Source organism: Phaseolus vulgaris, chromosome 10 (genome assembly GCF_000499845.2).
Source record: "Phaseolus vulgaris cultivar G19833 chromosome 10, P. vulgaris v2.0, whole genome shotgun sequence".
In the NCBI taxonomy this organism is placed as follows: domain Eukaryota; kingdom Viridiplantae; phylum Streptophyta; class Magnoliopsida; order Fabales; family Fabaceae; genus Phaseolus; species Phaseolus vulgaris.
Window position 1 is genome coordinate 26,227,924 of NC_023750.2, and position 71,491 is coordinate 26,299,414.

Sequence of the window (71,491 nt, forward strand, 5' to 3'; positions counted from 1 at the left end):
TAAATAGTTTGAGGAGTGTCACGTCAGCAAGAGTGACACGTCACCAGGATGCCACGTGGATGGCGTGGGCGAGGCCTTAGTCTTTTCGCTAAAAACAAGTCATCAGCTTAAGACTGGGGGGCTTGTGTACCGTCCCGTACCCGGGCGTTGACAAAGTCAAGGTCAAAGTCAGCGTCGAGGTCAGAGTCAACATAAGGCGCCGCCTAGGTGAGGCGACGCCAAGGGCAAGCGTCGCCAAGAGGAAGCGTCGCCAAGATAAGACGTCGTCTAGAGCAGGTGTCGCCAAGGTAGGGCGTCGCCAAGGTAAAATGTCACAAAAGCAAGGCAACCACAGTGTTGCTCCCCGATACCCATGGGTAGGAAAGACCATGGAGGGAGTGACGCCGTGGGGAGGCCTCAAACCCTGATAACCCGGGGTAGCAATAAAGGGAAGAGAAAGGTGGCTTCAAGGCCATTGTACTAGCGCCAGTGGAGAGCAATCTGACTCGTGAAGTGCCCATGTCGCCCAGAGAAGCCCTTGGGATAGTTACGACTCATAAGAAGGGTCACGCCCAGGGGTAGCCAGGTGCAGGGTACGAGAGGAAGGTAGATACGCTCTCAAAGTAGTGACTAGAGGTTTGGGGGCATGAGTTGGCACCCAAAGAGTCACCCCTTGCGCAGATGCACTCCCAGGAAGGAGGGCTCACACGAGGAAATACCCCCAAGTGGGGTCACGGTGTTGTGAGGCCCTCCACGTGTAATAGCAGCCAAGTCAGATTAGAAACGTCAATTTGTCAGGTATAAGGTAATTAAAGCTATTTAATAAAGTTTACGTTTCGAGCGTTTAAGGTACTTTAAATGCTCCAAGCGGTTTAAACATCTTAAAGGCGCTGAACGTTTCATAACCTTAAATGCGCTTTAAGACGCTTTAAATGCTAAAGTAGTTTAAATAGAACCTTAGACGTGGGAAACAGGGTTGGAACTTTTGGCAGACTTTCCCAGAATTCACTCTTGTTGCTTGCTCGAGTCTTGAGGCTACGCACAAGGGACTAGAGAAAGGTTGTTTGCCAGAAGGAGAAAAGATACACAACACATAGTTCTTTTTACCACCTTCAGAGCGCCATTCACGGTGCTCCGATACGGAGGTGCAGAGTTTTTGGTGTTTCTCTCTAGCTGACTTGAGCGTCGGAGTGCAAACGGCCGCTAGGGCGCCCTTTTGTCCTTCTTTGCAGGTATCCACAGGTAGAACTAAATATTGTTTAGATCATAGACACTCTTAGTTGAAATTGAATATGCTTTCGATAGTAGGCACTCCTTGACAAAACAAAGAACCGTAACAAATATAGTGATCAACGAATCACTAGGGTTTGTTAACAAAAAATGATAGTGTCTTTCAACGTATACAAGATTTAAACTCTCTCTACTAGTTTGATAAAGATAAACAAAAATAATATTCTTACAAAACCACATAGAAAATATTGGTAAAGTTTAAAAAGTTGTAAATAATGACATAACTTTTCATTTTCTCTTTGAAGCATGTCTTTAAATAGGCTCTTGAAGAATGTAATTGTTAATATCACTTTTTTGGCCATTGAGTAGCTTTGAACTTATTTCATATATCTTCATATTTTACTTGAAGGTATAGTTGCTCTAGAAGGGGGATTAAATGGAGTCTAAACTCATTTCGGTACCTGTAAAATTATCAAGGCAAATGCATAAAGGATAGAGAGAAGAGTACACACAAGATTTATACTGGTTCACCCACAACATGGGTTACGTCCAATCCTCTCAAACAATCACTTAAGAGCCTTTATCAACAAAGTATTCTCAAATTCTCCAAGAAACAAGTCTTAATCTCCCCCTAAGACTAAAACCTCTCAATAAGTGAGAAAACACTCTCAATTAGTGAGCAACAATGAAAATTCGCATGATTATCTTTACATAGTGAATAATTTACAATACAAGGCTCACTTCCCAAAATATGAATGCTTTAAACAATAAATAAGAAATATACATTCTCTCAAAAAGATTATACACACTAAGAATATAAATTCGCCTTTTGTAACTTTGTGATGGTATAGCTGATTGGAATTCTTGAAATGTTGAGATGAATTGCGAAAGCTTCAATTGAGGAGGTGTGCAAGGAGGTTCACTTGGAGCTATGAATTTCTTGAAGGTGCATGTTAGGTATGTAGAGTGATTGGTTGAATCATATCACTTGAGCTAGGTGGAGAAGAAGACTAAAGTGTCTCTCCTAATGAGGCAAGACAAGAGTGAGAATTTGACTAGCAACTTGGACAGCAATTTCACTCATTTATTAATCTTTTCAAAATTCATAGCCAAGTACCTTCTTATATAAGTTTAGAGATCCGACCTTTTACAAGAGAATTGGTGGAAAATTCAAATAGCAAAGTTTGAATTTAGGCACCTATTTGAGCTCACATGGCAAGCATAATCAAGGTGTGCATCATGTGACTCAAATTAGGTTAAATGACCGACCCTAGGTTAATTAGGAGTCTTCTAAAAACCCTAACCTAGGGTGGTTTTAGATGCCTAATTACATTTTAGAAAAAAATACAAATAAAATTTCTATTCTACTTTTGACAAGAAATAAACTTTACTCTAAATATTTACAACTAGGTTTTTAGCATTTTTTAACATGTAAAAAAAAGTTTCTCTAGAGTCCCAATCTTCTTGAGTCTTCCTTACTATTGAACTAGTTGTTGGGCCTAAACTTGGATCTGAGCTTAGCCATCTTCCATCATCCTTTTTCTCTTGAAGAGGATTTGTCTTCAAATCATATGCTTGTGTCTCTTCATCTTCACTTCCTATTCACTTCCTACAAAAGAGGTTAGATCCATAACATTGAAAGTAATATATATTCCATATTCCTCAAGCAGGTCAATTTGATGCATTATTATTGATTCTTTTGAGGACTTGGAAAGGACCATCTCCTCTAGGGCTAAGTTTGGACTTCCTCTTATTTGGGAATCTATCCTTCCTAAGATGAAGTCAAACCCAATCCCCTTCCTCAAAAATCATCTCTCTCTTTCTCTTATTGCTATGTTTCATATATTTCTCTGTTTGTTGTTGTATTTGGTTCTTAATCCTCTCATGCATTTTCTTTACAAATTCAGCTTTTGTTACTCTCTCCTTTTGTACAATATCTTGTGGATTAGGTAGAGGTAACAAATCCAAAGGAGTAAGAGGATTAAATCCATACACAACCTCAAATGGAGAAATATTAGAATGATAAAGTGCAGTAAAAGCTGAGTGAGTGCATGAAGAAACACCCAACAAATAGAAAAAAGAAAAAAGAGAGCAAACAACTGGAAAAACCAAACCAGGGTAAAGGAGAAGAAAGAGATCGAGAGAATTCTAGTGCACTTTCACAAACTTCATTTACTCTTGAATAATTTTTAAAAAAATCATTCTCTTAGAATTTTTTTTCCAGTACGTATATAATACTAGATAAAAATTTATGTGTTCCCATTTTTACGTATGCAAAATGGTTGTCTATTACTCTTATGATTACTTATTTTCTGTTAGTTATGCAATGTGTTCCCGTTTGCAAAATGGTTCTCTATTACTCATATCATTACTTATTTTCTGTTAATTAATTGAACAAATGTTAGAAAGCGGGGAAGGGAAAAGCTGAGAAGAACATTGCGTGCCGAGCCAACACTTGAATTATGAATTTCTATTTTGGCCATGTTGTACGTAAAACAGGACAAACTTAAAATTATATATAGATCTAGCATGCCATTGTAAATCATTATATGTTTAAGATAAAACGAATGGGGCAACCGTCTCTCAAGTTTCAACCGGAGTGCACTATATATATGGATAAACATTGCGAATCAAAATTTTGGGAGATGAATATCCCCCTTTCCAAGGATCTTAGCTTACATTCTAAAACAAACAGGCATCAATATGCTTGCATCATGCATTTATTACTAACCCAAAATCATACAAGCAAAAAATTTTGCAGGGGTCCGTTGATTTGTAGCTGTAAACATTTCTCGATGCTCAAGCTAAGCCATCCTGATGATCTCTATAGTATGTATCTGGTTCGTATCATTCGACCAGTGTCATAATGTCTTGGGCCTTAGAATATCTGTGATGCACCATGGGTTTGACTTCTCCACCTACCATGCCTCCGACATCTTATTTCTCTACTTCTTCAGGAATGATTGCTTTGCCCAGATAAACTTGTTGCATCTCCTCCTTCCAAATCTGTAAACAGCACTTAAACCATGTGATTCTCCTCGACAGATCATATATTCAGGAAAAGAATACGCGAAAAGAATTACAGAGTAATTTTAAGTTAAAACCGAGTGAAAAATTAACAGCTATGTATAAATAAGTTCTTACCGTATCACGGAATTCCAACCGTATGTGAGGAACATTTGTTCTCTGAATGTCATTTCCATTTGGCCCTCTCTTGTAGTACTCCTTACCAATCCAATGTGACTGAAACAAGTTACCGATCAGTTATAAAACACTAATTATGTAAATAGTACAAGGTATGTATGTGTATAAACATCTTCCTCAATCGACATTACACTATTTCTCATTATAGTAACAAAGTTAGAGGAGGAAGCATATGAATGATTCAAGTAATAAATCCATTAATATAATATATTTCTAATTTTAATTTATTTTACTTCTATAAAAAACAAAGAATGAAAAAAAAAGAAACTAAACATTTACTCAAGCAAGTCTCAGCATCAGACTTTCCTTCTTGTATAGGGCTCTTTATCTATTATTTTTTTAATTTAGGTTTTGGTTTAATTTGTGCAATTGCATTGCTTAATCAAAATCTGTAGAGACACCCAACCCAACTATTGATCCAATTGGATTGATTTGGATTTGGTGGATAAATGATACAAATCCAACCAAAGTTATTTTAATATTGGGTAACAAGCTTTATGAAGCCAAAACCAACCCAGTAACATCCCTCTATATGGAATTCACAGACCTACATTGATGGAAGAGACTCAGTTCAGGACCCATCACTACAGCTATGACAAGGAAGATCCAAAAAGATTGAGACTTTTATATATGTTCAAAAATATCATAGCGTAAATATTTTAGAGTTGAATTTATTTTCTTGCTTAAATTTATTTTCCTGCTTAAAGTAGAGTGGAAAATTTACTTGTAATTTTTCTTTAAATAAATTAGGATTAGGGTTATGCGTGTAAAACCTATCTAGAACATAATTAGAATTTAATTGCAACTCACATTTACCCTGATCATTTAAACCTAATTAGGTCACATTGAACACTTGATCGTGCTTTCCATGTGACTCTAATTGGCACCTAATTCAAATGCTAATTAATTTGAATTTTCCTCTCATTGGCTCAATGTTGTCAAACTTGTAACTCAGAGGTGGATCGTAAAAGGAAAAAAAAAACTCGTAACTCGGAGAGCGTAACTCGATTCGAAAGAGTTACTATTTGAGTTACTATACATAAAATAATTAAAAATAGATTCATAATTCATGAAATGCTTCAAATAGATAACGTGATTAAAAGTAGATTCAAGATAATGTTTAATAGAGATGAATTATCCAACAAAATCATTCATATTAATCATAGGATAAAAAAAATGTGTTGGAGATGAAAATAGTTGTAATTTTTTAAATGGACCCAAAAAAACCTAATTTTGAGTAAGTTGTGATTTTTATTTAGGGTTTCACCAGCATAGAACAGGTTTTATTAGGTTAAAATTAAAATGGGCCTTTGGTCCAAAGTTATGTCTATTAAGTAAGTTGTGATTTTTATTTAGGGTTTCAGCCGCACACCACACACCACATTCCATATTTAAATTTTGAATTAGGTTTTATTAGGTTAAAATGGAAATGGACCTTTGGCCCAAAGTTATGTCTCTTAAAAATTAGGTTTAGGTATGTGCCGACATCTTCCTTTTGGGCGGCACCGTCGCATCTTCTTCTTTCTTATGCGCGGCGTCGTCGCTGCAACTCCTTCTTCATGCTTCGTCGTCACAGCGTGCGTTCCCGACAGCACACGAAGGCGACGACGACGAGCACGAGCGGCGCATTAAGGTTTCTTTTGGGCCCGCATCATGGATCGCAGAGGCCCATGGATCGCCCGATCCAACCCCTGGATTGTTGGATCGCTCCGATCCGGTGAGAATCCGATCCAGCCACCGATCCAACGCGTTTTCTGCTTAAAAGATCGTAAGATCGCGATTTTTACAATATAACTCGCGATCTTAACAACACTAGCTTGGCTCATGTTTTTCAAGATCAATTTTATGATTGTTATGCTGCCAAATTGCTAGCCTAAACACTTCTTTGTCTTAACCTTTCTAGAATAGACATCTTTGGTCTTCTTCTTCACCTCTCCAAGTGATATGGTCGAACTAATCACTCTTCCTACTCTTTATGCACCTACAAGGAAACCATAACTTCATTGGAGCTCTCCTTGATTCATCTCTTCCACAAAGTTCACTCAAAAACTCAAGAAAATATGAAACCAGTTGAAGGCACCTATCACACATACATTCTACCCATATTTAAATAAACAATTTAGAGGATGTTGTTGAATTTTTTTTTTTTCTGTGGAGCATGTGTCTAAATTATGTAATAAAAAACTCAAACTAATAAATACTAAAAATAATGGAGTTTGGTTATGGTGATATATGACAACTCTAAGGAGTTTTTAACCAATGTTGTCAAGATCGCGATTTAGATCGTCGATCTTATGATCTTTTAAGAAGAAAACAAGTCGGATCATGGGGTTGATCGGAATTTGTCCAGATCAAAGTGATCCAACGATTCATGGGTTGAATCGGACGATCTCTGGGCCTCCACATCCATGACTCGAGCCAAAAAAAAAACTGAAAATCCAATAAAACCAATAAACCCTAATTTGGAAACCCATAACCTTAAGTTCAAAAACTCTACAGCTTGCGACGCTACCGCTCATGCCTCTGTTCGCACCGCAGGGTCGCCGCTCGCACCACCACGCAATTCGTTGCCGCTCGCCACTGTCTTCGTCACATGAATTCTATTTTTAATTATGTTATGCATTGTAGTAAATCAAATAGTAACTCTTTCAAATTGAGTTACGATCCTCGGGTTGAGTTTTCATACCCTTTCTGATTCGCTTCCAAATTATGAGTTTGGAAATATTGAGTTTAATTGAATACTTCAGCCTAAGAATAAAAGATTATGCCTTTAAGGGTGTAAAGAATTTCATTCACAAGAGAATTTTGGATAAGAAATGTACCTTTAAAGCATGTGAGAAACCTGATTGATATACCGAATTCCGGGCTATCTCACACAAATCACACGAGCTCAACTTCCACACCTGTAAAATAAGAATTATTTCGGCTGTAAGCATTGTTTGTCTATATGTTGTATAGAGAGAAAGAATGAGAGAAAGCTCACAGAAGCAGCTATACTATATTCTTCAACCAATGGTTCCTTTGTTAAGTGAATTTGGAGAGGATCATCAGTAGAAAGTGACACATTCAGACCCCGTAAGAAGAACATGGGAAAAGGATTCCGATGGTAGTCTAAGAATAGGGAGTTATTGCTCAATGGAGACATTGCCAAGCCAATCTAACAAAAAATATTCAACTAAAATTAGCTGCCACAAATATCACAACCAAGTAATCAATTAGAAAAAATATCATACCTGGGCTAAATAATATAAATATTGAAGCACGGGAGACTTTTTCAAATTGATTCCATGTGCAATGTTGTGAGCCGTGAGAAAGGTTGCTGCAAGATGGTCGATATCACCAGCCTAAAGCCATTATTAGATTCATTAGATATACTCATAACATTTATGAAACAGACAGAATATATTTTCAAATACATACCTCTCCAGAATGTGGACGGAATTTGATTGTTGTCATTCCCTTTGATTCACGAAGCTGAGAAATACTTGCATTAGGTTAACTTTGTTGTGTCAAAACAAAGCCCAAACTTTCAAATACAGATTATGAAGAAATTGCAGAAAATTCTTGGAATATATATTCAAGGTACTCTAAGTAACTAGAGAAATGGACAGAGACATGACTATATTAAGAAACAAAATAGCGCTACTAGAAATTATTTAAATTATTGATTAAAACTATTAAAGAATAAACAATTTTTTCAGTTAGTAGTAATATAACATTAAAAAGAATTATATAAAAAGAAGATAATTTGAAGAAAATTGTAAAAAAGCTTACGCTAATTTCTTTATCTTAAACCTGAAAACTCAAACCAAACCAATCTTAACTAGATTTGTGTGGTTTGAAGTAGCCACAAAGATTTTAAAAGTGAATCATACCAACCTATTTACATGTAGCTTTCAATTAAATTATATTAATCTTACCCATAACAACTTTAGAAATATGCAGCAAAGCTTATCTTGCATATTAAAGATTAAGAGAACAACCATATTTCGTTCCTTTTGTAATTGTGAATGTAACGACCTTAGCCCATAGTTTAGATTATTCTATTATTATGTTATTGATTTTATTATTATTTTCTTCTATAAATGAAGACCCCTATGTGTATATTTTACACAAAGGATATCAATCCTAAATACATTTTTTTCATTCTTAACATGGTATCTAAATCTTAGGGTTAGGATTCATCACCGGAGCGTCATTGTCGGAATCTCGCCAAAGCGTCGATGTTGGAATCTTGTCGGAGCGTCATCGTCGAAGCCGTCATTGCCGAAATTTCCAGAATCTCTCTGAAGCCACTGCTATTGTCATCAATTGGATAGCAAGTAAATCTATGGATCAATCTCCTACTACTGAGCCTAATCCGTCTCCTACCACTGAGCCCAATTCGTCTCCTAACACTGAGCCCAATTCGTCTCCTAACACTATGTTGCCGGTAACTTGGTTTCTGGCTTCCTCGGTTGCCAATATGCTCAATCCCTCCATCTATACTAATTATATCAATGTTCATCTTTCTATTGACAAATTGGATGGAACTAATTATTTGGACCTCAAATATTAAATTATGGCTTAAGAGTCAAGATTATGTTGCTACAGATGAGACTTACCGTTAGTAGAAAATTGATGCTCAATTATGTATTGTTATTAAATCTACTATTCACTCATCTTTAAAACAAATTTTTCCTGTTTTTAAGACGTGTTCAGAAGTTTGGGAACAAGCAAAACTTTTACACACCAATGATACTCAACATCTTTATGGTGTGTCAAAACCTCCTTACCATTGTTGCTCCCAAAAGTCTTGATGGTACAATGGCTGAATATTTGGATAAACTACATGTTCTTCATAATTTTAATGAATTATTGCCTCTTCCCTCCACTCCTACTCAAGAACTAGAGCAACGGTCAAAGTTCTTCATGTTATTGGGCTTACATGAACTTCTTGACGATTATTCTCATGTCCGTGATTAGATTTTGGAATCTTTTGTTGTTCCCAATTTTACTTCCACTTGTCCTACCCTTCTATGTGTGCCAAGTAAATACAACATTGATATACCTCTTCCAGTTGATGACGTTTATGCTTTAGTCTCTCAACGTTATAATCGTACTCGTCCTTCCAAGCTGGGCAAAGGACGTCACAAGTATGACCATTGTGGCAAACTTGGCCACAAAATAGATTAGTGTATGCCTTACATGGTCGTCCTCCTAGATCTGTTGCGATTTCCAAAAATGTTCCTGTGCAACCTTTTACCATGAACCCTCCTTTATATAATATCTTAGGTCAACATGCAATTCAATGAATTTCTTAAATGGTATGACAATTGTCAGAACTCTTGTTCCACTGCTTCTGTTGCACGTTAGGTATACCTTTTGCTGGCCTTACTCCAATTCTCTTTTACGTCAATTTAGGGTTCTCGACTCAGGTGCCATCAATTATATTACTAATAATAAATCTTTTTTCTCTTCTTTGTCTACCTTCGGTTATTTACCAACCATTACCATGGCCAATGGCTTTAGGGTCTCAGCCCATGGTGTTGATACTATTCATCTTCCTTCTTTATCTATTAATAATGATCTTCATGTTTCTTGGGTCTCCCTTTACCTTATTATCCATTAGTCAATGAACTTGTTCTCTTAATTGTGTAAATTTTTCACCAAAGATTCTAATTTGTTTACAGGACCAGAGTTCGAGATGGATGATTGGTACCAGATGTGAGTCTCATGGTCACTACCACCTACAAACATTTGCACATGTTGGCACAGTTATGGATTCTCCATCTCTCATTCATGTTCAGCTAAGTCATCTTAATCTTGCCAAGATGCAGCACCTTGTTCCAAGTTAGTCCAAAGTGTCTAGTTTGTCTTGTGAGTCGTGTCATTTAGGTAAACACAACAGTTTTTCTTTCTAATAGTGTCTCACAACGTGTTTCATCCCCTTTTGCCTTAGTTCACTCTGATATTTGGGGACCAAGTCGTGTTACGTCTAATTTAGGATTTCAGTATTTTATTACTTTTATTGATGATTATTTAAAATGTACTTGGTTATTTTTAATGAAATCTCATTCTGAGTTGTTTTCTATATTTCAATCTTTTTATAACGAAATTAAAAATCAATTTGGTGTTTCAATTCGAACCTTATGCTGTGATAATGCTCGTGAATATCTTTCTCATTCTTTTACCACTTATATGAAATCTCATGGCATTCTTCATCAAACCACATGTACCCATCAACAAAATGGGGTGGTTTAGCGCAAGAATAGACATCTTATTGAAACTACTCGTACTATGTTATTTCGTGGTGACGTTCCTCAACGTGGGTGATGTTGTTGCATGTTCTAATTAATCGTCATCTTCGGTTTTAGAGAATAAAATTTATCATTCTATTTTATTTCCAAATGAACCTCTTAATCCCTTACCACCTAAAGTTTTTGGGTCTACATGTTATGTTCATAATTTTTGTTTTGGACTAGATAAATTATTTGTTAGGTCACAAAAATGTGTTTTTTTAGGGTTTACTAGATCTCAAAAGGATATAAATGTTTTTCACTCTCTCTTAACCGTTATTTCATTTATGCAGATGTCACCTTCACCGAGTCTTTTGTTTATTTTAAGTCTTTATCTTCTCCATTTGTGTCTCCATCTTAACAAGTAGATATTCCAGTTGTCTTTGATCCTCCTGTTATGTTTAGTGTGCCTACAGATTCTCCTCCTCCACCACCTCTTCAAGTTTATAGTCGTCGTTAGTCTTCCCATCGTCCACAGGATAACTCTCTTCTAGTGCCAAATCCTTTGTCCCTTCCGGTTCCAATAGTTGAACCTGATATTCCCATTGTCATCCGTAAAAGTACACGTTCTACCCGTAATCCCTCTCCACATTATAATGTTTCAAGTTATCATAGACTATTTCAACTTTTTTATACTTGTCTTTCGTCTATTTCCTTTGTGTCTATTCCAAAGTCTGTAGGTGATGCCTTAGCTCATCCTGGTTGGCGTCGAGCCACGCTTGATGAAATGAATGTGCTTCAAAATAATGGAACTTGGGACCTCGTTTACCTTCTGGGAAATCTGTGGTTGGTTGCATGTGGGTCTTTGCTATTAAAATTGTCCTGATGGTACTATTGATCGTCTCAAAGCTCGTCTTGTGGTTAAGGGTTATACCCAAATTTTTGGTTTAGACTATGATGATACTTTTTCTCCAGTACCAAAGATGGCTTCAATTCACTTATTCATAGCCATGGCTGCTCTTCAACAATGGTCTTTTTATCAACTGAATGTCAAAAATGCCTTTCTTAATGGGGATTTGTAGGAAAAAATTTATATGGAGCAACCTCCTAACTTTGTTGCTCAGGGGGAGTCTTTTGGATTGGTATGTCGTCTCCACAAATCCTTATATGGTCTCAAGAAATCTCCAAGGCTTGGTTTGGAAAATTTAGCAACGTTGTTCAACAGTTTGGTATAACTAGCAATGAAGCAGATCATTCAGATTTTTACCGTCACTCAAATGTTGGGTGTATCTATCGTATAGTATATGTTGATGACATTGTTATTACAGGCAGTGATCAGCATGGCATCTTACAAGTAAAACAAATATTTCTTAGGGATTGAGGTAGCACAAATCAAACAATGGTATTGTTATTTCTCAGAGGAAGTATGCATTGGGTATTTTTGAGAAAATAACGAATTCAAAATCTATTGAGACACCTATGAATCTTAATGTCAAACTCCTACCTAGTTAGGTAAAGCCTTTCTCAGATCCCGAGAAGTACAGTGACTCGTCCAAATATTTCATATGTTGTTAGTGTGGTGAGTCAATTCCTTAATTCACATGTGTTGATCATTGCAATGCATTCATTCGTATATTTAAATACATTAAAGGTTCTCCCGAAAAAGGCTTGTTATATGGTCACAATAATCATACTAGAGTAGTATGTTATTCAGATGCGGATTGGGTCAGGTCTCCATTTGATAGAATATCTACTTTCGGATATTGTGTTTTTACAAGTGGTAATTTAATTTCTTGGAAGAGTAAGAAACAAAATGTTGTGACAAGATCTAGTGTTGAAGCGGAATATAGAGTTATGGCTTCAGCTACTTGTGAGTTAGGTTGCAATTTGGAGAAGTCAATCAAGTGATAATCAGGTTGCTTTTCATATTAGCTCAAATCCCATCTTTCATGAAAGGACTAAACATATTGAGATTGATTATCATTTCATTGAAGAAAGATTGTGCCTAGAGACATCAAGACTGGATTTGTTAATTTGAATGATCAATTAACATATATTTTCACTAAATCTTTATGGGGGCCTTGAATTAATTATATCTGTAATAAGATTAGTAAGTATGACTTATATGCACCAACTTGAGAGGGAGTGTTAAATGTAACGGGCTTATTTTGTTATTATGCTATTGATTATGTTATTGATTATGTGCTTATTTTGTTATTATGCTATTGATTATGTTATTGATTATGTTATTATTCTCATCTATAAATAAAGACCCCTATGTGTGTATTTTACACGAGGGATACCAATCTTAAATACATTTTCTTCATTCTTAACAGTAGTTAAAACAAACTTGTTTTCTTCTTGAAGATTCATTAGGCACCCAAACTAATACATACTGTGGAGATAAGTTGCATACCTTGTTTAAGGTGTAAAGATTTGCATAACAGTAATAGACATAGTATGAAAATGCTGGATTGAACACATTAGTCCATTGATCAGGTGTAGGCATGTGTTTTGTCGGCCGTCTTTCTGGTTTGCTTTCATCATCCACCAAATCCAACCCAACAACCTAAAGGTGAGAGAATGAATACCATGTAGTATTGGAATAAGCATATGTTTGATTCAGCTTATTATAGAGAAATAATCACTTGTTTCTTTGAGTTGTATGAGAGCTTTTGAAAAATAAGCAACTATCTCTCTAGGATTAAGCTGAACCAAGCACTCTATACTGCAAAATAACTAACTACAAATTGGCAGAAGTTCTGCAATTTCCAAACTAGATCAAAGCCAATTGCAGTCCTCCAAAACTAGTGTCATCAGATTGGGCCTCCAATGATGAATACCTCAAAATATCACGTTGGTTCCTTTCAAGGATAACTTAATTTTTAAAAAGTACCTTTTCGAAATATTTATGAAGACTGATCATCTTCAAAATTGTGTTTAGTCAAAAAAGTTAATGCAATGAGGAACACACCTGTTTCAAGAAAACATGCAGCTGTGGATGTGAATCTGGGTCAACAGTAACCTCAAAAAGTGGAATAAAAATATTGTCAAGCATATTCTGGAATGATGTCACAATTCCCATTTCTTTGTACACATTGTACAACCGCGGAAGCTGCAAGACATTACAAGAACTACTATCAATTGTTAAGTCCACAATCACCATGCAAATGAAGCCATAAATGGGAAGCACAAAAAGGTCCCCCAAATTTCACTAGATATTTGACAGTCCCAAGAGAATGATTAGTACATTAGTATCATTGTTCAGCTTCTTATAATATGATAGTAAAAAATGTTAAATTGGCAACAGTTGAGAGAACTGATTTACACAAGAAAAATAATAAATCATTACAATATCATTGTGAAAAATAAATGTGTTCTAGACAAATAAATAAAGCATACCTGAATCAACCAAACAACATTCTCACTATACAAATCATTATTAACTATCCAACTGGCTAGTTGGTCCCACTCACTTTGCTTCCTTCCATATATTGATATTCTATATTCAGCCATCTGTGAATAATTAGGCACAGAAAGATAAGTTAACAAACATCTAGGTGGGGATAAGTATATAAAAACAACAGTAAAGAAATGCCAAACTAATGCCAACAAGTCCAAACACATTGGTCGACGTAGGGTCTCATACTAATAATTTATTAACATTCTTGCACCATTGGGTAATTGCAATTCAAAAAACATAAAGTAAGATGCACTGTAGGGATCAATCTCTGTCATTGTTTATGTTATGGTAAAGCAGTCGTGCAAACATTCACCCAACATCTAAATCCAGGGCTAATGGAGTCAAACCCAGAATAGAATAATCACCCATATTGGAACCATTGCAATAACATTAGTCTGGTGATATCACTGTAATTCCTATTTTTTATGAGGATCTAAGAAATTACACTGGCAGCCAATTTCAGGTGTCTTTGTTATCTACAATTATTTAAAACCTCTAAGATTCTCTAGTTAACAAACATCTAGATGGGGATAAGCGTATAAGATTTGCAAGTGCCCATCAATCATCATGAAATTTTGGATTATTAGTATGACAACCCACTGACTCCTTTAAGTTGCTAATACCTTGGAAGTTGAGAACTTGGGCCATTGCAGAAGCTATATTAACCCTAGAAAATGTTTTTCTTCGTAGTTAGTTTATGCCTTCATTGAACTTTCCATCTTTTGAGTCTATGAATGAAAGATTCTCTAGTAAACAAACATCTAGATGGGGATAAGCGTATAAGATTTGCAAGTGCCCATCAATCATCATGAAATTTTGGATTATTAGTATGACAACCCACTGACTCCTTTACGTTGCTAATACCTTGGAAGTAGAGAACTTGGGCCATTGCAGAAGCTATATTAACCCTAGAAAATGTTTTTCTTCGTAGTTAGTTTATGTCTTCATTGAACTTTCCATCTTTTGAGTCTATGAATGAAAGATCTTCTGATTTGACGGAAATGAAGCAGATTTTACAATACAACCTTGCTAATTGAATTAATGTTAATATTTGGTCATCAAAGATTTCAATGAAACTATTAGTAGCATTATGTTATTTAGTTCTTATAGTCTATTATAGTCTTATTCCAACATAGGGTGTTTGGCAGTTTTACATCCATAAATATTTGGGCCAAATATTTGAGACAGTATTGCTTATTAATAGTATGATATTGAATTACTACATTCAAACAGTATGTAAAAAAGAGAAGCACCCGTAGGGAGTATATTAGAATTATCAGGATAATATATTGCCAACAGATGCACTCTAAGACTGTCTTAAATCACCGACATGATAAAAAGATGTATATATGAGTGTATACACACAAATATACAAGGACTGAAGAAAGCACCTGATATTTACTGGCAGCAAGATCCGAAAACACTTGCTTAGTCACCTCACCAAGAAAACGACCTAGTAAATACAAATAAAGATGCTTAGATGTTGAAGGCAACTAACAAATATAAACACTAAAACTTTGATAATAATCCGAGGTCATTCATTTTAAGTATTTTCTATCTTCATTAATCCACAGGTGAAATTAGCAATTGCTTTAAGAAAAACTATTAAATTGCTTTTTCAAAGATGACCAGAGAGCTGTTTGAAATTCAAAATTCAAACCGTGATAAATATCACTAACTTACTTTCGTAGAGGGAAGAGAAATGGGATGGACGCAAAAAAGTAGGTCGAGTGGAGACAGATGAGAATTAAAGCAAGAATAACATGTTTGGATGAAAATAGATGAGGAGAGACATAAGTAGAATAGATGAAAAATAGTACAGTGGATCCCACCATTTTTTAAAATTATGTCTCTTCAACTTCATCAACTACCAGACACCCAACCTTAATTTTAATATACAATCAATCACTGCATGTATAATAAGTTGTCTTAAAAAAACCCAAACTTTTGTCTTCAGGACTCAAAATGCACCAATGTAATTAGAAGACTGTATAGAAAACAATAAGAAAAAATATTCCTTAGACCAAAGAAAATCATTGAACTAGAGACCCACCCCATAATGTGTTCAACCTTTTTTTCAGTGTCTATATCAATAAATGTACAACCCACAAAAATAGCATATATCATTGTCTAAAAGATAGTGCAACCTAGGATTTCATAATATAGATATTAGGGCTTCAAGAAGCCCCTTCAGCTTGTATGCAAAAATATCTTACTACACCAACACAACTTCTGCACAACCAACACGCCCAAAACCAGTGTATATTAAATATTTTACCTTGAATGAGATTATCCTGCTTTAGAAATATCTCCCTCAGCCTACTTTGACCACAAGGATTATATTTAAGATTAAACTTATCAAAGCGATGAAAAGTGCTCTTGTCAGCGTGAACGTCCAAAAGGTCAACATTAAGATCATATCTGTTAAAAAGAGATAAAAACAAGATTAACTCCTGAAACATACAGCAATCCAATTATAATTATAATAATAAAAAATCTCATTACCCAGTTAAATCCAAACTCTTGAAAACCTCCTTCAAGGTTAGATATGTCCCATCACGAAATATTACAACCTGATTATGCGTATACATCATATGAGTATTCAGTGCATATTAGCTTCATAAAATGTAATCCACATACCATAAGTTAAAAAGGTAAGATAATACTGCATCATGATACATAATACAGCTGCAAGTGATGACAATAAGCCAATCATTTTAAACATACCAGTATTTCCTAATCTCTTCATAGGCAATAGGTTATAATAAAATTATACACCAAACTACATTTATATAAATATTGATATAGTTACATTAATTACTCACTTAATTTACAAGTTTATATACTAAAAAAAAGCCAATCTGTGCTCTATCTCTTCTGCCTTACAGTTCAATGATAAGATCTGAGAGAAAAAGCAAAAGGCTGCTGCAATGTATGTTTACTTCACAACAACAAAGATCCAAACTATCACCTCATCAGGCTCTTTTCTCAGCTTTGACTTTATGAATCTCAAAAGATGTTTCTGATTCATGCATGCTGAGTGGTGGACATGAGTATCAACTTTTCTAACATTATAGAAGTCTCGATGTGGAGCACTTTTCTGAGCAAGAAATTCTCTATCCGCATTTAGCATCAAATGAAGATTGAATTTCTGAAAACATACAGAAATTGTCAAGCAACCATTGCTTCTTGTATGCAATTGAAATACAAGCATAGCCCTCAGTTTGTTACTCATTCGATAAATTAGAGATTTACTTGTTCTAGAAGATTGAGCCTGTGATGGCATAAAGTTCTTATATTCCCTGCTGCTATGACTCGAAGTACATGATGAAGATCAGTGAAAAATGTAGTTGCATCAGCAACAGGAAAAAGCTCTTCTTTCGCTGCAAGTAATAGAAAGTATGCATAAGATCCTACCTTGAGTGGTGATAGAATTACTAAGTTGGTCTATAACAAATTTCTTTCTTACTTACCTTCTCTGTTCGGATATACATGAATAACCCCATCTTGCATTTCAAAGTAATGCTGTAGCATAAAAGAAATACGAGTAATTTAATCACAACATATAAAATAGGGAGATCCAAGTTTTGAAAGATGGAGAAAAAACTTACATCAGATTTTCCTTCAGAAGTGTATAAAAATGGATCTGGGTTAGGCTTGGGTGTACTGGGGTCAGATATAACTTCTTTATCCCAAGGAGCAATGGCTTCTCTAAAAATATATCTTTTTCTCATTTCAAGGCATTCTTGAAGAACCACATAAGCTTCAACTTCATCAGGTGATGGAGCCTCTAAACAAAAAATATAACAATTACAGTTTACTACTTGACATTCCAAATATGCAAATATTGTCATCCAAAAAGTCTTTGGAGGAGCTGGATTATATACATCCCATGAGAAAACCGATTCAAAGCAATTCATTTGCAGGTAAAAGAATGAGGAACAGCAACATTTCACAGTTCATACCAATAGGAGTAATTTTCAATCTTGTGAAAGTTTCATGCTCTGGCTCTTTCCTCAGAATGTCAGCTGCTATTGGGTCAGGCTGCACACCATGCAGGTCACCAGAAACACTATGAGAACGGATCATACTTGGAGCAATTGTCATCTGCTCTCCATTAGCATTAACATGATTAGGTAAAGTCTCAAATGGGATTTTACCTTCTGGCCCCTACATAGAAATGATTTCAATTTAAACGTAAATATCATTCAAAAAAATTAATTTAGTATATACAACACTGCATCATGCAATGTTCAAAGCATAAGTGTAATGAGAAAAGGATAGATTAATTCCAAGCCCAGGGTTACACACCAAGGCCAAGGAGGCATTAAGAAAGTAGGGAGATAGAAACAGTGAAAGTTACTTGTCATGTCAAAAGTAAACCTCCTTTTTTATATGGGATGAAATGAATGACAGAATTAATTCAACAAGTGCGTGACCCACTTACAGCATTCCCATTTGTAAGCAAATATGCAGTATCCAATTTATCTTTGTCTATCATGTTATCTTCATCATCTGATCCTTCTACACTTTCAAAGGCACTAGCACTTGCAACAGGGGACTTGGGTGAAGTTGGTCTTAAAAGGCTTCTCTTAAAGGAACCAGATTGTGTCGATTTTCCTGTCAGAAACATATCATGAAAAAAGATTAAGATAAACACTTTCAAGCAGACATGGGCTGCACATATGCCGGTCATCAGAAAGATATGAAGTATACTCCAACATTTGCCATAAAACCTTTCCAGGGATTAGAACCGGAACGAATCATTGCCTATGCATGTGCAGGTAAGTGCATCAGAAAGATATGTAGTCTAATGCAACATTTGCCGTAAAAACATTTAAAGGGATTAAATTCAAATGAATTTAAAGTATATCTTAATTATGGGGACACTACAAAGGTATATCAATAAGAATTGAAGAAAACAAATAAATACAACTTTCTAAAAGACAAGATGATCATCCAATACTGTATAGTTTAATTCCTAGCTGGTTCAGCGGAGGGATATGGGTCCAAGAAGACTGATCCACTGAAAATTATTCAATGTGGACAAGTTCTTTCTGCGTTTTAGTCATTCCAATCCTTCTTTTTATTTCACTCATACATTCTTCTCACCTTATCTTTCATTGCCATCTGAAGTTATGTGATGTCAGTTTTGTTTCAGTAGACCTAATACTTTTTTTCTTACTTTTAAGTGAACGATTATAAGTTCAGCCGTTAAATCATATCAAATGTATTGGTCGACGCCATCTGCATCAATCCAAGAGACAAAAATAAATGAACTAAAATTAACAAAATTCATTGAAAATAGGTAAAGAAGTTCAGGTCCTTAAACTCTAAATTCTTACGTAGAAAATCGTCTACGTCCAGCAACAACCTCACTTGTCCGTCTTATTTTCTTCCCAACTAAAAATGATTTATAATCCATTCCTTTGTCATGTAAAATTTTCCGGAAGTCATATCTATGACAGAACCGAAACAAACCAAAACTAGTACCAATTATAAAACTGAGGAACACCGGAATCAATTCCTTTCCATCCCTTTCAAATTAATTCAATTCCCCTTTTCATCGCAAACACTGTGCACGACCAAACACAATCGAACACCAAATAACTACCATGACACAGCTCAACTCAATAATCTCGTAAGCAGCAATCCCAACAAAAATCAAAAACCACAAAATCACAAATAATCATCGATTAAACCCGAAAAGTTTCACCGTAGCCATACCTTCACGGAGCGTGTGCAACCGCGGCAGCCCCGGCGGAATCCCCTCGACGTGCACAGGCCCGTTCCGCTTATCATCCCCGTCAAACCCGCCGGAGATCAAGGTGACGTCAGGCAACGACGCCGAGCCGCGCCTGTACCCGCCGTTTCCCCGCCTCCTCGAGGTTCCCCGGCGCTTCTTCAAATGCGTCGGCGGTGATTCGGCGTCTGAACCGCCGCCGCCTTCAGCCTCACGCTCGACCGTGCGCGCGAACTCCAGCAGCTGCGCGAGCGTCTTGCGGTGCATGTAGTACGCCGACACAGCCACGACGGAGGCTCCGACGAGCGCCGCCAAGGCCAAATGCACGGCGTGCTCGTCCATGATCAATCTGTCTCTCTTCGCCGGGTTTCTCTCTCTATAACCGAAAACAAGAATACGAGAAACTCTAAGTGGTTAAGAGAGAATAAGAAAAAGGGATAACGAAAAACCCTACTCTATATAGTGAGTAAAAGTGTTAAGGCACTGGGCGAGGTTTGTGTTAAATGGAAGCGAGTGTTGGCTCGCTATCTGCTATTTATACACAAACGACGCCAGAGAGAGGACGTGGATGGATGGATACCCTCTCTCTCTTTCCCTATATCTGTATGCGTTTGGTAGAGAGATGTAATTATTAAGACTCAAGCGCTTTCCATTTGTTTCTTCCCAAATTTCACTTTCAGCTTTTTGCTCGTGGGGGATAGGGTTAAAATCAAGGATCCAAAAAGATAACCTCAATCCCAGCAACTTTTTTCCTGGAAGTAACTTTTTCATAATACTTTTTACTAGTTAGTTAATTAATTAATTAATTAATTAATTAATAATAAACTTTGTTTTCTGAACCAATTTTATATATGACCAGCACTGACGTGGTAAACGTATTCCACAATTTACATACGTCTATTTCACAAAACCCACAATCTGCGTTAATTAAAGTATGAGTGGGTTTTCCTCATATATTTGTCGTTATCAAATTTTATATTAAATATTGATACGAGTATTTTTATTCAGTTTTTATTAAAATATTCATTTTATTTTATATTTAAAATATTTTTATTTTTTCTAAGTATTTAGCTGTTTAATTTCGTAATTAATAACATAACATAATTAACATTGTTTTTTTCTTTCGATTAACTCGTATGTTTTTCTCTTTTAAGTTTCGTCAATTTTCATCATCAACTCGTTCTTAGAACGAGTTTAAGAAAAATAACAATCATATTTTTAAAAATACCAAACAACTAAATATATAAATAAAAAATAAAAAATAAAAATGTAATTAAAATATAAAGTATATTGTTCTCAAACGGAGTTGAAACTAAGAGGACGATTGCTCTCCTTCTCTGCTGGTCAATCTACTCTTCTCTCCTTCCTCATTCCTCACGAATGAACTCTTTTTTCTCCTTTCACTTCTCCACCTCTCGTCTCTGCGAACTCCGAGCTCGGATGGTACCTGCAAGAGACACTCTGACATTCAAGTAAGATTTAGGTGTTCGACACTCGGTGCTATTAGTACTGAATGATGACGTACATGATTAATGAAATGTGTGCTTATTTATATGATTATCATGGACCCTTTGTTATTAGGTTGGGTTAAGGATTTAGATCATAATTAAGAATATATTAACTAGTATTTAATCACTAATTAGTTTCGCTAATTTTCTATTTAGATATAATGATTTTGATCCTATCCGTCGGTCGACTCCGACCAATAAAATTTAATTATGTCAGTTTTGTTTTAACTTTTTTATGTGTATCCCACCTCGTATAATTTTTTTACTTCTCTTATTTTATAAAATATTTATGAATTAAATATGATTACATATTTTATTTATTATTTTATTAATATTATTGTTCCTGTCGGTTGACTCGATTGCCTTCGTACTTCTAACGACGATCACACGCTCAATTCTCTCTGCCTTCGTCTGTGCCTTTCCTTCGATCAAACACCTGAACCTGCAAAGACAAAGGGGCTCCCTAGAGGTCATTTGCACTTCGACGCTCAAGTCAATACTGGGGCTATGAAACACCAAAACTCTTAGTTGTAAAAGCTCTGTGTAAAACCGTGTGTGTATCGCGTAAATGTTGCGTACCTTGTTAGGTTTATTACTACCCTTTATATAGTCTAGGGTTTCCGCCACCCGCATTTAGGGTTTCTAAGGGTATGCCTTAGCGCCACTATCACCCACTCTTAGGGCAATCTAGTGTGCAAGGCTCCCTTACTGGAATGCAACCTCTGACAGGATGACCACCTGGGTACCAACTTATGCACCTAATATCTGGGGCCATCCGTCCTGGGAGTGCCCTAGTTGTTCACGTGCCATGCATGCAGCCTACCCCTGGAACGTAACCCTCATGGGCCTTAGCGCTTCCAGTGGTTCTTTACTTGTGTTACGCCTGAATGCGCTATTCACACCACACGCATGGACCCCTCATGATCTAGGCTTCTCCCTACTAATAACTGGTGTGTTGTCTGGGATCCACCTCTCGTGGCCCAGCTCTGTTGTTTGAGTCACCGATGCCCGATGTCACAACGCCCTCACTCTGTTGCCGAGGACACATTAGCACATTCTGGTGATCGACATCTGACCACTCTTCAACACCTTGGCTCACGTCGCTCGCGAGACACTGGCCCATGTCGTTCGTGGGACCCAACTTACGTGGCTCACCATTACCAGTAGTCAACGACGTCCAAGGACTGGTCAGTACACAAGCTCCCCAGTCTCGAGCTGTTAACTTGTTCAGCGAAGAGACTAAGTCCTCGCATGTGGCAACCTATATGGCACTGCGTGAAGGGACGTGAACAGTGCACCGAAGTGACACTTCTTCGTACCTGTTTTAATATGCGCACACGTGGCCAGATCAACGGTCAAGACTTAACGCCGCTTGCGCTCCCTCGTTTACGTTAAGCATTAAAAAGCGTGCGCTTCGTCACTGTTCCATCACTTTCTCTGAAACTTCTTTCGATCGTTTCATCTTCTCTTCGAAAGCTCTCACCTTTCCTTCTTCAAAGCTCAGAACTTCCAACCCACTTCGATTAAAAGGTATGATCTGTATGCATTGATTGCTTTTCTCTTACGATTTCGCTGCTCATACATGCAATAAACTGCTATAGGACGGTTTAAATTTCTGCATTTTAGGTTTTCTTTGTTTTTCTTCTGTTCCTCTGTTTTTTCTGGGTTTCTTGAGTCACACCATCATTTTCCACTAAACCCTCGTTTCTTCCTTCTTCTTTTCTCTTTTTTAGCTTTCTCCTTGAAATGGCTCAAACAAAAACCACTTCCAACCCTCCTCCCAACGTAGATTACAAAGCCTTCTACCCCTGGGCCTCCGCTGAACTCCTTGTCGAGACCTCCACTCTCACCTCCAGTGAGGATGTAAGGAAAAATCAGAACGAAGAGCCTAATTAGAAAGGACAGGTATTTAGGAGAGAGAGTGATGCGTATGTTTCAGTTCATCCCTGCGCGAAGGGCGAACCTGTATGCGCAGACGATCGCGACAACTAAGGAGAGCCTTTCTTCTTCCTCTACTCCACCGTTTTTAAATGGATTAGGCTTCGCCTCCCACTCACGGGCTTCGAGAGGGCGCTCTTAACAGAGGTCAACGTGGCTCCTGCCCAGCTGCATCCCAACAGTTAGGCCTTCATGAGAGCGTTCGCCATCTTATGAAACCTGTACCGTCCCGTCCTCGGGCGTTGACCAAAGGTCAAAGTCAACGCATGGTGGGACCCCTCAAGGGACCCAAGGAAGAGAAGTCAACAGGTTGGCCGCTTGAGTCATTGCCTCGCTGAGGCGTCGCCCAAGAAAGGCGTCGCCAAAGAGAGGCATCGCCCAATAGGGGCATCGCCCAATAGGGGCATCGCCCAATAGGGGCATCGCCTAAAGAGAAACATCACCGAGTAAAGACATCGCCCGAGAGGCCTCGAGCCTCGACCATACAGAACAATAGTAAGGAGAAGAGAAAGGTGGCTTCAAGGCCATAAGTCTAGCACCATAAGGGGATATCCTGACTCGTGAAGTACCCATGCCACCACTGGGAGACCCTGGAACAGATACGGCCCATGAGAGGGCCATAACCAGGGGAGAACCACGTGCATGGTACGAGGGAAAGGTAGACCCACCCCCAGGGCAAGTAGCTAGTGATTGGGGCGCATGAGTTGGCACCCAAAAAGTCAACCCACGTGCCAGAAGCACTTCGCGGGAAAGAGGGCTCACACGATGGAATAACCCTAAGTTGGGTTGCGGCGCTGTGGGACCCTCCACTTAGAACAACGATCAAGTCAGAAGGGCACGTGGCAAGGCACACGTGCTCATTAAAGATTTCAGTGAAAGTTTGCCAAGGTACGCGTTAATTTAGTTAAGATTCGAATGTTCCAAGGAATGATTTTATACGCTTTCAATGCGCTTTAACGCGCTTTAAAGATGAGAAGTGTATAAAAAGGGGCCTTGGGAGCATTTGAGGGGGGGGGGGAGAGTTTTAACCTAATTCTCACAGTTACACAGAGCATAGACACACAGAGCACAAACCCTAATTGTTCTTGACGGCGCACCCAGCTGTTAGCACAAGGCAATTAGGGCAACACAGTTTTAGTGATTCAGTACAGTTTCTTCGACCACCTCTCAAGGGTGTGTCTCCAGTTTTTGATGTTTCTCGCTAGCTGACTTGATCGTCGGAGTGCAAACGGCCGTGAAGGCGCCCCTTTGTTCACTTCTTTATACTGATAACTTCTTTTTTATTGGGTGGCCTCATTTAAACCCTCTTCTGGGAAAAGGAGTGCCCCCTGAACTGTTCAAACTGTTTATACTAGCGCGAAAGCGCGACTACTTTACATTTTCAACTGAAATAGAACTTTAAATGTGTGACGTTCCACGTCCGGGGGATTGCCCCTCCGTCCAACGTCTCCAGCAGATCTGGGGGTCGTGATCCCTGACTCGCTGGTCGTGATCACTCTCTCTTTCTCGGCTTCTTCTCGGGCCACCCCCGAGCCCCCCAGCACTGCTTCCTCCATCTCTTCCTCACCTTGTGTACCTCTTACCATCTCCACCTCCGATCGCCTCTCGTCCACACCCGGCGGTGGTGTGGAGGTAACATGGCACACACTCCTCTGCTGCTTGAGGTTGTTCTCGTAGCAGCGCCTAGCTTCCTTCTGGTCCGACTTGACGGTGATCACTACCTCCTTCGTCGACGGAAACTTCAACTTCATGTGCCTCGTCGAGGGTACGGCTCCCAACCTATTGAGCGTCGGTCTTCCCAACAGTATGTTGTAGGCGGATGGGGCATTGACCACTAGGTACTTGATCTTCTTAGTGCGGGCCACGGTCCCATCCGCGAACGTGGTCCTCAGCTCGATGTAGCCTCGCACCTCCACCTGGTCCCCTGCGAAGCCGTATAAGCACCCTGGGTATGGCCTCAGTTGATCAAGGGACAACTACAGCTTGTTGAACGTCAGCCAGAACATCACGTCTGCCGAGCTTCCCTGATCCACGAGGACCTTGTGCACTTTTCTCCCTGCCGTGATGAGGGAGATAACTATAGGATCGTTGTCGTGAGGCACAACGTCCTGGAGATCCGCCTTGGTGAAGGTGATGTCAGCATCGGGGATGTGATCTTCCACCGTGTCAACAGTCATCACCGACCGAGCGTACCTCTTCCTTTGATAGGCTGTGCACCCCCCTCCTGAGAAGCCTCCCGCGATCGTGTGCACCTCCCCGTGCACTGGTACCTCGTGTTGCGGATCTTCTGCTGGTGGCCCCGACGCCCGATCACCTTGCGTCTCCCGCAAGTAATCGCTCAGAAAGCCACTTTTTACCAACTCCGCGAGTTGGTGTCCCAACGCTAAACAAGTGTGGAGTGGGTGGCCATAAGCCTGGTGAAACTCACACCACACGTTCTTTTTTCTTCTGAGCACCTTATCAGTTCTCTCCGGTGCTCGCAATCTTGCCGCTATGGCTGGAATGGCAATCAGCTCCGCCAATTCCACCACGAAGTCAAATCTGGGGGGCGTGTTGCTCTCCCTCGCGCGCCCCCTGCCCTGGTCCTTCCTAGGCTCGTAAGGGCGAGGCTTCCCCTGGGCCTTCTTTCCATCTTTGGCCTCATGCACCCTCATCGGCTGCTGAGACCTACTCGGTCCTGCGCGCGACTTGATCGGGATCGCGCTTTCCCTCTTCTCAGAAACCGCGGTTTCTGCCACGATGTGCGCCACAACACGACGCCTAATCTCTGCGAAGGTGCTGGGGCGATTCTTGATCAAAGATTTACTGAAAGGACCCGCCAGAACCCCTTTCTTGAACGCATGCACCAGCATATCTTCGTCTTTGCTGGGCAGCCTCACCACCTGAGCTCCAAAACGACTGAGGTAGTCCCGGAGGGACTCACCTTGGTTTTGACGCACGTCGAACAGGTCATACGACACCACTGGGGGTGCCCTGTTCACAATATACTGCTCCATGAACAACTTCGAGAATTGCTGAAACGAGATGACGTGGCCATCTGGTAGGCTCACGAACCACTCCAAAGCAATCTCGCTCAGGGTGCTCATGAACAGTTTGCAATACACTGTATCTGAGCCCCCAGAAAGCATCATCTGGGTGTGAAACGCTGTCAGATGCGTCTCCGGGTCCTCCACCCCTGAAAACGAGGCTTTCACCCCCACCAAGTTTGGTGACACCACTGCACTCATGATCTCATATGAGAAAGGCGTGGGGAAAGTCCTGGGGGGAGACGGTGGCGGTGCCACTCCTTCCTCCGTCACCCGTTCCTTCTGCGCTTGCAATGTCTTGCGCAATTCTTCGTTAACTCGATTCAACTCTTCATTCCTCCCATGTGATGCAGCCAAGTCCGCTTGCATCCTTTCTTGCTCCGTTCTTGACGTTGCCACATCATCTTGCAGTGCTCGCATCATTTCCAAGACTTGCGCCATTGTCACAGCTCCTTCTTCAGCTGATGGCGCGGGTGAAGTTTGCCTTGTCTTCCTCATTTTCTCAGCAAAGAATCTCAAGAACAAACGAAATCCAACAGCAAAGTGGATGGGATCACGAATTCACACGGGCCCCACGGTGGGCGCCAAATGATCTTGTAGGTGATTCGATCGTCGAAGGACTCGCCACGTCAAGCTCTGTCTTCCGCAAGAACGTTCCAAGCACTTCCCAAAAGCTCCAAGCGAACCTGCGAAACACAACAAACGGCGCCTCTAGCGGCCGATTGCACTCCGACGCTCAAGTCAGCCACGCAAGACCACCAAAGAACTAAGAACTAGGAATCTCAGCGAGACTCGTGTGCACTCTGTGATTCTCTCTTTCTCTCTGTGTGTAAAACTAGTAATTTGCAAGAATGAATCTTACCTCCCTGCATGAGCGTGGAATGCCTTTATATACTCTGCGGCGCGCCTAAGTTATTCATGTACGAAGTAACTTAGCGTGTTTCTTTCACTAGATGTCTCGTGCCACCTCAACGTGAGTAGTAGGTGTGGCCTGGCTAAGCGCATGTACCAGGCGTCACCTACCGTGTGAACGATCACCTCTGCTTTGCTCCATGCACGTTATGGGTTAAGAGACCACCAATCACCGACTGACTGCTAGCTCTCTTAGGCCACTCTCATGCACGGCACTACAAAACGCATAACTTCTCCTTTCTCTGATACTCTGTCACACAAGGCTCGTATGCAACGCTCTCGCCGGGAATCGCCTCTCGTTCCTAGCTTAACTGCGCGTAACACGAAGACCCGATGACCGTCATTCACCCCAGACGACCGATCGGTGCATCATAGCGCCACGCCTTCTACCTCATGAGGCTTATCTAGGCGCTGATCGCACATCCTCTCGGACCACCAATCACCCCCTGATCACCGATCACCCCCTGAGTGACTCTCTCAAAGATATATCAGCTTCCCTGGCCCACGTGTTCCACTAAGAACGGTCCACGTGGCCATCTTTTGCTGACGTCACCGACCACCGATGACCGACCGGATTAGTAACCTTCACAGGGATGGAGGATCCCGAGGCGTACCTCACGGCATTCCACACACAAATGATGTTGGTTGGCGGCTCTGATGCCGTAAAATGCAAGCTCTTTATGAGCACTTTGACTGGGATGGCCCTGGATTGGTTCATCAACCTCCCAGAGGGTCACATAACGTCCTTCGCACAACTCTCACGACTATTTATAGAGCAGTATTTAGCCAACAGGGCCCCAACCCAGTCTCATACGACCTTTTCGACGTGAAACAATTCCTAGGGCGCAGATACGCACACAGCCTGCTAGGGTCCACGAAGCTGCCACAGAGAGAAGGAACTCGGACAGGAAGTGCAGTTACGAGACAAGGAGGGCCTCGCCAAGGGGTCGAGCTGAAGGAAGGAGAGAGGGAAGTAGGCCACTGAGGCACAACTTTGTGGTGGAACTCAAGGACCTCATCGTTGTGCCCAACATAGCTGACAGGTTGAGGCCACCAGTGAAGTCTGACAAAATTCTGGGGCCTCACACGGAATCATGGTGCGAATTCCACGAGGCGTTTGGGCACCATATTAACAACTGCTTGGTGCTGGGCTATCAGTTGGACGAGCTTGTGAAGAATGGTTTCTTGAAAGATTATCTCGCTGGGTCCACCACGACCACAGTCCCGGCGACGCCAGAGGAAGGTCAAGCGCATGAAGTCCCAACTCACGGAGAAGTGCACACCATCTCTGGCGGCTTTTCTGGAGGAGGGCCCACTGCCTCTCAACGGAAGAAATATGTGAGGTCAGTGAGTACGGTTGCAGAGGAATTTCCAGACGACCCATGGGAGTCAGATCTCGTTTTCATAAGGGCTGACCTGCGGGACGTGGTCCCACACGACAATGACCCAGTGGTCATTTCAGTAGTCACGGCAGGAAGGAGGGTGCATAGGGTTCTCGTCGACCAGGGGAGTTCTGCAGATGTCATGTTTTGGTCCACTTTCAACAAGCTACAGTTGTCCTCCGACCTTTTGAGACCCTATACTGGATGCTTGTATGGGTTTGCAGATAATCCAGTAGAGGTACGAGGCTACTTGGAGCTGAGGACAACGTTCACTGATGGAGCAGCATCACGCACCGAGAACATCCGGTACTTGGTGGTCAACGCCAATTCAGTCTACAACATTTTGCTAGGCAGACCAACTTTGAACAGATCGAGGGCGGTGTCCTCCACGCGCCACATGAAGATGAAGCTACCAGATCTCAGTGGTAAGGTAATTGTGATCAAGTCGGATCAAGAAGAAGCCCGTAAGTGCTATGAAAATAGCCTGAAGACAAAGAGAGGCGTGGTCATGGTGATTGAGCGACCATTCGTTTCAAATTCGCAAATGCAGTTAGAACCGTTGGAAGAGGCGACGCTCGCGAAGCCCACGCCGGTCGAAGCTACCTCAGGGGCGACTCCTATAGAAGAAGCGCCTACAGAAGGAAGAAACGGCGATGCCTCGACAATGGAAGGAGTACACGGAGAGGCCTCGCCCACAGAAGGAGAGTCAAAGGCAGGCGCACGCCGACGCACTTAAAGACCACCTGATAAAAGTAGAAAAAGGGGACCCCGTTGTTGGCCCGCTCGTCCCCACACACCGACTCCCTTAGGGTACAAGGAAGCACGACGATATCGTCATCGTGCCTTTTCGCGAAGGCACAGTGATCGTAGGTGCTTGGCTCCCCTATGTGGTCCCTCAAAGCTTTGGTGGACACTAGGCTCGAGCACTCGTCAAGGAGTTCGCCCGAAGCCCACACATAGAGATCCCTCTGGTTAACTCTGGAAGAAGGAGGGTTGACAGACATGTTGGCACGAACTGTCAATAAAGGAACCAAAAGAGCAAAGAAGACGAACTGTCAATGAAGGAACTAAAAGATCAAAGAAGACGAACTGTCAATGAAGGAACCAAAAGATCAAAGAAGACGAACTGTCAATGAAGGAACCAAAAGATCAAAGAAGACGAACTGTCAATGAAGGAACTAAAAGATCAAAGAAGAAAGGTTCAACAGTAGTGCAGAAGGGAAGAATCGACGAGGAAAGAATGCAGGGAGAACTCTTTGGAAGAAAGATGAACAGTACGGAGAAGATGCGAAAGGGTAGAAACAATGAGTTCAAGTGCGGGATTTCAAAGACTCAAGCGTTACAGTTGGGGCGCCAAAGGACGCAAAAAGAGCACCGTGCGATTGGGCCACGTGTCACGAGATTAAGGCACGACCTGAAGAGTCACTTTCCTTGCTCAGAGAATATCAAATCGTCAGAATCCTCGAGGGTGCGCTGCGCCGGCGGTGCAGAAAGTGTCACGTCAACCGGTCAGGAAGTGCCGCGTCATCAAAATACCCCAAGGACAATGGGGGCAAGGCCTTAGCCTTAGTCTTTTCGCTGAAACCAGTGTTAGCTCAAGACTGGGGGGCTTGTGTACCGTCCTGTCCTCGGGCGTAGACCAAAGGTCAGAGTCAACGCATGGTGGGACCCCTCAAGGGACCCAAGGAAGAGAAGTCAACAGGTTGGCCGCTCGAGTCATTGCCTCGTTGAGGCGTCGCCAAAGAGAGGCATCGCCCAATAGGGGCATCGCCTAAAGAGAAACATCGTCGAGTAAAGACATCTCCCGAGAGGCCTCGAGCCTCGACCATACAGAACAATAGTAAGGAGAATTGAAAGGTGGCTTCAAGGCCATAAGTCTAGCACCAGAAGGGGATATCCTGACTCGTGAAGTACCCATGCCACCACTGGGAGACCCTGGAATAGATACGGCCCATGAGAGGGCCATAACCAGGGGAGAACCACATGCATGGTACGAGGGAAAGGTAGACCCACCCCCAGGGCAAGTAGCTAGTGATTGGGGCGCATGAGTTGGCACCCAAAAAGTCAACCCACGTGCCAGAAGCACTTCGCAGGAAAGAGGGCTCACACGTTGGAATAACCCTAAGTTGGGTTGCGGCGCTGTGGGACCCTCTACTCAGAACATCGATCAAGTCAGAAGGGCACGTGGCAAGGCACACGTGCTCATTAAAGGTTTCAGTGAAAGTCTGCCAAGGTACGTGTTAATTTAGTTAAGATTCGAATGTTCCAAGGAATGATTTTATACGCTTTCAATGCGCTTTAACGCGCTTTAAAGATGAGAAGTGTATAAAAAGGGGCCTTGGGAGCATTTGAGGGGGGGGGAGAGTTTTAACCTAATTCTCACAGTTACACAGAGCATAGACACACAGAGCACAAACCCTAATTGTTCTTGACGGCGCACCCAGCTGTTAGCACATTTGAAGTTCTTCCTTCTAGTCTTCTCACAAATTAAAAGAAGTCAAAGAGAAGATCAAGCCTAAAGATAAAGAAGTCTACAAACTCTTAAATAATAGGCTTCATATTAAATATCTCTCTTTATAGTTTCTTTTAAATTGTAAATAATATAGAATAATGTTTAGAAAGGTGCTTAGAGGGAAACATGAGACACCTCTTTTGTAAAAGCATCTTTAGGCTTTAGTTTAGCAAATTCTAGAAGCTTGGGGAGTGAGCTTAGTAAGGGGGGTGTGATCTTAGGAGTTTTTTGGGTAGCTTAGGGAATAAGCTATGTAAATGACCAGCCCTTACTCCTATAAAAGGAGGGCTTAGGTCCTTCACAATTCAGATTGGAATTTTATAGTAGAGAGACTATACTCAAATTTGGAGAGAAATTGTGAGTTTTGAGTCTTCCTCTTCTTTGCCTTATCTTGTGAGCTATGGTGAGCTTCAAGTGGTGGCACTCCATCACTTATCTTGGTTCAAGGTTCCAAGTGGCGTGAATGGCTTCTTCCAATTCTCAAAATCCAGCAAGCATCTTATTCTATAAGTGTTCTTCTTCCCTTTTCTTCAATTTTCCATTTGGTAGTTTTGATTCCTAGAGTTTACTTCTTTTTCTACCGTTTAATTTTGTGTTTCCAGCATTGTGTTCTTAATTCTGTTTTGGTTCAGTAGCTATCTTTTAAATTCTGTCCAGTTTTAATTCTTGTTCTTCTTTCCTTTTGTTTTGATTCAATTTGACAATACATGGACTTCCATATGAGTCATGGTTGGTGCTTAGTTTTGGTGAGTTCTTGAATTTAGAACATTGATCCAATTCTAAAGTAAAGTGCCTTTCAAATCCAGCTCAAGTTGTTCCTAAGAATGTCAAGAATCATGTGTTCTTGTAGTTACATTCACATCATGTGGTATCTAGAGTCTAGGCTTGTTTTTGCTTAAATTTTGAGTTGTATTGCAGTTTACATTTCAAGAGCTCTTAAATTCAAGTTGTTTACCATTCTGTTTTAGGATTTATTTTGAGTTTTTCTTGCTGTTTTCTTTGTTACACCATGTGTTTGTGAAAAGGATTCTAGCACTCATTGTTCATATGAGTATGGCTGCTCTTTTGGAATGGCATTCTCCTTCCTAGAGCTGACCTTAAGCTTCCTTTCACTTGTTGTTATATCTTGTTATATGTCTTTTAATTTTGTAATCATGTCAAGTTTTGTCTTAGTCATGTTATTCCATAATTGTCATTACTTCTAGTAGTACTTTTATTGCTTTGATTGTTTCTTGCTTTGGTTTACTTTCTGTTCTGTAAATCGACCTGAGCTCTTTTGGTGGTGCCTTGTGCCAGTCAGCGTGTTGCTGACATTGCTTGCACTGTTGTGCGTGCCTTGTGCAGTCTTCCCTTATGGTTGGCCAATAGTATCTCGCACGAATGGCCTTCGATGCTAGAGATTGACCACCAATATGAATCCCGCATATCCCTTCATGGAGCTTTGCCATTATTCGTGTGCATTGGTCGTCACTTACACATACCAAGATTGGATGGGTGAACTTGTGTCTGAACAACTCTCCGTCGATGAGAGTGTACGTGGCCGAATTTTTCTTTATTTTTCTGGCCTTTGTGGGTTCCAATGGGAGTATCCCATCAACCAGGTAACACTTGTAGGGCGTCATCCAGGTTTCTCCTCCTTCGACCAAGTAGACCTGTAATGATTCCTCCCCAAGAACTGGATATGTGCTTATCCTGGGAGTTTTCAATGTCTCCTGAGTCAGTGACCGATGACTCCTCGTCCCCTCTCTCGACGTGCTGACCTGATGGACCTCCACCAAATTATCTGCGGTGAAGGTTCGGGGTGTCTTCAGGGTTTCCTGTATGACGGTCCTCTATCTGCCCCCCTTGCTTGAACTGGCGAGCTTAGCTAGCAAGTCAGCTCGAGAATTCTGCTCCCTAGGGACATGTACAAGCTCAAACACCGCAAACGACCCTTTCAGAACTTGGACGTAACCTAGGTATGCGGCCATCTGAGGATCTTTGGCCCGGTATTTTCCCGTTACTTAACCTGTGACCAGTAGGGAGTCACTCTTCGCCAACAAACTATGCGCATCCATCTCCTTGGCTAATAGCATGCTAGCGATCAAGGCTTCGTACTCCACTTGGTTGTTGCTGGCCTTGAAGGCGAACCGTAGGGCTTGCTCGATCAATAGCCCGTTCGGTCCCTCCAAGATGACGCCAGCTCCGCTGCCTTGCTAGTTAGAGGACGCATCTACAGAGAGCACCCATAAGAAGTTGGCTTCCTCTTGGTGTGCGTCTACCGAGGAGAGCTCTACCACGAAATTTGCGTAGACTTGGCCTTTGATTGGGCCTTTGGCTCGTACTGGAAATCGAACTCTGATAGTTCCATTGCCCAACGCACCATCCTCCCCGCCACGTTCGGCTTCTGTAGGACTTTGCAGATAGGCAGGTCTGTCATCACCACTACAGTAAAACTCTGGAAGTAGTGACGAAGTCTCCTTGCTGAGAACACCACTGCCAAGGCCGCCTTCTCTAGGGCCTAGTACTTTACCTCGGGCCCTTGCAATACTTTGCTCATAAAGTATATTGGCTTCTGCACTTGGTCCTATTCCTGCACAAGGACTGAACTGATCGCCCGTTCTGTTACTGCGAAGTACAGGCGAAGCGGAGTACCCAACTGTGGCTTGCACAACACTGGGGGACTTGCCAGGTACTCCTTCACCTTGAGGAACGCCTCCTCTCACTCCCCGGTCTAGATGAACCTGTTGTTCCTTCTTAGACACTGGAAGTAAGGTTGACCTTTGTCTCCTCCACCTGATACAAATCTAGACAGAGCGGCCATCCGCCCTGTCAACTGCTCCACCTCCTTCATTGAGATCGGACTCCTCATCCCGAGGATTGCAGTGCACTTCTCGGGGTTTGCCTCTATCCCACGCTCGGTGAGTAGGAAACCCAAGAACTTACCCTCTTCCACCCCGAACACACACTTCTTGAGGTTCAGCTTCAATTTATACTTAACTATTGTTGTAAATAGCTCTTCTAAATTAGCGACATGCTGATCCTTCACCCGTGAGGTCACCACCATGTCATCCACGTAGGCTTGCACATTTCGCCCTATCATGGGCGCGAACACTCTGTCCATCAGCCTCTGGTAGGTGGCACCTGCATTCTTCAGCCCAAAGGGCATCATTGTGTAACAGTAGCAAGACAACTCTGTCATGAATGCCATCTTGCATTCGTCCCTGAGATGCATCTTAATCTGGTTATAGCCAAAAAAAACATCCAAGAATCTGAGTATTCTCAACCCGAGGCGCTATCCACCAAAGTGTATATGCTTGGTAGGGGATATGAGTCCTTTGGGCAGGCCTTGTTGAGGTCCGTGAAGTCCACGCATATCCTCCACTTCTCGTTAGCCTTCTTCACTAGGACCACGTTTGCCAGCCACTCGGGGTACTGAATTTCCCAGATGTGGCCGACGCTCAACAACTTTTGTGTCTCTTCCTTGATGACTTGCCACCTCTCTTCGTTAAACTTTCTCTTTCTCTGGCGAACAGGCCTGACCTGGGGGTCAATCGTAAGGTGATGGCATAGGAAGTCGGGGTATATGCCAGGCATGTCTGAAGCGGACCATGCAAAGGCATCCAGGTGTCGTGTTATGACCTCGACAATCTGGTTGTGCGTCCCTTGTTCTAGTGATTTGCCAAGTTTGAACATTCTGTCGCCGATCTCCCGTTCTAGGACGTCTCTTGCTGGTTCGGGTCGTCTCTCCCGGGTGATCTCTGCCCGGGCGACCCCTTCTTCACTTGGTGATCGGGTGGTGGCTGTGAACACCCCTCTCTTTGTCTTGAGGTTATTCTCGTAGCATCTCTTAGCCTCCTTCTGGTCTGACTTGATGGTGATCACCATTCCCCCCAAGTCAGGCAGCTTCATCTTCATGTGCCTCGTCGACGTCACCGCCCTCAACCTGTTCAGTGCGGGTCTACCCAACAGTATACTGTAAGCTGAGGAAGCGTTAACAACAAGGTACCTGATGTTCTTTGTGCGGGAGGCGACACCATCTGTGAAGGTGGTTCTTAGCTCTAGGTGCCCATGCACCTCCACCTGGTCTCCCGCAAAACCATACAAACAACCAGTGTAAGACCTCAGTTGATCAGGAGACAATTGCAGCTTGTTGAAAGTCGACCAGAACATCACGTCGGCCAAGCTTCCCTGGTCCACCAGGACACGGTGTACCTTTCTCCATGCGGTCACTACTGAGATCATCATTGGGTCATTGTCGTGGGGGACGACATCTCGAAGGTCGGCCTTGGTGAAGACAAGTTCGACGCCAAGGGCTTGATCTACCTTTTGGGCCTCTACCGTCATCACCGCTCAAACATACTTCTTCCGCTGAGAAGCGGTGCATCCTCCACCTGAGAAACCCTCCGAAATGGTGTGAATCTCGCCATGAACGGGCATCTCATGCCCCTGATCTCCTCCTGGCACCATCATGTTCTCATTCTTGGTGTTGAGCCTCACCACATGTGCCCCAAAACGATTAAGGAAATCTTTCAAGGACTCTCCCTAATACTGTCTTACGTCGAAAAGATCGTAAGAGATTGGCGGGGGAGCCCGATTGGCTATGTATTGCTCCCTGAACAGTGTAGAAAACTGCGTGAACGACGTCACATACCCGTTAGGGAGGCTGACGAACCATCTAGCGTTGTGTCTGTCAGTGTACTCATAAACATCTTGCAATGCACTGCATGAACCTTCAGTCAGCATCATCTGTGTGTGGAAGGCCGTGAGATGGGCCTCTGGGTCCTCTACACCTTTGAATGTGGCTTTAGGACCCACGAACATGGCTAGTATCACGATGTCCATGATCGCCTGCGAAAACAACATTGGGAAAGCCCTGGGTGGTGTGGCTGGTTCTTGCTCCTCCACCGCGCGTTCCCCTGCCTGCTTTAAATTCCTGCGCAGTTCCTCATTTGTTATGCGTAGTTCTTCGTTTCTGGCTTGCGACGCGACCAAATCTATCTGTATACGTTCTTGATCCATTCTTGATGCCGCCACCGTTTCTTGAAGGGCGCGCATTGTTTTTGTACCGATCAGGTCATCGGGTGTGATGACGTGGCAACAAGCGACAATATAGGCGTGTTGAATGGGACACCTGGCCGACAGAAGGGAAGTAAATCGGGAAGTCAGTACAGCCGCCGATCGCTGAAGTGGCGTTCTCCGATCTCTGATGTGCGTAACCGGCGGTCACCAGAGTTGCGTCACAGTCGCCACATGTGAGTACTAGGAGATCGGGTGGTTAGAGATCGCCGGGGAATGCCAGGAGATCAGGTGGTTTACACACCGCCGAAAGAGGCACATCGCCGAACGATCAGGAAAGCTTATTTAAGGTTTCCAAGAGGTACAAGTATGGAAGACGAGTGATATGTTTGTCACGTGGCAGCGGAGGATGAGGTTATCAGATGATCACACCCTAGCCAGAGGTCGGGTGATGAAACAGTTCCCCAGAACATGCATGGTGTGTAAGTGAAACATATCGTGATGGCGGCAGGCGAGACCACAGAGATGGTGCGCGTGGTGGCACCCGGTACTCACCACTTAAGGGGTCGCGCTCCAAGGAAAGCCGTGCACCGAGTTACTCCCTGTGTGGATAACTTAGTCGAATGGCGAGAAGAGTAGAAGTGAAGCTCAAGTTGTGAAAGCCCCAGATGACGACACATGTAGGGTTGGATGCTACCTGTTACTCCAATCCAGATGACGACACGTGTAGGGTTGGATGCAATAGAGAAATGACGCTCAAGCTATCCTAGCTCAGATGGTGACACGTGTACAACTGGATGTGAGCCACGCGTCCAGAGGTGTAACCATCAGGAGAGAGAAAAGGCTCAGGTATATAAGGAACACTTAACAGATTTATGAGGTACGCTTTTCAGAACGCATTTCATACACTGAGATTCACTACGCACGGTTCCTTGAGTTGAGATATTCTCTTTGAGTTTTTGGTGATTCCTCTACTGACTTGGGCGTCGGAGCGCGATCGGCCGCAGTGGCGCCACTTTGTTTTCTTCAGGTTCTTGCGAGGAATTAAGGCGTGAAGAGCAAAAGCTAACGTGGTGCGAAGCTGATCCAGAGGAAAGATCTTTGACGCGGCAAGACTCTTGCACTCAAGTCAAGCGGCAGGATCATCAGGCGCCCACCGTGGGGCCGTGTAAAACGTGTTTCCCGCCCATAGCGTGAGTTTCTTGAAGTTTCTGCAGTTCTTGTGTGGTTGTTTGCTGGTGCAACCATTTTCTGAAGTCTTTCACCGTTCATTTGCGCATTGAATCGGTGAATCGAGGTTTTCACCGTTCGTTTGAGTTTTCAATCAGTGAATCGAGGTTTTCACCGTTCGTTTGAGCATTCAATCAGTGAATCGAGGTTTTCACCGTTCGTTTGAGTTTTCAATCGGTGAATCGGGGGTTTTAGTGGAGAAGTAGGAAGTTCGTGTTGAGATTGCGAGTTTTTGTGGAGGTTTGAGTATCTGAGTCGATCGTTCGCTGTCGCGGTTGTTTTCTTGGAAGTTTTTCGAGGTTAGAGAAGTTCTGACCGATTGATTGCTGGAGCAGTCGTTCCAGTGGTGAAGGCCCTAGTCGTTGGAGTTTGATCTGTTGATATCTCATGAGAAAGATAAGAAATACGCGTTCAAGTCCCGTTGTGCCACCTGTTGAAGAGAGCGCTGTAATCATGGTGCAAATGATGGAGATGATGCGCACGTTGCAAGAGAATGTGGAGGCGTCGCGCGCTGAGCAAGCGAAGATGCACGAAGACCTGGTCGCATCTCAGGCCAGAAACGAAGAGCTCAGCAAGGTTAATGAGGAACTGCGTCAGTCTCTTCACGAGCAGAGAGGACGCACAACCGTTGAAGAAGTTGCACCGTCGTCTCCACCGCGCGTTTTTCCGATGCCGTTTGCTCAGGCGATCATGGACACGGTGGTCCCTGCGAGCATGGTGGCTGTGAAAGCCTCTTTCACCGGCTTGGAGGATCTTGAGGCACATCTCACCGCGTTTCATACGCAGATGATGCTGTCAGGGGGCTCAGACGCAGTTTATTGTAAGATGTTCATGAGCACACTCCATGGAACAGCGCTGGAATGGTTCGTCAGCCTGCCTACAGGTCACATAACCAGTTTCCAGCAGTTCTCTAAGCTTTTCGTCAACCAGTACATCGTGAACAAGGCGCCACCTATGGTGTCTTATGACTTGTTCGACGTAAGGCAGCATCAGGGAGAGTCCCTCAGGGACTATCTGAATAGGTTTGGAGCACAGATGTCCGCTTGCCTGGCAAGGACGAGGAGATGTTTGTGCACACCTTCAAAAAGGGCGTGCTGCCTGGACCTTTCAGCGAGTCACTGATTAGGAGCCACCTCGCCACGTTTGCTGAAATCCGGCGACGTGCTGTGGCTCACATCACCGCTAAGAGCGAGGTTGCAGAAAAGAGAGGGATCGTGGCTCCTACTAAGCCACGGGCCCAAACTAGGATTCAGCCGCAGAGGGTGTTGGAGACGGCGGCAGCCAAGAAGGATGAAAGGACTCGCCATCCTTAAGATCCAAAGAAAAACAAGGGGAGAGGGCCAGGGCGCCCTAGAGAGTTCAACTGCCCCCCGAGGTACGAGTTCGTCATGGGATTGGCAGACCTGATAGCTATCCCCAACATAGCCGCCAGGCTTAAAGTGCTTGAGAAAGTTTCAGACAAGGTGTTGGGACCAAAACCGGACACATGGTGCGAATTCCACAAAAGTTTTGGTCACTCCCTTGATTCGTGCTTGGCTCTGGGTTACCAACTCGCAGAATTGGTCGAGTGCGGTTTCTTGAAGGATTACCTGCTGGACAAGAGAACGGGGCAAGCGTCGAGCTCCCAGCCGGCGAGCAGTGAGGGCAAGCAGCATGAGGTGCCCATTCACGGCGAGATCCACACCATAGCTGGAGGTTTCTCAAGGGGTGGATGTACTGCATCACAGAGGAAGAAATATGCAAGGTCTGTGATGGCAGTAGAAACGTTCGAGGATCACTCGCCGGATGTGGACATTACGTTCACCAAGGAGGACCTCAGGGACGTTGTGCCTCATGACAACGATCCCATAGTTATCTCGCTAGTCACGGCGGGAAGGAAGGTCCACCGGGTGCTGGTGGATCAAGGAAGCTCGGTAGATGTCATGTTCTGGCCGACTTTCAACAAGCTGCAACTACCCCTTGACCAGTTAAGGCCCTATGGAGGATGCTTGTATGGGTTTGCTGGCGACCAGGTGGAGGTCAGGGGGTACATTGAGTTGAGAACTACATTCACGGACGAGGCGGCCTCGAGAACGGAGAAAATCAAATACCTCGTCGTGAATGTCCCTTCGGCGTATAACATTCTGTTGGGAAGGCCGACCCTCAACGGGATAGGAGCTGTGCCCTCAACAAGGCACATGAAAGTTAAGTTGCCGTCAATGGAGGGAGTGGTGATCACCATAAGGTCTGACCAGAAGGAGGCAAAGAAGTGTTACGAAAATAGCCTCAAGACTAAGAGGTCGGTGAGCTACGTCACCACAACGTCGCCTCCCGGTGTGGAGCCCAGGCCAGTAGAGGAGCGGGTTGTTGACACGGCGATGGAGGTGATCACCGAAAGTGACGAGGTCATGATGGACGCCGAGGCGGGGGGAGAGAAGTGAGAAACCGCCCAGAGGAGGCCAGGGAGTCGGGAATCGCCAGGGCGGTGATCGCCAGTGAAACAAGGCCCAAACCAGTCGAAGAGTGACTTGAGAGGGAGATCGGGGGTAAGGTCTTAAAGTTGGGGAAATCTTTGGAAGGTGAGACACAAGACTAGATCGCCAAGGTGATAGAAAGGCATTTGGACGCTTTTGCATGGTCTGCTTCAGACATGCCTGGAATCAACCCCAATTTCTTGTGTCATCGCCTAGCGATGGACCCTCAGGTCAGACCAGTGCGACAGAGAAGAAGAAAGTTCAACGAGGAGAGAAGATAGGCGATTAGGGACGAAACGCAGAAGCTCCTCGCCACGGGCCATATCAGGGAGGTCTAGTACCCTGAGTGGTAAGCTAATGTCGTGCTGGTAAAGAAGAGCAACGGGAAGTGGCGCATGTGCGTCGACTTCACAAATCTAAACAAGGCTTGTCCGAAGGACTCGTACCCTTTGCCGAGCATAGATGCCCTGGTCAACAGTGCAGCAGGGTGTAAGTTGTTGAGCTTTCTGGACGCCTTCTCGGGGTACAACCAGATTAAGATGCATCCTATGAATGAAGAGAAGACCGTCTTCATGACTGAGAGATCGTGCTACTGCTACAAGGTGATGCCCTTTGGGCTGAAGAATGCGGGGGCCACGTACCAAAGGCTGATGGATAAGGTGTTGGGTTTAATAATGCCAAAGTTCAAGAGGGGGGGAGGGGGAGGGGGTGAATTGACCTTTTAAAACTTTCTCGCAGAAACAGTGTTTAACACAGTTTACAGAAAATAAATCGATTTATGTGAAAATGAACAGATTTATTTCAGCACTGTTTTTGTTTGAAAAGCGTTTATACAGCAAGGTTAATCACAAGATTATGCAGATAGATTTTCCAGATGCACAACATGCCAATTAATTGAGTAACCTTTACAATCAACCTGTTCCAGTGGCTTTTAACAAATTATAAGTGTTCTTCTTGAAATCAAACAGTTTTCCAAAAATTACGATCAGGATGAAACGAGCCCAGAAAAAACAGATTTATTAATGAATGAACAAATTTATTTCTTTGCTGTTTTATCAATTATGCAGAAACTTAATTGCAGAGATTGAGAGAGAATGAACACAAGGCAGTTATACTGGTTCACTCAACTGAGCTACATCCAGTCTTCACCTAAAACCAAGGTGAAATTCACTAAATCACAATACAAACAAACACAATTCCCACTGTTCTTGAAACCTACAAGAACTTAGGTACTCTTGCTGAAAAAACCTATTTCAGCTCACACACACTCTTCAAGAAAACCTATCAAGAAGAGTGTTCAACCAAACTATTACAAGAAATGTGAAGTGAAACGACTACACCTGATTGAGGATACAAAGATCTGCCTTAAACCAGTAGGCACCAGTAGGCAAGATTGCTAGTACAGTAGCAACACCTCACACCAAGCTTTTGGAACCAAACCAAGAACAAGCACTTTGTGATTTTCAAAATCTTTGAAGAACAAATGCTAATCCTTTGTAAACTCTTAATTCTCTGCTGTCAAACTTGTTTTTGCAAATGTATGAACGATGTTTAAACTCAGAAACAAGTTTTCATTTTATAGAAAACCAACTTATAACAGAATTTTGAAAAACAGTTGATCCTGCCTGTTGATCAGAACGTTGGAACTTGCCTCGTCAAACTTGGATCGACGTGTGCACCGCTTCAACCTCCGTCCTCCGCCAAGATCCACCTCAAGAACCTGCAAAAGAACAGAGCGGCGCCGCTGCGGCCGATCGCACTCCAACGCCCAAGTCAGTGACGCCAAGAACGCCATCGAACTCCATCGCACTTCAGCAATACAACGCCCTTGCTGCTCCTGAAGAGCTTGACGCAGCTCCTCAGTCACCTTGCTAAGCTCATCATTCCTGGCGCGAGAGGCGGCCAGGTCCTCAGGCATTCTCGCCTGTTCTATGCGCGAGGCTTCCACAGTTGCCTGCAACGAACGCATCATCTCTGCCATCTGCGCCATGGTCATGGCGGCGGCGCCTTCAGCAGCGACGGGCGCAACTGGACTTGAACGATTGCTTCTCATTTTTCTCATGAAACTTGGCGAATCACAGAATGCAGCGAACAACACTTACTTCAGCTACGATTGATTAAACGATCAATCGGTCAGAGCCTCGCAAAACTTCGCAAAAAACTCAAGAACACCGCGAATCCTCCAAAGAAACCTGCAACTCCACCAGAAACCAGCGCTTCTCCTACGGATAACACAACGAGCCAAGGAACTCGAACTTCACCGAACAAATCTCGCGTAAACAACAGAAAACCTCACTTCACCGAACAAAAACCCGAACAAACGGTGGAAAACGCGAAATCACCGAACAAATCTCAAACGAACAGCGAACAGTGGTTGCACCAGCACACAACCACGCAGAAAACTACGAAAACCTCCAAGAACTCACGCTGTGGATGGGAACAGGTTTTACACGGCCCCACGGTGGGCGCCTGATGATCCTGCCTGTTGACCAGAACGTTGGAACTTGCCTCGTCAAACTTGGATCGACGTGTGCACCGCTTCAACCTCCGTCCTCCGCCAAGATCCACCTCAAGAACCTGCAAAAGAACAGAGCGGCGCCGCTGCGGCCGATCGCACTCCAACGCCCAAGTCAGTGACTGAACCACCAAATACTAAGAGCAATAACACTCAAGAACTCTCAAGGAACCGTGCAATGTTCTCTCTCACAGTATGCTCAAGAACTCGCAAGCGTAAAGAGTATAATCTGAACGTGCGTACCTCGAAAGTTCGTTGGGAAACCCTTTTATACCTGGTCACTTTCTCTCTCCTGGCAGTTACAGACCTGGAAACGTGGCTCGCATCCGATCGTACACGTGCCATCATCTGGAGCCTCCTTGACTTGGGCGCTGCTTCTGACTCTCTTTTGGCTAAGTTACTTATGCATGGTACTGCCCAGTGCATAGCTAACTTGGGAGTGCGATCTCTACTGGAACTGGCGAGTTAGGGTGCCTTCGTACACCTTCCCTGCGGTCTCGCCGGCCGCCTTCATAATCTGCACCACCTTCATCTCTGGCGATGTGCTTGCTCTAGCGATCTCCAATCACTAGGTCGCCTGAGTTTACATCTGGCGACTTCATCTTTAACCCGGTGATCGCCGATTCTGGTATGCTGGAGATCGGAACACGCCAACTTAATAATTGGCGACTTCACGAGCCCCCCGACTTCTTTCCCTTCTGCCAACCTGGCGTCTTGGCAACACGCCGATACCGTAGCTTGATGCCACGTCATCACTTCCGACTACCAGGGCGGTACAACAGTTAAAGCTGTTATAAAATGAACAGATTGAAAATAAAATGAACAGATTTATTTTCAAAAGCAGTTAGAGAATTTGTTAAGTGAGGAGACTTAGTCAACCACTCTGGTGCAGGGATAAAACTGAAAAAAACGTTTAAGCTAGATATGTCACCAGAGATAAAAAGAATCTATTCATTTACAGATGAACAGATTTATTTTTCAAAACGAAAACAAAAAGGCTTAACTATTTGAAACACAGTCGTTTTGAAAGATAGAAGACTTAGTCAAAATACATGATGCACAAAATCTAATTTTCACAAGACTTAGCCAAGGCATCAGTGTAAAAATGAATCTGTTTATTTAGAAAAGAACAGATTTATTTTTATGCAATAAACGTGTTTTTTGTAAAACATGTGAAAAACAATTTAAGAAATCTTATGCTTGTTCTTATCACATGGCCAGTGGTTATGAGGTGAGTTACTCAGCAAAAAGCCCACTCTTAGACAACCTCTAAGCACTACCTAAGACACACTTAAAGCAAAGCAAAATACACATGAAATGTACATAGAAGTCTTCATCAAACACAATCTTGAAGGGGCAGCAACCATCTTCAACAATCTCCCCCTGTTTGATGGAGACAAATCCCCATAGCTAACCTCATAGCTTTGTTGCTTTAAGCACATGCACTGCACCAGATTTTAAACCAGAAAAAACAGCAACATTGCATAACATGAGAAATGGTTTTAAGGTGCAGAATTAACTCCCTGTTTCAGCTAGCTTCACCTGGCATGGTGAGCTATTTTTCAGCTATTTTTCTCCCCCTTTGGATTCATCAAACATCATATAAGCATAGGGGAAAAAAATTATAAAACAGAAACCATAACCATAATAGTCCAGAAAATAAAATCATATTGTTCAGCATTACAGACATTTGAAAGCTGATAAAGAAAGCATTAAAAACAGATGACTACTGATCCTTGTAGTAAAGCTCTGCAAGTTGTACCTGAACCCCTTCAATCTGATCATCAAGGTGTTGAAACCTTGCGTGAGTAGTCTCAAAGTATGCCCTTTGTTCTGCAGACATTACATCAAGACGATACAACACTTGCCTTTCAAATATAGACATTGGTTCTCCTCGGTATTCTGGAGATTGATAGGCAACTATGGCATTTGCAGCAACTTCCTCATGCACATACTGGGTAGCAGGTGAGTCATCATCCATAGGAACAGCTTCATCCTCATCCTCATTGTGGAGGTTTGATGCCTCATGTTCTGCTTGAGGGTCCTTCCCTTTGAGAACCACCCACTTGTCCTCAACTTTGTGAAAACCCATTTTGGTGAGAGTTGAAGTATCAATCTCACTTACAGCCTTGATAGGGTCGTTTCTCTCATTTGTAACATCAATACCAAAGTAATCAATCAATTTGGAAACAATTATAGCATAGGGAAAGCGGTAATAAGCCAACCTTTTTTATTTGAGCATGTGTTCATTGATAATAAAAACCTAGTTTACCTTAATCTGGTTCATGATGCAATATAGGAGGATTATATCCTCTTCATGTAAGACAACATGGTTTGTTCCTCTTGGAATAAGTTGCCATGCTATGATGTAGGCAACTAGGCAAGGAGTGAGGTTCAAGTGCCCTGCATGGAACCTGTTTATACTCTCTGTAGGATTCCTCATGCAGCTTTTATAGTATTGTAGCTTGTTGAATTCTAGGATTCCACTGGTGTTTCCCTTCCCTACTTTCAGTCCAGCATACTTTATTCCAACCACAGAATTCCACACCTCACTTGTGAACTTCATCTTGGTCCCTTTCACATAAGAGACAACATTCTTTCCATCCAATGTGAGGTTAGTGTAAAACACCTTAACCAAGTCAGGATATCATTACCCGTTAATTCCAGCAGCTTTTTCAGTTTCTGGTGCTTCAACACAGCCCTTGTTTCTTCCAATTTTTCAGATTTCAACCAGTTGAAATCCAGCACCTTGGGTATATTAATCTGCTTTCTGCTTGTCTCGTGAATGTAGGCATTGATTGCTTCTTCATTTCTAGCGAACCAACCTTCTAGCACACCTTGAAAGGTGGTTTACTTGCCCTTATTTTTCTGTTTCTTTGAAGAAGAAGTCATGGTTGAACCAGAATTTTTCTCTTGTTTCAAATGGTGAGAACAGAAAATGGGTAGCCAATGTGGGTAGCAGATATTCACACAGGTTTATATAGAAATGAATAGGTTGATATGATAGTTATGAGTGGATATGCATGAATATTTTATGCTCTGAATTTGTGCAGAGAATCTTTGAAAATGTGCAGCAAATATTTAGGGTCACGATGCACACAATTCATACCTTTATTGAGCACCCAAACCATCAAATCGGTTACATAACCATGACCAAAACCGTCAAAGGTACAGAGGTTAATGCCCACTAGGTCAATCAAGCAGTCAAAAATAAAAATTTCTCTTTCCTAGTTGTACCGACCAGGTAGTCGGGAGTGATGACGTGGCAGCAAGCGATAATATAGGCGTGTTGAGCGGAACACCTGGCTGACAGAAGGGAAGTACATCGGGAAGTCTGGGTAGTCGCCAATCGTTAAGTTGGCGTTCTCCGATCTCTAGCATATCTAACCGGCGGTCACCAGGCTGGTGTCATAGTCGCCATATGTGAGTTTAGGCGACCAAGTGATCAGAGACTGCCGAAAGAGGGACATCGTCGAAGGATCAGGAAGGCTTGCTTAGGGTCTTCAGAGGGTACGAGTACGAAGGACGAAGTTATCAGATGATCATTCCCTAGCCAGAGGTTGAGGCAAGGGAACAACTTACCAGAACATGCACGATGAGCAAGTAAAGCAGATCGTGATAGCGGCAGGCGAGACCACAAAGAAGGTGTGCATGGTGACACCCCGTGCTTGCCACTATAAGAGATCGCGCTCCAAGGCAGTTATGCACAGAGTTACTCCTCGCATGGGTAACTTAGTCGAACAGCCTGAAGAGTAGAAGTGATGCTCAAGTAGAGGACGCTCCAGATGGTGACACGTGTACAGCTGGATGCGAGCCACGTGTCCGGAGGTATAACTGTCAGGAGAGAGAAAATGCCCAGGTATATAAGGGACTCTCAACAGATTCTGAGGTACGCGCGTTTAGAACACTTCTTTACGCTTTGAGAACACTTGAGTACGCTGAGAGAGATTTTGCACGGTTCCTTGAGTTTTAGCTTTCCTCTCTTAGAGTTTTTGGTGATTCCGTCACTGACTTGAGCGTCGGAGCGCGATCGGCCGCAGCGACACCACTCTGTCTTTTTCAGGTTCTTGAGGAGAATCGAGGTGTGAAGGACGGAAGCTAGCATGGTGCAAAGCTGATCCAGAGGGAGATACCTTTGACGTGGCAAGACTCTTGCGTTCTGGTCAACCGGCAGGATCATCAGGCGCCCACCGTGGGGCCGTGTAAAACCTGTTCCCATCCAGAGCGGGAGTTCTTGAGGTTTATGAGATTTTTGTGTGGTCGTGTGCTGGTGCGACCGTTTCGGCGTTTTCCACCGATTGTTCAAGTTTTCATTCGGTGTATCAGCGTTTTTCACCGTTCGTTCGAAGTTTTGATCGGTAGTTTGACGTTCTTTACCGTTCGTTTGAGCTTGTGTTCGGTGGACTGAGGTTTTTCACCGTTTGCTTGAGTTTTGTTCGGTGAATTGAAGTTTTTCCTCGTTCTTTCGAGCTCTTGTGCGGAGAGTTGAAGTTTTTCGCTGATTGTACGAGTTTTAATCGGTAAATCGAAGTCTTTCGCTGTTCGTTCGTGTTTTTGACCGGTAAATCGGGAGTTTTGGCGAAGAAGCAATAGGTTTGTGCTGAGAACGCAAGTTTCTGTGAAGGTTTTGCGTCCGAATCGATCGGCGTGCTGTTGTGGTTGCGTTCCTGGAAGTTCTTGGGAGTTTGAGAGTTTTTTGACCGATTGATTGCTGAATCGATCGTTTGCTGGTGAAGGTCTGGTTCGCTGAAGCTTGATCTGTTGGTTTTTCATGAGAAAGATGAGAAGCACACGTTCAAGTCCCGTTGTGCCAGCTGCTGCAGAAGGCGCCATGACTATGGCGCAGATGATGGAGATCATGCGTGCGTTGCAAGAGAATGTGGAGGCATCGCACATAGAGCAGGCAAAGATGCATGAAGACCTGGTCGCTTCTCAGGCCAGGAATGAAGAGCTCAGCAAAGTCACTGAGGAGTTGCGACAAGCTCTTCAGGAGCAGAGAGGACGCATAGTGGTTGAAGAAGTTGCGCCGTCATCACCGGCGCGCGTTTTCCCAATGCCATTTGCTCAGGCGATCACGGACACGCCGATCCCTGCAAGCGTGGTACCTGTGAAAGCCTCTTTCACCGGCGTGGAGGACCCTGAAGCACATCTCACTATGTTCCACACGCAGATGATGCTGTCAGGGGGCTCAGATGCTGTATATTGCAAGATGTTTGTGAGCACGCTCCAGGGAACAACGCTGGAATGGTTTATTAGCCTGCCTACAGGTCACATAACCAATTTCCAGCAGTTTTCAAAGCTTTTCGTCGACCAGTACATTGTGAACAAGGCGCCACCTAGGGTGTCTTATGATTTGTTCGACGTAAGGCAGTACCAGGGAGAGTCCCTCAGGGACTATTTGAATCGCTTTGGAGCACAGATGGTCCGCTCGCCTGCTAAAGACGAGGAGATGTTGGTATACGCTTTCAAAAAGGGCGTGCTGCCGGGACCTTTCTGTGAGGCGCTGATTAGGGCCCACCCCGCCACGTTTGCTGAAGTTAGGCGACTTGCGGTGGCCCACATCGCCGACGACAATGAGGTCGCCGAGAAGAGAGGGAGCGTGGCCTCTGCTAGGCCACGAGCCCAGACTAGAATCCAGCCGCAGAGGGTGCTGGAGACGATGGCGGCCAAGAAGGATCAAAGGACTCGCCATCCTTATGATCCAAGGAAGAACAAGGGAAGGGGCCCAGGGCGCCCCAGGGAGTACAATCGCCCACCAAAGTACAAGTTTGTCATGGGGTTGGCGGATCTGATCGCCATTCCCAACATAGCAGCTAGGCTTAAGGCGCCTGAGAAAGTGAGCGACAAGGTGTTAGGACCAAAACCAAACGTCTGGTGTGAGTTCCACCAGAGTTTTGGTCACACTGTTGATTCGTGTTTGGCCCTGGGATACCAGCTTGACGACCTAGTCAAAAGCGGTTTCTTGAATGATTACCTGCTGGATAAGAGGACGGGAGGTGCGTCGAGCTCCCAGCCGGCGAGTGGTGAGGCTCAGCAGCATGAGATGCCCACTCATGGTGAGATCCACACCATCGCTGGAGGTTTCTCGGGTGGTGGATGCACTGCATCACAGAGGAAGAAATACGCGAGGTCTATGATGACGATGGATATGTTCGAGGATCATTCGCCGGATGTGGACATCACGTTCACAAAGGAGGATCTTAGGGACGTTGTGCCTCACGACAACGATCCCATAGTCATCTCGCTCGTCACGGCGGGAAGGAAAGTCCACCGGGTACTGGTGGACCAAGGAAGCTCGACAGATGTAATGTTCTGGCCGACTTTCACGCAGTTGCAACTACCCCTTGACCAGCTAAGACCCTATGGAGGGTGCTTGTATGGGTTCACTAGCGACCAGGTGGAGGTCAGGGGGTACATCGAGCTGAGAACAACGTTCACGAATGAGGTGGCCTCGAGGACGGAGAAAATCAAGTACCTCGTTGTGAATGCCCCCTCAGCATATAACATTCTGTTGAGGAGACCAACCCTCAACAGAATAGGAGCTGCGCCCTCAACCAGGCACATGAAGGCTAAGTTGCCATCAATGGAGGGGGTGGTGATCACCATCAGATCTGACCAGAAGGAGGCGAAGAAGTGCTATGAAAATAGCCTCAAGAATAAAAGGTCAGTAAGTTACATCACCACGACGCCGCCTCCTAGTGTGAAGCCCAGGCCAACAGAATGGCGGGTTGTTGATGCGACGATGCACGTTGCCGCCGTAGGCGATGTCACCATGATAGATGCTGAGGCTGAGGAAGAGAGCGCCGGACGGGAAGAAGAAGCGAGAAACCGCCCAGAGGAAGCGAGGGAGTCGGGAATCGCTAGGGCGGTGATCGCCAGGGAAACCAGACCCAAACCTGTCGAGGAGTGGCTCGAAAGGGAGATCGGGGGATAGGTCTTCAAGCTGGGAAGATCTTTGGAGATTTAGCTCCAAGACCAGATCGCCAAGGTGATAGAACGGCATCTGGATGCTTTTGCATGGTCTGCTTCAGACATGCCAGGAATTGACTCCGACTTCTTGTGTCACCATTTGGCAATGGACACACAAGTCAGACCAGTGTGGCAGAGAAGAAGGAAGTTTAATGAGGAGAGGAGACAGGCGATTAGGGATGAAACACAGAAGCTCCTCGTCGCAGGCCATATCAGGGAGGTCCAGTACCCTGAGTGGTTGGCTAATGTCGTACTGGTGAAGAAGAGCAACGGGAAGTGGCGCATGTGCGTCGACTTCACTGACCTGAACAAGGCTTGTCCAAAGGATTCGTATCCTTTGCCAAGCATAGATGCCCTGGTCGACAGTTACAAGGTGATGCCCTTCGGGCTGAAGAATGCGGGGGCCACGTACCAAAGATTGATGGATAAGGTACTTGCACCAATGCTGGGAAGGAATGTGCAAGCATACGTAGATGATATGGTCGTGACCTCGTTAGAGAAGAGCAAGCACGTCTCGGATTTGGAGGAGTTGTTCACCATGATTGCCAAGTTCAGATTAAAGCTAAACCCCGAGAAGTGCATTTTTGGCGTGGAGGCAGGGAAATTCTTGGGTTTCCTTTTAACTGAGAGAGGAATAGAGGCAAATCCTGACAACTGTGTTGCCATTTTGGCGATGAGGAGCTTGGTTACCGTGAAGGAAGTGCAACAGCTTACAGGTCGGATGGCCGCTCTGTCTCGTTTCGTATCAGCTAGCGGAGAGAATGGCCATCCGTATTTCCAATGTTTGAGGCGAAACAACAAGTTTGTCTGGTCGAAGGAGTGTGAAGAAGCCTTCGTGAAGCTTAAAGAGTACATGGCGAGCCCGCCGGTTTTGTGCAAACCCTTAGTAGGAACCCCTCTCAGGTTGTATTTTGCTGTGACTGAGAGGGCGGTGAGTGCGGTGCTCGCCCAAGATCAAGACCAGGCTCAGAAGCCTATTTATTTCGTCAGCAAAGTGTTACAAGGCCCGGAGGTAAGGTATCAGGCCCTGGAGAAAGCAACACTGGTTGTAGTATTTTCGGCGAGGAGGTTGCGCCACTATTTTCACAGCTTTACAGTGCTGGTGATGACCGACCTGCCCATCCAAAAGGTCTTGAAGAAGCCTGATGTAGCTGGGAGAATGGTAAAGTGGGCGATGGAGCTGTCGGAGTTCGACATCAAATATGAGCCCCGAGGACCGATCAAGGGGCAGATTTTCGCTGATTTTGTGGTCGAGCTCTCGTCAAAAGCAGCACGAGTTGAAGGGGACGACTTTCGTTGGGTGCTTTCGGTGGACTGATCATCTAACCAGCAAGGTAGCGGTGCTGGAGTCATTCTAGAAGGGCCCAACGGCGTGCTGATAGAGCAGTCCCTGAGGTTTTCCTTCAAAGCCAACAACAATCAAGCAGAGTATGAAGCGTTGATCGCCGGAATCTTGCTGGCCAAGGAGATGGGGGCTAGGGTGCTGATGGCCAAGAGTGACTCGTTATTGGTCACGGGACAAGTAACAGGCGAGTTCCAGGCCAAGGATCCACAAATGGCGGCTTACTTGGAGTATGTGCAGGAGTTGAAGAGTTCCTTTGTCTCGTTTGAAGTGGTGCATGTGCCCAAGGAACAAAATGCCCGAGCTGACTTGCTAGCCAAGCTCGCCAGTTCGGGCAAGGGGGTAGGCAGAGGACAGTGATCCAAGAAACTCTGAAGACGCCTAGAGCATTTGTGACAGACCACCTGGTCCTGCATATAAGCAAGTCGACGGAGAAAGCGGCGAGGAAGCACAGGTCCTTGACCCAGGAGACCTTGAGATCGCCGAGAATAAGAGCATGTCGGGGGGAGATGGTGAACATGACGCAGGTCTGCGCTACGCATGAGCCAGATACATGGATAACACAGTACCAGCGCTGCCTGGCAGATGGCCTTCTCCCGCTGGATTCGACGGAGGCTAGGAAGATAATGAAGAACTCCAGCAAGTTCACCATGATCGATGGCGAGCTGTATAGGTTTGGGTTTACACACCCACTCCTAGAATGTGTGCACGGAGAAAAATGCACTAGAATTATGGCCGAGCTCCATGAAGGTATATGTGGGAGTCACGTCGGGGGACGAGCTCTGGCTGCAAGAACCCTCCGTGCAGGTTATTACTGGCCAACGATGAGGGAGGACTGCAAGAAGTATGCACAATGTTGCAAGCAATGCCAGTAGCACGCCGATTGGCACAAGGCGCCTTCAGAAGAGTTAAAGTCAATTTACAGCCCTTGGCCGTTTCATACTTGGGGAATTGACATTCTGGGACCTTTCCCATTGGCGGTCAGGCAGATGAAGTACTTGGTGGTGGCGATTGAATACTTCACAAGTGGATTGAAGCGGAACCAGTAGCCCAGATCACCGCACACAAGATCGAGAGTTTTGTATGGAAGAACATCGTGTGCCGGTTTGGTGTGCCTAAGCGCCTGGTGTCAGACAATGGGACTCAGTTTGCAAGTCACCTACTGAAGAAGCTGTGCGAAGAGGTGGGAACACAGCAGGTGTTTGCATCCGTCGAGCACCCACAGACAAATGGCCAAGTAGAGTCTGCCAATCGGGTGTTGCTGAGAGGTTTGAAGAGAAGGCTAGAGAAAGCTAAGGGATCGTGGGCTGAAGAGGTACCCCGCATAGTTTGGGCATACCATACCACCGAGCAGTCAGGAACCCACGAGACCCCGTTTAGCTTGGTCTATGGATGTGATGCAATGATTCCAGTCGAAATCCAGGAGAGCTCGCCGAGATTCCAGAACTTTGTGGCGGAAGACTCGAACGAAGAAAGAAGGTTGAATCTGGATTTACTGGATGAGGTCAGGGAGGAGGCAAGGGTAAAGGCTGAGGCAGTGAAAAGGAAGATTGAGCGAAGGTATAACTCGAAGGTGATGCCAAGGCAGTTTAGAGAGGGCGACCTGGTGATGAGGAAGGCCCACCAGTACGAGATGGAAAACAAGTTATCGCCTAAGTGGACAGGACCGTTCAGAATAACCGAGGCGCTCAGGAACGGCGCCTACCGCTTAGAGACGTTAGAAGGAGGGGCGATTCCTCGCACCTGGAACGCCACACACCTCAAGTTATATTACAGTTAAAGCTTTGTAAGTAAAAACGAACATGAAGAGATTTGTAAGCTTTCTGTTAAAACAGTTTGAAGGGGGCACTCTTTTTTCCCTAAGGAGGGTTTTTAATGAGGCCACCTAATAAAGAAGAGTTTTCAAAGTTTAAAGCTTCTAAGATTGCATGCTTGTTGTTTCCAAAGTTTTAGAAAAAAGACCTTATCACTCGTACGTGATTCAAGGCAAGTTTAAAGTTATGCTGCATGCTTTCTAAGTAAAAGTTTTAAAGTCCCCATCGTTTTTCGGCGATTGGCGGCATCAGTAAAAGTTTTAAAGTCCCCATCGTCTTTCGACGATTGGTGGCACTAGTTAAAAGTTTTAAAGTCCCCATCGCTTTTCGGCGATCGGCGGCATTAGTTAAAGTTTTAAAGTCCTCATCATCTTTCGACGATCGGAGGCACCAACGATGATTAAAGACCTCAACGCTCTCGTGCGTCTTGAGGCAAGAAAAGAAAAAGACCTCCTTGCCCTCGAGCGAGTGCAGGCGAGAAAGAGTAAAAGACCTCCTCGCCCTCGAGCGAGTGCAGGTGAGAAAGAGTAAAAGACCTCCTCGCCCTCGAGCAAGTGCACGCGAGAAAGAGTAAAAGACCTCCTCGCCCTCGAGCGAGTGCAGGCGAGAAAGAGAAAAGGTCCTCAGTGAATCCAGGGGGAGGAGATGTACACCCTGGGCAAGTTGAGGCACCAGAGAAAGTCCTTCTCGCCGTTGAGCGAGTTCAGGCAAGAAAAAGTCCTTCTCGCCGTTGAGCGAGTTTAGGCAAGAAAAAGTCCTTCTCGCCGTTGAGCGAGTTCAGGCTAGAGAAAGTCCTTCTCGCCTCTGAGCGAGTTCAGGCAAGATAAAGTCCTTCTCGCCGTTGAGCGAGTTCAGGCAGCTCGCCGTTGAGCGAGTTCAGGCGAGAAAAAGTCCTTCTCAACTCAGAGTGAGTTCAGGCAAGATGAACTGAAAAGTCAGGGGTGTTTGTGACCTTAAACGGCGGGAAGGGAAGGAAAACGCCTTTCCCCCCTTTAAGTGAAACATCAATATTGACTTAGTAAGACCGGAGAAAACTTCCACGCTTGTAGGCGGTGTGAAGGCAGATAAAATCCTTCTCGTCCTGAACGAGTTCAGGTACGGCGTGAAGGGTGAAAGAGGTTTGAGAGATAGCTAAGGTAGGTTCGAAGAGAACACCTCGCTATCCAGTTCTTTGTTCTGAAACTCAGGGAGGTAGAGAAGGATCCGAAAGGCGCCTCTACCCCCCAGATGAGGGAACAATAGTCAAGTTATGAAGGTAAAGAAAGCTTACATCGCCAGAACCCTATGACGATCAGAAGAATTCCAGGCGATGACGGGAGTAAAGGCTAACCTTGCCGGGCAGATCAGGTAAACTGTATTGTGATACCAGTTTAAGTTAAAACCTGCTGCCTAGTAAGTAGATTATGTTGAGGTTTATTGCCTTAAGTTTGCAAGTTGTATTAAATGTCATCGTTTGAGAGTTAATAGTTGCTCAAGTTTTGCTTTGAGTTAACAGTTTGTTCAAGTTCAAAGCAGTAAACGGTTAAGCCCGAGTATCGCTGAGTTGATTTATTTGAGTAAGTTCTACCGGTTATGTTGGTTAATCACACAACGAGTAAGAGTAAGAAGTATTCAAAGAGAAGTAGCAGAAAACAACATCTTAGTAGAAGAAGTTATATAAAGCAGTATCAGTTCAAGTTTATACGCAAAACATCTGTTATACATAAAGTTTTACAAGCAAAGATGAAGCGACAAGTTTCAAAAAGAGAGGCGGTGGGGAGAGGCAGTTAGTCTTCAGATGGCACGATCTTCCCATCCACCACCTCGTTGCAGATTGATACGATGGAGAGGTCGAGCTCGGGGTATTGGCACGAGACTTGCTCCAAAGTGGCGTCGAACCCGGCGGCAAGGACTTGGGCGGAGCTTTGCTTGAGCTCTTCGGTTTGTTCCTTCAGCTCGTCAGTTCGTTTCTTCAGCTCTTCAGTTTCCCCGCGAGCTTGAGCAAGGTCTTCAGCAACCTTTTTGCCTTCGTCCCACGCCTAGGCCAGCTCTGCAGTGATCTTCGTGGCCTCCTCTCGAGCTTTGGCGAGCTCAGCCATGGTGTCGTCCCTCTCCTTCTTGACCTTCCCGAGGAGGACCTCCCAATCTGCCGACCTTTTTTCAAGGTTTTCCACCTTGGTCGCATCTGCTTTCATTGCAGCCTCCAAGTTGGCCACCTTGAGCCTGTAAGGTACAAGCTTGCTCTCCAGCTCGATTTTCTCTTGGGCTTGGAGGTGCAGTTTTTGGCACAGATCGGAGGCCTCCTTGGGCGCGCCTCTTAGTTCAGCATCCATGGCGTCCTCCAGCCTTGAATGGTCGATTTCCGCCATCATCAGGTTGCAAGAGAGCTTCTCCGCCTCCATCCTTATCAGGCGGTTTGATTCCTTAAGCGCTGCATTCTCATCTTGGAGCTTCTTGTTGGAGTCCTTCACAGCCTTCGATACGATCAGGGGGAGATCCTCCGCCATCATTTTTAGTTTAGCAGTGAAGGGCCCCAAGATTTCTTCGATGGAGGGTGGGAGGCTTGAAGTTGTTGCTGGTGGAGGTGCTGGAGGAGCTTGGTGCTGACTTTCACCACCACCCTCTTGATTTTGAAGGGCGAGGGGGGCTTCGTGGCATGGTGGTGAAGTCGGAGACTCTGTTATCAAAATTGGCGAGTTATGACCACCCTCATCTCCTCCTGGTGCGGCCCCAGCGATAGAGGTGGTTGAAGGAGGACCCTCTCCAGCAGATACGAATGGCGTGGAAGCACTTGGAGGGTTCTCAATAAAGTTGGGGTCGCTGCTTTCGACCACGGGGGGTGCGACAGCCAAGGGTGTTGCTTGGACTGGTTGTGTTGGAGCTGGAGGTGAGGGCGGTGTTGGAGTTGGGAGCGTAGGTAGTGAAGAGGGAGCCACCATTGTTCTCTTGGTGACGAGGCCATCCTCAGTCGCCTCATCATCCTCTTCTTCCTGTACCACCTGAGGAGTTTTTCTCTTGGGTTTCCTCAGGACGAGCTTCTTTCTTTGTGGGGCGGGTAGTGTCCCCGAAGGAGTTGGACCTTGGGGAGGAGTCTTGCCTTGAGCAACGGCGATCTCCACTACCGAGTTGGGTACGGTTTGGGAGCCCGCCGCCAGCTTGTGAGATCGGGCGATCACCCTCTGATCCTGCCTGTTGACCGGAGCGCTGGAGAATGCCTCGTCAAAGATCGACGTGCGCACCGCTTATCACCTTCGTTCCTCCCCTGGATCTACTTCAAGAACCTGCAAAGAAACGACACGGCGCCGCTGCGGCCGATCGCACTCCGACGCTCAAGTCAGTGACGGTATCACCAAATACTAAGAACTAGAACCGTGTAAACTCTCTCTCACAAACAGCTCTGTCACTCGCAAGCGTAAAGTGTATGAACTGAACGTGCGTACCTCAGAAAATCTGTTAAGAACTCTTATATACCTGGTGGTTTTCTCTCTCCTGGCAGTTACAGACTTGGACACGTGGCTCGCATCCAACTGTACACGTGCCATCATCTGGAGGCTCCCTGACTTGGCGCTGCTTCTACTCTCATTTTGGCTAAGTTACCTATGCATGGTACTGCCCAGTGCACAGCTAACTTAGGAGTGCGATCTCTACTGGAACTGGCGAGTTAGGGCCTTTATACACCTTCCCTGTGGTCTCGCCGGCCGCCTTCATAATCTGCTTCTCCTTCATCTTCGGCGATGTGCTTGTTCTGGCGATCTCCGACTGCTTGGTCGCCTGGGTCTTCTTCTGGCGACTTGATCTTTAACCTGGCGATCGCCTATTCTGGTAAACTGGAAGTCGGAACACGCCAGCTTAGCAACTGGCGACTAAGCGTGCCCCCCGACTTCCTTCCTAACTGCCAACCTGGCGCCTTGTCAACACGCCTACACTGTAGCAGGGTGCCACGTCATCATACCCGACCACCAGGGCGGTACACCCTCAGTTCAGCTAGTTTACCTTTTCCCAACATGAAGTCTGCACAGGGTAGAAATTAGATGAGTAAGCACAAAAGCATAACCAAGATATACAAGTATATGCATGCAGGAATAGCACAAGCAAATAGCACATGGATGAATAATCAAGGCCAAAACAGAACAAGCAAGAACGCCAAAGAGGGAGTGGTAGAAACGCTAAGTTAGTTCCAACACAAAACGAAAGTCTTGGTGTTGAGGTAAGGGCTAACCTATGTGAGCTTCAAGTTGGCCCTCGGAGAACTCGAAGGAGATGATTGAGGCGGTAGGGAAAGTGATGTTGGCAGCTGTTACGCTCTTCCAGAAAAGGCAGAGATCCTTGTCTAACTCTCCCATATTGTCAGGACTCCTTGGCCTCCTGAAGCATTCTTTAGAATCTTTGTTCCCCCTGTGTACCCAGTACAAGGGGAAGCCGTCGAGCAATGAGGGGTCTTGCTCGTTTGGGCGCACCTTGACGAACTTTCCTTTCCAGTCTTTGTAAGATTGCTGGAAGATCGAGAGGATTGACCTCCCAACAATCCCGTTTAAGCTAATCCAGAGGCGATCTCCGGGATTCTTAGCCTCGAACAGGAAAAGGAAGACATCCACTGAAGCCGGCAGCCCCAGGTGTGCGCAGATGATTTGGAACGCTCTTATAAACGCCCAGCTGTTGGGATGAAGCTGGGTGGGGGCGATATCGAGCTCGGTTAGCAGCTCTCTCTCGAAGCGAGTAAAGGGAAGTCTGAGCTTCACTTTCTTGAAGAAGGTGGCGTAGAGGAAGCAGAACAACTCGCCGTTGTTCCCTTTGTCATCCTCGCAGATCGGCTCACCCGGGAAGCAGGGCAGCACGACCACCTTGCTATCATGTTCCCGGTGGAAGGAGAGGTCGGACTGGTCTCCTTTCCTTAGTCAGAGAACGCCCAACTCCGTATTTATTGAAGAAGTCTCTTTTAACAAGATTGGGGTGGCCCAAGGGTAGAGTTCCTTGTAATCTTTTGGAGGTAGGGAGGCTCCTCCGGCAACTGGCGGAGTTGCCTGAGCGGGATTGGCGTGAGAAGAAGCATGCCTCTCAGCCTGGTTAGAAGGAGCATCAGAGGCTTGTGGTGGATTGCGCGCTGGTGGAGGATTTGCCCTAGGAGCAACCCTACGCGCTTGGGGTGGAGGGTTTCGCGACGAAGAAGGAGGGTTTGCGGTGGACTTCGTGTGAGCCATCGCAGGAACTGCAAAGGAAAGAGAAAGGGATGAAATGAGGACAACAGAGACGACTCGATTGAGGACGAAGAAGACGGGATGAGCGAAAAAGGGTTCGCTGGGATGAACGTTACGAAGAACGAAGCTTTAGGTTACGAGAAAAGGAGAAAAGGAAAAAACAGTCCACAACGTATGCTCCAGGCAGATAATGGATGATGCGAATCAGTTAAAATGCAGCAAATATCAACAGAAGAAGTAAAAGAGGTACCTTTTGATGATCGGATGAGCGTTAAAGAGAGTTGGAGATTGAGAGGGTTGAGAAGCTTCGTGGTTCGCAGAGAAAAAAACTTAGAATGTTTGAGAGTGCAGAAAGATGATGGAACAGTGGGAGCGCAAGGGGTTTAAGGGTTTTTTCGAACGTTTTCGGAAGCGCAAACTACAGCTGAAGACGACCGTTGATGAAGCCACGTGTCGAGCGATTAAAAAAGGGGGTTTGGTGGAGCGTCAGAAAGGCAGAGAGTACGGACGTACGGAAATCCGTACCGGCGCCACGTAGATCGACGGTGACGTGACCTCTTAGTCTTTTCGCTGGATGAGTCTCCGCTTAAGACTGGGGGGCTTGTGTACCGACCAGGTAGTCGGGAGTGATGACGTGGCAGCAAGCGATAATATAGGCGTGTTGAGCGGAACACCTGGCTGACAGAAGGGAAGTACATCGGGAAGTCTGGGTAGTCGCCAATCGTTAAGTTGGCGTTCTCCGATCTCTAGCATATCTAACCGGCAGTCACCAGGCTGGTGTCATAGTCGCCATATGTGAGTTTAGGCGACCAAGTGATCAGAGACCGCCGAAAGAGGGACATCGCCGAAGGATCAGGAAGGCTTTCTTAGGGTCTTCAGAGGGTACGAGTACGAAGGACGAAGCTATCAGATGATCATTCCCTAGCCAGAGGTTGAGGCAAGGGAACAACTTACCAGAACATGCACGATGAGCAAGTAAAGCAGATCGTGATAGCGGCAGGCGAGACCACAGAGAAGGTGTGCATGGTGACACCCCGTGCTCGCCACTAGAAGAGATCTCCAAGGCAGCTATGCACCGAGTTACTCCTCGCATGGGTAACTTAGTCGAACAGCCTGAAGAGTAGAAGTGACGCTTAAGTAGAGGACGCTCCAGATGGTGACACGTGTACAGCTGGATGCGAGCCACGTGTCCGGAGGTATAACCGTCAGGAGAGAGAAAAAGCCCAGGTATATAAGGGACTCTCAACAGATTCTGAGGTACGCGCGTTTAGAACACTTCTTTACGCTTTGAGAACACTTGAGTACGCTGAGAGAGATTTGCACGGTTCCTTGAGTTTTAGCTTTCCTCTCTTAGAGTTTTTGGTGATTCCGTCACTGACTTGAGCGTCGGAGCGCGATCGGCCGCAACGGCACCACTCTGTCTTTTTCAGGTTCTTGAGGAGAATCGAGGTGTGAAGGACGGAAGCTAGCATGGTGCAAAGCCGATCCAGAGGGAGATACCTTTGACGTGGCAAGACTCTTGCGTTCTGGTCATCCGGCAGGATCACTAGTCATAAATGCATATCAGTACAGAAAATAAGCACATTCAATTACGAATAAACAAATTTAATTTTTCACTGCTAGGCACAATTGACATTTATTATCCCCAATTCATTAAGCAGAAAATTAAACCTATCTTTGGCTAATGGTTTTGTGAACAAATCAGCAAGTTGTAAATCAGTACCAATGAACTTAATATCACATGTTCCATTAGATATGTGTTCCCTTAGAAAATGATGCCTAATTTCAATGTGTTTGGTTCTTGTATGCATGACAAGATTTTTGGTTAAGTTGATTGCACTTGTATTATCACACAGCAGAGGTATATGGTTAAGTAAGATACCAAAATCATTTAATTGTTGTCTTAGCCATATAGTTTGAGCACAACAACTCCCTACTGCAATGTATTCTGCTTCAGCAGTGGAGAGAGCTACACAAGCCTGTTTTTGCATTGCCATGAGATCAAGCTTGATCCAAGCAAATGACAGGTTCCACTTGTGCTCTTCCTATCAATTTTGCAACCTGCAAAATCTGAATCAGAATATCCAGTTAAGCTTAATGAAATATTACCTGGATACCACAAGCCAACTTCTTTAGTTCCTTGTAAATACTTCAAAATCCTTTTGACAGCTGATCCTGCCGGCAACTCGAACGTGGAGGAATCGCTTCGTAGCACTCTCTGCCCTGTCTACGCGACTGCGTCTTCTGCAGAATCACCCTCATAACCTTCTCTTGCTTCTCCAAACGTGGCCTGCAAAACACACAGACGGCGCCTCTAGCGGCCGTTTGCACTCCGACGATCAAGTTAGTCCACAGAACCACCAAAGACTAGAAAACTAGTAGTGTGTGTGAAAAACTCTTGCTCTCTGTTTTTCGTCACCCCTCACTCTCACCCTGATTCTCTCTTTTATCTCTCTTTCCCTGCTTCTGGCATAACAGAATTCTGTTATGCTTTTCTGGCATGTGTCAGAACCCTGTTATGCTTTTCAGAGAAAGCGTACCTTCAGAATCAGCAGTGGGAGCGTGAGAGTCTGTGCATGTCTGCGCGTCTCTGCGCTTGGCTGCGCCTGTCTGTACCTTTAGTGGTACGGAGTGCTCTTTTGTCTGGACCGCACCCCTCTCAGAAGATGACACGTGGAGGCCTGCAACTCACATCTAACCACCCACGTGTCATTTACTGGAAGGGCTCTAGCGCTTCTCTTTGTGTGCCTAAGTTACGCCCTTGCGGAGTAACTTAGGATGTTTCTCTTATCTGGGCAGATCGCATACTTTGGGGAGAACGTCGGGTGTGGCTGGTCTAGGCACACTCACCAAACGTTGCTCTCTGAGTAGGCGACTTACCCTTCACGATGCCACGCACGTAATGGGTTGAGGGAATAACCAATCACTGACTGGTTTACTAGTTCCCTCAGGCCACTCTCGTGCATGATTCCCTGAGGTGTGCTCATGCGAGATCCATGCGTAACGCTCTCGCTAGGAACCTCAGTCCCAGTTTAACTGCGTGTAACACGAGACCCCGATGACAATACACCCGATGACTGATCAGTGTTTATTTGCTTCTCGCGTTCTGCCTTCAGGCGTTAGTCTGAGAACTGGTCTGTTAGTGGCCACTTGGCTACTGACCACCGGTCACCATTCTGGATGATCTGTCCCCCGACCTCTCTGCCGCCTGATCTGTTGGTGGTCACTTGGTTACTGACCACCGATCACCGCTCTTGGCGATCGTCCCCCTGACCTCTCTGCCACCTAGTCCACGTGTCACCCTGCGAGTGGTCCACGTGGTTCTCTGTTGCTGACGTCATCGACTACCGATGACCGATCGGATCAACAGCATTGTAGTGTGATTCTTTAGGAGCAGATTGAAACCTTGCACACATGCACACTGCAAACATTATGTTTGGCCTGCTGGCAGTGAGATACAGTAGTGATCCTATGAGTCCTCTGTATTTGGTTTCATCAACAGAAATTCCAGCTTCATCATGATCCAAATGATCGCTTGTTGAGAAGGGTGTGCTGATTGGTTTACACTTGTCCATTTCAAATTTCTTCAGCAGATCCTTGCAATACTTAGCTTGACTTAAGAAAATGCCATCCTTGAGTTGTTTGACCTGCAAGCCTAGAAAATAGTTCAACTCACCCATCATTGACATTTCAAACTCACTGTTCATGACTTTCACGAAAGCTTCACACAATTCTCCATTGTTTGATCCAAAAATGATATTGATCCTGCCGACAACTCGAGCGTGGAGGAATTGCCTTGTCGCTTGCTTGACCCGCCTCTGGCAACTATGCTATCTGCAGGAACACTCTTAGAACCTCCTCCTTGGGAACTCCGAACGCAACCTGCAAACACACAGACGACGCCTCTAGCGGCCGTTTGCACTCCGACGCTCAAGTTAGACCACAGAATCACTAGAAAATAATGTGTGTAAAAAACAGTCTGTGTGTATTTCTCCCTGATCCTCTTTTTATCCCCCTCTATGTCTGTGCCTAACAGAATTCTGCTACGCTGTCCTCTGCGCGTGTCAGAATTCTGTTATGCTTTTGTACGAAAACGTACCACAGTCAGGGTCGTGGGTGTCTGGGTTTTCTGTCTGTACCTTTCACGACACGGAGTGCACCTTTATCTGGGCTGCGCCCCTCTCAGACAATGACACGTGGAGGCATGCAACTCGCATCTAACCGTTCACGTGCCTCCACCTGAAGGGCTCTAGCGCATCTCTTGTGCGCCTAAGTTATTCCCTTGCGGAGTAACTTAGCGCGTTTCTTCCATCTGGGTGAAATCGCACATTCCCAGGAGAACGCCAGGTGTGGCTGGACTAGGCACACTCACCAAGCATTTCTCTCTGCATACACGATTTCCCCTTCACGATGCCATGCACGTAATGGGTTGAGAGAGTAACCAATCACTGACCGGTTTACTGACTCCCTCAGGCCACTCTCATGCACGACTATACCGACGAGGAGCTCTTCTTTCTCTGAGGTATGATCATGCGAGGTCCATGCGTAACACTCTCGCTGGGAATCTCAGTCCCAGTTTAATTGTGTGTAACACGAAACCCCGATGACCATGCACCCGATGACTGATCGGTGCTCTATTGCTTCTCGCGTTCTCCCCCGGGTGTTTATCTTGGAACTGATCTGTCGGTGGTCACTCGGTTACTGACCACCGATAACCATACCGGGTGATCTCCTCCCCGATTTCTCTGCCACCCGATCCACGTGTCACCGTGCGAGTGGTCCACGTGGTTATCTGCTGTTGACGTCATCGACTACCGATGACCGACCGGATCACAAGCCCCCCAGTCACGAGCTGTGAACTCGTTCTCAGCGAAGAGACTAAGTGGTCGCGCTCTCGGTCCACGTGGCAAGTGGGGCCGCATCACGTGCCACCTCACGTGTTGCCCTTTAACGTTACAACTTCCTTTCTTAATCTTGCGACACGTGGCCGCATCAACGACCAGCGTGGAGTGCCGCTAGCGCTTCCCTTATTCAAATAGGCGCGCGTTTTCACTGTTTCATCATCTTCTTCAATACTCTCAAGCTCACTTCGAATTCCCTCTCTGCACGCCCATCTCCCTTCAAGCTTTCTACCTTCCAACCTTTCGCGATCACTCAAAGGTATGGTTTTTCTTCTTCCTTGGTCCATTTAGGCTCTTTTCACCGATTGCATTCGTTCCTTTCATTATCATGCATTCATCTTCTCTGTTTTTCCTCTTCTCGACCCGCGCTAGGGTTTTCGCGCCCCTCACTCTGCTTTCTGCTTCTCCCTCTTCTTCTTTTTTGCCTAGACATCTCTTTCTTCTTCCTTTCCTCTGTTTTTCACCGAACCATTCATCATTTCTTCTTCTTCCATTCCTCTGACCCTTCATTTTTCTCCATTGCAGTTATCTCGCAATGGCTCGCTTAAAACAAACCGCTCGAATCGTCGCTTCGTCTTCTGGTGCACAGCCTTCAGCAAGTGCACCGGCGCCACCACCACCCGATGCAACCTCCTACCATGACAACGCCAGGGTCTACGACTGGGCTCCCTTGGCGTTGCTGGCCGAAACCTCCACCCTACTACCGCAGGGTCACCTCAAATCCCTTCTGAGCAACGACCCAGATGAGCCTTCTTGCGCCGTCGACAAGGAAAACGATTTTAATATCCGTATACGCATTCCTCCTCGAGGGATGCTCATCTGCGCGGATGACAGGGCCACCAATGGGGTGCCCTTCACCTTCGTCTACTCCGCCATCTTCAAGAGGTTGAAGTTGCGCTTGCCCTTCACCTTTTTCGAGAAGGAGGTGATGATGGAGCTGAACGTCGCACCCTGCTGTTCCGTCCGGTTGACCGGGACATCTTCGTGCACGACCTCAACACTCAGCTGGGGACTCCTTCCCGCTGGTTGCCCGTGGATTCCTGCAAAAAAGAGGACAAAGAGGCGCCCTAGCGGCCGTGTGCACTCCGACGCTCAAGTCAGCCAGCAAGAAACACCAAAAAAAACTGTCCACCCACGTATCTGAGCACCGCGTGTGGCACTCTGAAGGTGGTAAAAGAATTGTGTATATGTGTGTGTGTTGTCTCCTTCAGGCAAAAATATTCTCCAGTCACTTGTACGTAACCTTAAAGCACGGGCAAGCAACCAAAGAGTTTCTCCTTAATTTGCCAAAGGTTCCAACCCTTTTTCCGACATTCTCAGCGCTATTTAAACTGTCCCCAGCATTTAAAGCGCCTTTAATCTCAAACGTAACGCACTCATTAAAGCGCTTAATTACGAAACGTAGCGCATTTAAGACGTTGAAACGCTTGGGAGCCATAATAGTACCTGAATGCTCGAAAGGGAAACTGTATTGAATATCTTTAATTACCTGGCACCTGACTAGAGGGTGTTTCTATTCCGGCATGGCTGTCGTACACGTGGAGGGCCTCACGACGCCATGACCCCATCTGGGGGCGTTTCTGCCCATCTGGGGACGTTTCTACGTGTGGGTCCTCCTGCTTGGGAGTGCTACTGCGCTAGGGGTGGCTTTTTGGGTGCCAACTCATGCCCCCAAGTATCTAGCCACTTACTCTAAGAGCGTATCTGCCTTCCTCTCACACCCTGCACCCGGTTATCCTGGGCGTGACCTTCCTCTTGGGTCGTATCTGTCCTGAAGGCGTCTCTGGGGCGGCAGGGGTACTTCGCGAGTCAGGCTGCCCTTCACTGGTACTATCACTATGGCCTTGAAGCCACCTTTTCCTTCTCTTTATCACTTTCCCGAGACATCGGGACCTGAGGCTTTCCCACGACGTCGCTCCCTCCATGGTCTTTCCTACCCATGGGTATCGGGGAACCACACCGTGATTGCCTTGTTTTTACACTGTTTGATCTGGCGACGCCCTGGTTGGGCGACGCCTCCACCCGGGCGACGCCTCCACCCAGGCGACGCCTTGTCCTGCCTTGGCGACGCTTCCTCTTGGCGTCTCTACACCTGGGCGACACCTTGAGTTGACTTTGACTTTCCAGTCGTTGACTTTGACCTTGACTTAGTCAACGCCCTGATACGGGACGGTACACAAGCCCCACAGTCTTAAGCCGAAGACTTGTCTTCAGCGCAAAGACTAAAGCCTTGCCCCCGCCATCCACGTGCCTTCCTGATGACGTGTCATTCTCTGCTGACTCAGCAATTTTTCGAATTACTGACGCGACATTTTCTGAACCACAGGGGTATTCTTAATGACCGATTGGACATTCCCTGAAATGGGGATGATAACACCTTTTGGGCTACCCTTGATCGCGCGCCAGGTGGCCCATCGCGTGGTCCTCCTTTAGAGACCTTTGCGTTTCCCCTAGGCAATCGACCCTCTGACGCGTGGCCCGATCCTGCGGCCCTTAGTTAGCGCCTCTTGAGTTGCGAAATGTAACGTTTAAGTTACTGCAAACCCCGCGCTCACCCTACTGTTACATTCATTCACTCTGCTACTTCGCACTGTTCATCGCCTCCAAAACCCTTTTTCTCTGCAATTGCGATTCTCCCCTTCCTGCGTTCTCCTACTGCCTCCATTCCAACAGCAAAGGTATGGTTTCGAGCACTCACAACTCTTCCCTTTCGTCGCATTGTAGGAAACTGCCTGGGACTGTTGTTATTCTCGTATTTCTCTGGATATTGTTTGTATGCTTCGTTGTTCCTTTCGCTTCCCTTCGTTCTCTTGTGGGTAGGGCGCTCCTAGGGTTCTTCCATTTCCCCTTTTCTTCTCCCCAACCCCTTTTCTCTGAACCCTTTCTTTCTCTTTTGATCTTCAGCATTGGCATTGATGGCGAAAACCAAGACCACCGCGCCTCCCCCGCTCCCTAAGTCTTATTATAAGGGCGAATATGACTGGGCCCCCGACGAACTTCTGGACGAATGTTCCCTCCTGAACTCTGTTGAGGACGTGGAGGCTCACAGGGGGGACCCTGCTCTCTATAACTTCAATGTTTTCCACAAAAATCATGACTCCCAAGTCCTGGTAAGCCGGGTGCGACCTGGGATGCCCGTTTGCGCGGACTCACGGGATACTGGGGGATGCCCTTTCTTCTTCCTCTATCAAATGGTGCTCAAGAGGGTGGGCCTGCGTCTGCCCCTCACTCCCTTCGAAAAAGAGCTACTGACAGAGATAAACACTGCTCCCGCCCAACTCCATCCCAACAGTTGGGCTTTCGTGAGGGGGTTCCAAATTCTCTGCGGCTATCTAGGTGTTCCCTCCTCTGTGGACGTTTTTCTTCACTTCTTCGAGGTAAAGAAGCAAGGGAAAAGCCTTTGGATGAGCTTTTCTGGCATCGCCGGGCGCATCATCCTTACGCTCTTCCAGAATTCGTTCAAAGGATGGAAGGGGAAATTCTTCAAGGTACGCGCGACCAAGCGCGATCCTACCATCCTAGAGGGCTTTCCCCTGTACTAGACAGACAAACCCATAACCATGAAGCCCCTGGCTCTGGACGAGCTCGCCCCGCCTGACCGGGATGTATGCAAAGCCTTGGCGGGACTGGGTGATGGAGATCAAGCCCAAGAGAACATGAAGGCCACTCATCAAGCTCAAGAAGAGGTGGAGGCACAAATGGAGGACGCCCATGGAGGTCAAAGTCCACCTCAAAGGATTACAAGAAGCATGTTCAAAGCCTTGGGAGCTAGAGGACATTTATTTTCTCTTTTTGTAGTGTCTTTAGTTGAAGGTGCTTAGAGGGAAACCTTAGAAACCTCTTTTGTTATAGCATCTTTTAGGTTTTAAATAGGACCTTTAGGGGGGTGTATTAGTAGATAGGTGTAGGAGTAGAATAGGGGGTGCCAAAGTGAAGGAAAGGATCACACCTTCCTTGCTTAGGCAATTAGCGCCGGTTCTAGATGGCTTTTGGAGGGAATTTTGAATTGTTTAGCTTTCATTTTTCAGCACCTTAGGCTATAAATAGAGGTGCCTTCCTTGTAAAATTCAGATTTGAATTTTATCTAAAGAAACTATACTCAAAATTGGAGTGAGCATTTGGAGAGCTTTGAGCTTCTTCTCTAGTCTTATCTTGAAGGACCATGGTTTCCTCAAGTGGCGGCTTCCACACTCATCTAGGAGCATCCATTCTTCTAGTGGCGTGATCATCCAACCATTCCTCCATCTTCATGAGCATTCTCTTCTCCTTCCTTTCTTCTTTTTCAATTTGTTCATGTTGTCTTGTGTTTTGAGTTGTTGTTGTTTCGGTTCTTCTAATTTTCCAGCACCTATAGTTTGTTTGTTTCTAAATTCTGTTCGGTAGTTTTGTTTTTAATTCAATTCTGTTCGGTTTCTTCTTTTTAATTTTCCTTTGTTGATTCAATTTGACAATATTTGGTTCATCCAAATGAGTTTGAGAATTGGTACTTGTTATTGGTGAGTTCTTGATTTTAGAACCATGATCCAACTTCTAAGAAAGTGCCTCTATATTTTCCAGCTCAAGGTGATTCCTCAAAGTGTCAAGAATCTTGTTCTATGTGGCTATTGGAATCACATCACTGGGAATAGTCTTCGATACCGCCAAACTCATCGCGAACGAATTCAATGCCCATGGGCTTTCTACCTACTTCGGTATCTGCCCTTGATGATTTATGATGCATTAGTTGTTGTTTGGCTCAAACTGATGCTACCATTTTTCGCTGTACAATGTTACTTGCATTTCACATCTCTTCATGTATTGTGAATTCGCATAACTGCTCTAGTACTAATCCTTGCTGTTTGGCCTGTCTTGATGTAGGATCGGTGATGGGCGCTTCCAAAAGAATGATGTTGGCGAAAGCGCTGAAGGAGGCTCGTGCCGCCAAGGCAGACGCCTCCTCCAGCCCTGCTGCCAATCCGGTTCTCCCTCCGGTTCCGTCACCGCCACCTCCAGTCACCGCTGAAGCTCCTTCTACCCCATCTCCGACATCTCCACCTGGCTCCAAAGTGCTTCCAACTCCCAATTCTCCTCCGCCTATCGCCGCCGTTCCCCTAGCTGCGGCCTCGTCACCGGCTCCAACCCCTCTCGACAAAGGGAAAAGGGTTTTGGAGATTCTGTCAGATGATGAGGAATCAGAAGGCGTGGCACCCTTCAGGAGGAGAAAATCCGCGCGGGTTCCTCTTCTTGTTGAGACACCGCCGCAGGGAGGGAACCCCTTTATGGACAACCATCCAAGCGCAACCTCACTCCCTCCTATGATCCTCCAAGAGGAAAGGGGCGAAGGCGCCGAATCTGCCCCGCCTCTGCCGCCGCCAGAAACCACTGCTTCCCCGGCTCCCAACGCTGCCGCCCCCGACTTCATCGCCATTCCCCCTCCAATCATGCATCTGATGAGGGGTTTCAGTGGCGGGACTATGCCAGAAGGTATCGACAGGAGGGAAGGTATGCCTTTCTATTTGGGGGCCTTCTTGGCGGTGGCTCTTGAATGGCGTTCCCAGGCCAGAAACGCTGTCTTGCAAGCTCAAACTCTCCAGGCCTTGGAAACAAAGGCAACTACCCTGGAAGAGGAAATGAGGACCCTGGGACGCCAGAACGAAGCTTATCAAACCTCTCTGAAACAAACACAAGAGTCCAAAGCAGAAACTGAGAGGAAACTGGCAGAGGCCTTGGAGCTCTAGGCTGACTTCTACGCTCGTGAAGTTGCTCTCCAAGTACAGGTAGCGGGTCTTCAGGAATTGGTCAAAGCGGACGCAGAAACTCAAAAGGACCTGAAGGACCGTTGCTGTGAACAAGCTGCCAAGGCGGAGCGGATGGAGGGGGAAATGGCCACCCAGGCCAAAGCTATGAACCTTCTTCGCGCTGACTACGACAAACTACAGGTCGAGGTCAGCCGGCTTCGCGTGGAGAAAGAGGCTCTGGAGAAACAAGTAGCCTCTAGAGACGCCGCCATTGAGGAACTGGAGAAGGAGAAAAAGTCCCTTATCCAGGAGATGGCGGGTACCTTCGAGGAGGGGTTCCAAGAGGCCCTAACCCAGGCGTCCTGCGAGAATCCTGGCGTCAACCTGTCGAACTGCGACCCCACACACCACGTTGTTGACGGGAAGGTCGTGCCTAGGGACTTGAACGATTGAACCGCTGCCTCTCATCCACCACCTTCCTCTTCAAGCTCAACTCTTCATTCTTTACCTTCGTTTTTTGATTTTATCTGTCAAAACTTGTAATTCTTTGAACTATCCGTACTCTTGTTACTGATTTGGGATGTCCGTATGGTTGCATTTATTTCTCTGCCACATACGATTCTGCCCTTGCGATCTCATTCTCATCTTTTCCCTTCACGCTTTGGTTATTTTATCTGTGTTCTGCCCATTTCTTTCACTTCGTTGGGCGATTTTGTATGATCGGGAAAGGTTGCACGTCAACCCTCACGCCCATGGAGAGGCTCACTCCGTGACGCCACATCACCCACGGGATGTCTCTGATACTGAAAAGTCCTTGTCTCTTTGACCCTTAACACTCGGCGCCCACACCTAAGGAGAGGCCTGCTACAGCAGCACCGTGTCGTCCCGGGTGTCTAAAACGCTGAGTGCTATGGGGGGGGGGGTCTGTTCCCTCCATGGTTTTTCCTTCCCATGGGTCTCAGGAAACGCCCTGTCAGTGACTTGCTGGCGTTTGGCGATCTCGCCTCCCTCCGCAGTCTTTCCTACCTGTGGGTATCGGGGGGGGGCGACGCCTGTGACTACCTGTGTTCTTGGGTTCCGTCTCCCTCCACAGTCTTTCCTACCTGTGGGTATCGGGGAGGCGATGCCTGTGACTACCTTTGTGTTCTTGGGTTTCGTCTCCTTCCACAGTCTTTCCTACCTGTGGGTATCGGGGAGGCGATGCCAGTCGGTATTTGGGTTGGCGACGCCCGCGACATCTGCTGTCGTCGCCCTTTACGTCGTTCCGGGCGACGCCTCGGGCGTTACCTTCACTTCGATTCTTGCCTTGGTCAACGCCTGATAACAGCGAAGAGCTCAAGGTTCGGTCTGTGCCCTCCGCGTGGCACCTCCTGTATGGCTGATGCGACGTTCTGTCATTCGACTTGATCCACGTGGCGCTGCTTGTATGGTTTGTGGGACATTCGGTCATTTCATTAAGTCCTGACTCCTGCTATGCCCCTAACTCATTTTCGACGGCGGATCGTACCATTGGATATTCTTTTGATGGGACATTTTCTGATTCAAACCAGTGATGCCAGCGTCATCCTTTCATCTTTTGCCACGTGTATCAATCGCGCGGTGCATCCGTTCGCGTCGTTTGGCGCTATAACCGCTTTATTTAACTCTTCAGACTCTGAAACTATCTTCATCATCTTCTCACTCTTCATAACCTACTTGCGTTCTTTCTTCTTGCACCCTTTCTTCTCTGTCGAAGGGTTGTTCTAACCTTCGCTCCCCTCGCTCAACTCTTGCATTTCTGGCCATCCTGATCTTGTTAAAGAATGTCTTCTCACGATGCTTCCTCCAGGGTCCGTCCCAAAGACTTGTACCCTTGGGCCTCGAGTGAACTTCTTGATGAGTGTTCATGCTTGCTCTCCACCAGGGCCGTACGGGAACACAAAGGGGAGTTATGTTCTTACGACCACCGGGCCTTCGCAAGGAGGCACGATGACGACATCGCTGTGCTCCCTTGCACTCTGGGGAGCCAGTGTGTGGAGACGAACGGGCCAACGACGGGGTCCCTTTCTTTTACTTTTACCAGGTGGTGTTCAAGACCATCGGGGTGCGCTTACCCTTCTCCTGGTTCGAGAAGGAACTGCTGACGGAGATCAACGTTGCTCCGGCCCAGTTATACCCCAACAGCTGGGCCTTTGTCAAGGCCTTCGATGTCCTCTTCGGGTTTCTGGGTTGTGCACCCTCGGTCGACCTCTTTCTTCACTTTTTTGAGGTGAAGAGACAGAGACACAACCTCTGGGTAACTCTCAGCAATGTACCCGGAAGAGTTCTCTTCACGCCCTTCCAAAGCTCGTTCACGGGGTGGAAAGGCCGGTTCTTCAAGATCTGCTGCACTGATCTTGTTCCCGACGCCCTTGATGGGTTTCCGTTGTACTGGGTGAGAGAGGAAAAGGTCCTCAAAGCCAAACCCCTCAAGAATCTGGCTCCAAGTGATCAAATAGCTTGCCGGATTCTTGCTGAGGCGGGAGGTTTTGACTCTGCTACGGTGATCAGCTTGGAGTCCAACGCTAGGACTCTTGAGAAGTACATATGTAAGAACCACTGCCTTAGGCGACTTCGGCCTTCGTTACTTTCTAACTGTGCCTGTCTTTCTTCACGGTGTCTCTAATACATCTTTTCCCTTTGTGCAGGTTCGAAAATAAGCCAAGAAAAGAGGGCACGACTTACTCGAGCGCTGCGGGCTGGGAAAGGGGCTTCGCCTTCCTCCAGTGATGACTCTGATGAGCGCTGAGAAGTGGGTTGTTTGTGTTTTTGCATGATTTGTAGCGTTTGCTCCGTTTGTACTGAACATTGCTTGTAACAACCACTTTTCAATATCATAATTCTTTGCAACGCCACTTTACTTTGCATATGCTTCATATACTGCGCGCTTTCCTTTCGTCTCGTTCTGCCAACGATGCATGCTTTTACTTGAGCGAAGCCTTCTTTCTGGGCGACGCCAAGACCTAGGCGGCGCCTTCTTCCTTGGCGACACCATGGCCTAGGCGGTGCATCACATTACTTCTAACAAGGAAAGATAAAGGCTGAAAACCAAGGCACTTTTTTTTCTCAACTGGTTTTTCCATTTATTAGGGTGACCTCATTAAAAAACCCCCGAAAGGGAAAAAGAGCGTCCCCTTCAACTAAATTGTTACATGCTGCTTACATAAGTCAACTGAAATAAAATTTTAAGTTGGCTGCATTCCAACTGCGCGGGATAGGGCCTCCATCTAAAGTCTCTAGGTTGT

The 71,491-nt window shown here is 45.4% G+C and overlaps 3 protein-coding genes across 3 annotated transcripts; 1 reads left to right on the plus strand and 2 right to left on the minus strand.

Annotated features, from left to right (window-relative positions):
- Positions 1 to 3,792: 3,792 nt before the first annotated feature.
- LOC137812645 (AMP deaminase) lies at positions 3,793 to 20,576 on the minus strand. The gene is made up of 19 exons (XM_068614778.1): positions 19,822 to 20,576; positions 18,542 to 18,714; positions 18,060 to 18,264; positions 17,706 to 17,884; positions 17,568 to 17,619; positions 17,350 to 17,477; positions 17,066 to 17,245; positions 16,600 to 16,667; positions 16,373 to 16,515; positions 15,486 to 15,547; positions 14,034 to 14,147; positions 13,606 to 13,746; positions 13,048 to 13,200; positions 7,834 to 7,887; positions 7,647 to 7,757; positions 7,397 to 7,570; positions 7,236 to 7,316; positions 4,354 to 4,452; positions 3,793 to 4,215 (listed from the first exon to the last, which is right to left on the minus strand). The coding sequence occupies exons 1-19, from the start codon at positions 20,177 to 20,179 to the stop codon at positions 4,147 to 4,149; spliced, it is 2,544 nt and encodes an 847-aa protein (XP_068470879.1). The 5' UTR covers positions 20,180 to 20,576; the 3' UTR covers positions 3,793 to 4,146.
- Positions 20,577 to 25,259: 4,683 nt separating this feature from the next.
- LOC137817751 (uncharacterized) lies at positions 25,260 to 26,750 on the minus strand. Its single transcript, XM_068620991.1, has one exon. The coding sequence runs from the start codon at positions 26,748 to 26,750 to the stop codon at positions 25,260 to 25,262; it is 1,491 nt and encodes a 496-aa protein (XP_068477092.1).
- Positions 26,751 to 27,814: 1,064 nt separating this feature from the next.
- Positions 27,815 to 32,483, plus strand: LOC137817761 (uncharacterized). Its single transcript, XM_068621000.1, has 3 exons — positions 27,815 to 27,933; positions 28,064 to 29,033; positions 32,460 to 32,483. The coding sequence occupies exons 1-3, from the start codon at positions 27,815 to 27,817 to the stop codon at positions 32,481 to 32,483; spliced, it is 1,113 nt and encodes a 370-aa protein (XP_068477101.1).
- Positions 32,484 to 71,491: the final 39,008 nt, after the last annotated feature.

Bases quoted from the DNA above. Each gene is read 5' to 3' on its own strand.
- LOC137812645 (XM_068614778.1), bottom strand. From the start codon at position 20,179: ATGGACGAGCACGCCGTGCATTTGGCCTTGGCGGCGCTCGTCGGAGCC. The intron at 13,747-14,033 runs GTATGCTTTATT...AATGTCTTGCAG, and splicing joins ATGTTGTTTGGTTGATTCAG to CTTCCGCGGTTGTACAATGT. The intron at 7,317-7,396 runs GTGAGCTTTCTC...CTTATTTTACAG, and splicing joins AATATAGTATAGCTGCTTCT to GTGTGGAAGTTGAGCTCGTG.
- LOC137817751 (XM_068620991.1), bottom strand. From the start codon at position 26,750: ATGGCGCAAGTCTTGGAAATGATGCGAGCACTGCAAGATGATGTGGCA.
- LOC137817761 (XM_068621000.1), top strand. From the start codon at position 27,815: ATGGAGGATCCCGAGGCGTACCTCACGGCATTCCACACACAAATGATG. The intron at 27,934-28,063 runs GTTCATCAACCT...AACAATTCCTAG, and splicing joins ACTGGGATGGCCCTGGATTG to GGCGCAGATACGCACACAGC. The intron at 29,034-32,459 runs GTAATTGTGATC...TGCCTTGTGCAG, and splicing joins TACCAGATCTCAGTGGTAAG to TCTTCCCTTATGGTTGGCCA.